The sequence below is a fragment of the Enhydra lutris genome, unplaced genomic scaffold, assembly GCF_002288905.1.
Source record: "Enhydra lutris kenyoni isolate GAN:26980312 unplaced genomic scaffold, ASM228890v2 scaffoldscaffold76, whole genome shotgun sequence".
Classification (NCBI taxonomy): domain Eukaryota; kingdom Metazoa; phylum Chordata; class Mammalia; order Carnivora; family Mustelidae; genus Enhydra; species Enhydra lutris.
In genome coordinates this window covers 5492621-5564709 of record NW_019154160.1, presented here as the reverse complement: position 1 = coordinate 5564709, position 72089 = coordinate 5492621, and the positions used below count along the sequence as shown (strand labels likewise).

Here is a 72089-nt window from a genome sequence, read left to right as displayed (position 1 = left end):
CAAGATACGGTGTGGTGGAAAGAGCAGAGATCTTAGAGCTGAAAGACTTGGATTTGAATCCTGGCTGTGTGGTCTTCCATTTGATATTATAACTTATTTTTAAAAATTTTCATTTTTAAATTTTAATTATTAATTAATTAATTAATTAATTAAAAGATTTTATTTATTTGTCAGAGAGAGAGAGAACAAGCAGGGGGAGCAGCAGACAGAGGGAGAAGCAAGCTCCCTGCTGAGCAAGGAGCCCTATAGGAGACTCGATCCCAGGATCCTGGGATCATGACCTGAGCCGAAGGCAGACGCTCAATGGACTGAACCACCGAGGCATCCCTAAAATTTTTATCTTGTAAATTGTGTTGAAGTTTTCACTTTAATTCCGGTTAGTTAAGTCTCATGTTATATTAGTTTCACGGGTGCAATACGGTGATTCAACTGTACTAAACTTCTGTTGCCCACCTGCAATATTGTTGACATGATGCCGCTGCCCCTAAGAATGGTGTGACGGGGGCAAACCCTCCCCTCTCACATCTCCCTGTGAATCACTGTTCTTAAGAGTTCAGTTTTTATTCCATTTGTTGTCGTCACCACGCAGTGCAGCAGTTGACGGACGTCATCGCATCTGTGTTTGTTTTTCCTCTGAGCCAGGCTAGAAGCCCCTGGGGAGACAGGCTCGGGAAAGGACGGGACTACCCGTCCTGCCTGGTGCTGGGAAGGCGCTGTGCTCCGCGCACTTGGTGACTAAGGAAAAGACTTTCGTGTCCCTCCCACATAACCACCCATTAGTGACCTGAAGGGTCTGGTCCCTACTCCTCTGGACTCGGGGACAGCACAGACTCTTGGGGTGTCCATGAGCTTCACCTTAAGAAAACATAAATTTGGGCCCGCCACACACATGTGAACCACGTAGCAAGACTCTTCCCCTCAGCTCACCAGGTTTTTTAATCAGTTGAAGTTGGTAGGCTTTAAATCACAACAAGACGATGCAAGTCGTTTATAACGCAGTAATTTAAATGGCACAACATGGATGTCTGAATTACAAACAGTGTGATTACTTTATGACGGGGCGTTTTTCTAGAGCCTGGGGGCCCAGCCCGGGGCCGTCTGACTGAGATGATAAGGCGTCTACCCTGTTGGCAGGGAGAAGAGGGGACCTCAAACCCTCACTCCTGACAAAGTGGGGCAGGATCTTAAGCTGCGGGATCCCTGCCCTCCCCCAACCCCACCTGCGAGGGAGGAGGCATAGATACGGTAGACAGGATAGACGGCCACCTCGGGCTCAACATTCATAGAGCAGCGATATGATTCCAAGCACTGGCCTCAGTAGTGAGAATTCAGAATAGAATGAGATAGTTCCTTGTGGATTGTGAATCATTTAATCATTCAGGGTCAGTCGAGAGATTAGGTGGATGTTTCTTTCTCTCTTACATACACACACACACACACACACACACACAGAGTCGATCATCACAGTGAAGGTCATTCGTAGCACTGAGTCTAGAGGTTGGGAAGGGGGAAGTGAAGAGTTCCAGGAATAGCATGATCGATGGGAGCTCTGTGCCTTCCAGGCTTTGCCGTGGGCTAACTGACAGAAAAAATCTACCTTGAAGATGGGCAGTTACCTGTCGATCTTTGCTTTCCCAAAGCAAAGCATCATTAACCCTTTAGCTTCCCTCTGTTGTACTTTCCAGATTGGCCCTGTGAGGATCCGCGTCCCTCCTCTCTTCACCTGCCATGCCTAAGTCCTGAGGTCAGCATCTCAGGGTTAAAGGACCACTAAGTTCATCCCTGTCCACTCCCCATCTGATGCTGGCACTGGCTAAATTGTTGAGCCGGTTCTTGGTCACCAGCATACAATGCCGCCTATTGTAGTTGTCACTGTGGCTGGTTCTCGATTTGCTAGGCTTTGAAACTTGACAAGTCCTTTTCTATTCATAGGTCTGCTTCCTTGTGGTTTCCCCTGGCCCGTGGATTATTTGGCCCTGTGTTCCACAACCTCAGGATGTGCTGACACTCCCAGAAGTCTACCTTTCTAGACAGGTAGAGGAGGATGTGGAAAAAGAAAGAGTTGTAGATCCAAAAGAGTGCAGACAGATCTCCAGAATATCTCAGTTTCTTTTTCAGAAGAAGAGGTGCTTCCCAACGGAGCAAGCCTCAGTAGGAAAGGTGAACCACTGGGGATTTTCAGAGGTAAGTTTCCATCACACCAGGACATGTGAGGACCTTGGAGGAAGCATCTAGATTTAGATTTAGGCAAAGAAAGTGAGATTAAAGATGGCCTTAGGAGCCAAGTAACCATTACTGGACAGCATCTGATGGGACAAGAGAATCAGAGAGGGGGAGAAACTTTACATAACCTCAAGGATTTTGACTTTCTGAACATGAGGACTGCTATACTTTGTCCAAGAATGCTGCTGACCTCCCGTGACAATAGTAGTGGCCCTTTTGGTACTCCCACTGGAATTCAAGTTCTGAGAGGGTGAGAATCCTGCCATCTTGTTCTCCATCATTCCCAGAGCCCAGCCCAGTGCCTGGCACCTAATGGGTCCTTTGCAGAAATCTGCTGGATAAATGAATGAATATGGACGAAGGAGACTGTATAATGCCAGGTGATCATAAATCCACTTAGATTTTTGAAGGACCTGCAGTTTGCTAAGCACAATGGCATGAATCTTTATCTGAAATATTATTCATATATATGTGCCAAGTAGATCACAGACACTACTCTACTTACAGAAGGTTGGTTTTCAAATGGCTGTTTATAGGTCTCTTTGTCCAAAATGAGATTACATAAGCAATGTTAATGCCATCCAATAGTGGCAGTGGAGTTGATATATTTTTGCTGTAATTGAAGTGTGCTAAAGTCATACACTATGACCTTAATATTAACAGGTATATGAGGACTTATCATATACCAGGTTTCATGCTAGTGTATTTTTTTTTCAATATTTTATTTATTCATTTGAGAGAGAGAGAGAGCGTGCGCGCACATGACCAGGGGGAGGAGCAGAGGGAGAAGTAATCCCAGGACCCTGGGGATGGTGACCTGAGCCGAAGGCAGACACTTCATCAACTAAGCCACCCAGGTTCCCCCATGTTAGTGTTTTGTATGCATTACTTCCCTTAACCCTACAGGCTTCTGAGGAAAGTATGTTCATGATTTCCATTTTATGGATGGGTAAACTGCAGCTCAGAGAAGTGATGGCCTCATTGGCTTAGCTTCTGGTAGATCACAGAGTCAGAATTTGAATGGGAGTAACTGGTTTGGAGACTAGCCACCATGCCATACTTTTGTTGGATCCCTTAAACATTTCTAAATCAGTGTAAGTAGAATAGTTTCCATATTGATTTGGCTTGTGGACCATGTTTGGTGCTCAAATGGTTCGCTCATTCCTGGCAAGAACTCTAGATCCCTGCCTGTAGGTATAGGCTGATTCTAGCTTATCTCCCCCATAAAGTCAGCGTGGGAAATCTCTAGCTCCCTGAAGCTCTCTCAGTTTTGGACCCTGAGCTCTGCCCAGTGCCCGGGTCACTGCCAGCCAAGGAGCCCCTATCGGAGAGGGCTCAGCTCGGCCAGCAAATGCAGCCTGCACTGTGTTGCTGCTCAGTGCACATGGAGTGAATCATAACTATTGAAGAGTCTGTTGGACTGTAATTTGCCCTCAGCCAGGCAGATTGTCTTGTCCACATGACAGGATCTGGGGTCAGGTTTCCCAACCAGTGCTCCTCTTCCAAGTCCTCACCACTGGAGCCCAACACATACCTTGTGCTTCTTTGCCTCTTCCTTGCATGCCTGTGATAGGAAAGTAAGACTCCTTTACAAAGAGATTCCAGATGGACAACAGGTCAAGCCTGGCAGAACGTTATTTCTCCCTCACACAATTAGACTCAGTGGTTGTTGCTGATTGTTACAGAGTCCTTCTTATACAGTGACTCGGGGACTCTCTGGTTCCCTTTCGTTTGTGATTCCACCATCATCGCGGGCATTATTTTTGTCTACATCCAACTCAAAGAGGAGGACAAAGAGGATGAAGGAGTCACAACCACATCCTAAAAGCCTCACATCCCCATGGCTAGAGTTCTGTCACCCATGGCCATCTCTAAGTACAAGGGAGGTAGGAAGTGTAGTCTGACGGTGTGCTCAGATACTCAAGCCAAACTTGGATTCTGGGGAACAGCTGGAATTCTGGGCCACTGGACTGCATGAGCTAGGAGGCCAGGCTGCCGGTGAAAGAAGACCCCAACTGATGGTAATTTGAACAAGCGGAAGGGCTGACTTTCCTCTCACACGAGAGAGCTCTGGCGTTCAGGTCCAGTAAGCTGGTTCCACACCGCCCAGAGTTCTAAATTCCTACTTTGCCCATCTCCCCTCCTAGGATGTGCCTTCATGATCCAAAATGGCCGCCGAGGCTTACGCTCCATTGCAGTCAGCAGAAGGAGGAAAAAGGGCAGCACATCCCCTGAAGTCCTGTACAACCTTTTTGCTCACACACCCTTAGCCAGAATGTAAGTCTTATGACTGTACCTCATCACTAGACAGCTGACAAACACAATCTTTTATTCTGGGTCCATTGGGATTTTGTTCCCAAGAAGGAAAGGGGCGTTGTACCTCGGTGAGCTCCCTGAATGCCCACGGGCCTCCACGTATTTGCAGTGCTCTCCGGCTCTCCTGGAGGAGCGCGGTTCCGCAGACGCACCAGCACCTCCACCTGGAGGAGAGGAGAACAGACGCCACTACCCGTTCAGTCTGCTCTGGTCCCTGGAGATGTTGCCTCCAAATTATATTTCTGTCCTTGTCCAACCGCTCTTGGAGGAGAAGGATCAGGAAACACATAAATCCAATGATCGTCAGAAGAGGGGAGAGTGGAAAACCCACAGCCGTTTCGGCAGTGAGCGTGCATGGGTGTTGCTGGCCACATTGGGATTTCTTTGGAACAAGGTTTTCCTGAAAAAGTTAGTATCCTTTGAGCTTATCTTCTTTCAATTCATTTTGCATGAGAATCATCAGTCAAAGGTCTTGTCTGTGAGCCGTGTTTCAGCCTGCAGACTCCTGTCTTTACTGTTTGTTCTTACCTACGACTTGATGGCTCAGGTTTGAAACAGAGCACTTGGCCTTGAGGCTAATCATCTGGCCGGCAGGTCACCTCTTCCCTGTGCAGATGGCCATCTCATTTCCTCGAAATGGCTGTTTTCCAGCTACCCCTTGTCATGCTTCGTCAGGGTGTGAAAGCAGGGGCTGCGGGGCTGTTGGCTTTGCTGTCTTCTCTTCTCCCGGGGCGGGAGAGCTCCCTCCCTTCCTCTCTCATAGGACTTTGTTAAAGCGGACTAACTGGAGGGGTAGGATGGCCTAGATACTTTTCTGGACCCTGTGCAAAGTGAAAATGCAGGATCACTTGCTCAGAAATTAAGAATTTCAAAACGGTGACAACAGGGCATTCATCAAGAGTGGGGCACTCCTAAGGGAGAGCCGTGCATGGGTCCCATCACCATGACTCAGAGGTCTCTCTCTGAAGGAGGAGCCGGGGGGACGTGGAGCAGATCCGGCGGTTGCTTCCGTACCAAGGGGGTGAGCCAGCCACTCAGCGATGGTGTGTGTGAGCCACAGAACGCTGCGGCTCCTGGTCCCCTATGCGTCTTCTGGGAATCTCTCCTGTGGCCCACCCTGCAGGAAACCCAGGCCCAGGGTGTTCTGGGAAGAGTGGCTGGGCCTTGGCAGGTTGACCCATTGCAAAGCCCCTGCAGTCCCCACCTCCCAACGGAATGTTTCCCCACCAATCCTTCTCCTTCTCTCTCTCTCTCTTTTAAAGATTTTATTTGTTTATTTGAGAGAGCGAGCACAGGAGAGGGTGGGGGCTGAGGGAGAGGCAGGCTCCCCGCTGAGCAGGGAACCCGATTTAGGCTCAATCCTGGGATTATGTCTGGAGCTGAAGGCAGAAGCTTCCCCCACTGAGCCCCCGCCAGATGCCTGTCTGCCAGCCCTTCTGCACACAGATCTCTGCTTGTGGTCTCTCATCCACGGAACCATAGGTGACCGAACGTTGTGCCCGTGTATATCAAGGCCCACCCACCTTTCAGCAGCCGGTCTGTATTGTTACCACCTGCCTCTGACCTCCTCCAATAACTGTTACATTTTAGGTTCTTGTTACTACTGGAGGCTCCTTCAGGGCATTAATTCTTTGCCAGATTGGGTCAAAGGGAATGTGGTCTCGGATTCAACAGAACAGTGTTTAACAAGATTAAAGTCTTTATCCCTTGCACACAGGGAATCTAGAAGCACAGTCCAGGCTGATATGGTGTCTCCGAGGTCATCGAGGATGGAGGCTCCCGCTCTCCTGTTGTTTTGTCATTTCAGCGCGGGTCCCGGAGGTAGAAGATGGCTGCTGAGCCTGATGCTGAGCGTCAGAACTGTCCCCTTGCTGAAAACCTCACCCCGAAGCCCCCGACAACACTTGGGCTTGTCTCTAGTCATTTGTTCCCAAATGGCTGCAGGGAGGCTGGGGAATGTCTTTTAGTCTGGATGGCACTGGCTCACTTTCATAATTGGATTCTGTTACTGAAGAAGAAGAAGGAGGAATAAGTATGAGAGGCAGTAAAGGAGTTAGTCTAGGGAGAAAGACAGGCCCTCATCCTACTTCGCACCCCTTCCCCAGCTACGGGCTGGGCCCTCCTCTTAGCAGGACCATGTGGGTCCCAGGCCGCTGTGGACCTGGAGGAGCATTGTGGCAGTCCTGCTATCCCTTCCCCAGCTCCCCGCTCCTGGATCGGATCCCCCGGTTGTACATTTGACTTGAAGTCATATGGGTCTGCTAAGTGTTGCAGAAACAGTTTCTCTTCGAATAACAAACGTGTTGCTATAGACAAACAGAAACTGCTGATGGGAATTTAGAGATCAGCCAGACACGTGATTTTCAGGCACTTTGAGCAATGGAAGCATTTCTCTCATTGCGTGCTGAACATGGACCCCAGTATGAAGATGGCGTCAAAGTCGAGCTGCTTCTGCTAGAGACGGGGGTGTGGGTATGGCTGGCACTCAGCCCTGCTCCCCCGCGTCCCCCGTCTCCCATGCCAGCTTCCACGCTCCCTGCACACAAGGGCTTGGGCTCTCTGGTGTCTCATTTAGGTCAGTTATTCTAGTCCACGTCCATTGTTTTGCTGATGAGAACACCGAGGCCCAGGGAGGTTGTGACAGGTCGTGACTTGGACAGAGCTGGCAGCAGGCGTGTTTCGTCCTTGCTGGTGTGCATGTGGTGTCAAAGTTAATGGGGCTCACTGGGGGCACAGATCTGAGACAAGCAGAGTCCTAATGCTCTGTTGACATGGAAGTTGTCAGTACGTGGCCACAACTGGCCGAGACCTTTCTGTGTATTACAGAGGCCATCATTCTGTCTGACGGGGCCAGTGGGAACTGGGATCATGCGGAATTGACCCTGGCTATTGATTTAGGATGGTTTTTTTGTTTTGTTTTGTTTTTTTTGGTAGTTGGAACAGCAGATTTCTAATCCCTTTGATAGATGTAGAGGCCGAGGGTAGGCTGTGCTTTAATTTGTAGTAGGGTGAGAAAGAAGCACATTAACAGCTGGCATGAGAATTACTCTTAGGGAGAGAACTGTCTTTGTTGAGGAAAATGGAATGATCAGCCGCCAGAGGTGGAAGGAGGGCACAGGGGTCCTGGCTGATCGTTAGGCTGCCAGGTTCCTGCAGGGTTCCAAGCTCTTCCCTTGGCCCCTGTCCCCACCTCCGCCCATCCGCTCCACTTGCTCCTGTCAGCTCCAGAGCCCAGTGACCTGGGCTTTCTCACAGGCTGCTGTGGCTGCCTGCCGTCTTTTGTCATCGTGACCTTTTGGGTTTTACTTCCTCTGCTAATTGCTTCTTTTCCTGTAAGCACTTCTTAATTCAGATTCCTGAGAAATGTGAGTGAATGCAACCTGCTTCTCTTTTTCATCAAGTCATGGGTCGAAAGCCAGCCCAAAGAACGACCAGGCATTAGGTGGGCGCCCACTTGGGCTTTTCAGCAGTGGCCAACAGAGCGAGAAGGGCCGAGGCTTCCAAGCAGCTGCTCCTTCAGCCATGGTGACCGGCGGAGCAGCATCCTTCATGAGGGGAAGCAATCCCCATGAATGCTATCCTCAGTGTTTGGCCAAGAGGAAGCTAGTATCCTACTGTACTCGATTCAATTGTTTTTCTTTTTTTAAAGATCCATTTATTTGAGGGGGGAGGGGCAAAAGGAGAGGAAGCGTCTTTTTTTTTTTTTTTTTAAAGATCTATTTGTTTGACAGAGATCACCAGCAGGGAGAGAGAGAGGAGGAAGCAGGCTCCCTGCCGAGGGGAGAGCCTGATGCGGGACTCGATCCCAGGACGCTGGGATCATGACCTGAGCCAAAGGCAGAGGCTTTAACCCACCGAGCCACCCAGGTGCCTGACAGGAAGTGTCTTCAGCCGACTCCCCACTGTGAGTGCAGAGCCCGATGTGGGGCTCCATCCCACAATCCCAAGATCACAGTCTGACGCAAAACCGAAACTTGGTCGCTCAACCCCCTGCACCACCCAGGGGCTTCTGGACTCAATGGTTTAGCACACGGCTCGTCTGCTTGTGTGCAGCCATATAGTAAAATCCTCGACTGCGTGTTTTTTCTTATCATTGACTTCAACAAAAACTACTTTCTAAGCATCTGATTGCATGTGGTACCAGGACAGTTGTTTTACAGAAAGCATTGAGGTCTTTTGCTGTGTCTCAGTGCCCACTGTCTTTGAGGATTCTGATTGGAGAGGACTCCCTTCTCTTTGCCAGGCCTACTTAATTTATTGACTGTTGTAATAAAACAGGGGGCTGGGGTGCCTGGGTGGCTCAGTGGGTTAAAGCCTCCACCTTTGGCTCAGGTCATGATCTCAGGGTCCTGGGACTGAGTCCCACATCGGGCTCCCTGCTCAGCGGGCAGCTTGCTTCCCCCTCTCCCTCTACCCTTACTCCCCATGCTTGTGTTCTCTCTCTCTCTCAAATAAATAAATAAAATCCTTAAAAAAAAAAGTAAAGGAGGGAGCTAGGAACTCAGAAATATCTGACAAGTATTAGGCAAAAGAATTTTCTCAGGTTCCTTTTATTTTATTTTATTTTTCATTCAAGGTAAGTTTGAGTAAGGCACTGGTCCCCTCTTATCCGTTGTTTCACTCGCCGTGTTTCAGTCACCCACGGGCAGCTGTGATCTGGAGGAAGAGGATCGTCCTTCTGACATGCTGCGGGTCAGTAGAAGCCTATGTCACAGCGCCAGTGTCTTTCATCTCCCTTCATCTCATCACGTAGGCATTTTACCATCTCCCATCATCACAAGATGAAGAAGAGGACAATAAGATGTTTTGAGAGAGGGAGACCACATTCACATCATTTTTATTGGAATTTATTGTTGCAATTATTCTATTTTACTAATTATTATTACTGACTATTAATTAATAACTGTTATTATTAATTAATTAGTAATTAATAATATTAATAACTATTATTAATCAATTAATAACTATTATTGATACTGTTACTATTATTACTAATTATTGTTGTTAATCTCTTATAGTGCCGAGTTTATAAATTAAATTCTATTATAGGATGAATATAGAGGGAAAAACATAGTGGGTACTATCTGTGGCTTTAGGCATCCACGAGGGGTCTTGGACATTCCCCTACAGGTAAGGGAGACAACTGTAATCAGATAGTGACTAAACCACTTCCTCAGCCTTTTGCAAACAAGCATTCTTTCTTTTGATTCAAACACCTGAATGGTGGAGGCCTTCCCTGTCAGAAGATGGGTGTCAATGGCGGCAGAAAGGCTGTGGGCCATGTCAGGGCAGAAACTTGTAGAATTAGGATAGTCTGTGAATTCTCCTTGTCCTGCCTTGGTGACTGGGAGAGTTATGTGTTTACTCAGAGCCTCTGTCAGCTGCCATTTCTGAGTCACACCCATGAATGAAGACTATTTTGTTGGGTAAGCACTGACCATTTCCGTATGGTTGGTTAACCACAGCAGAACTCAGCCTGTCCACCAACACAATATCCAATTACAACAGCTCTGTTCCCACTGGGATGCTGGGAGATGTCCAAACTGTTTTGCAGAGTAGCTGTACCATTTTACATTACCACCAGCAATGTGTGAATGACAGTTTCTCCACATCCTCACCAGCATTTGGTGTTACACTTTTTTTGTTGTTGTTCTAATCGATATGGAGTGATATCACAATGTGGTTTTAATTTGCACTTCCCTAATTGCTAGTGATGTTGAATATCTTTTTTTATGCTTTTTTGCCACTTATATCCTCTTTGGTGTAATGTGTTTTCATATTTTTTGACTGTTTTCTAATTGATTTGTGTATTTTTTACTGTTAAGTTCTTCATATATTCTAGATACTAGGTTTTTTGGTCAGAGGTATGGTTTGCAAATATTTTCAATATATTCAATATATTCAGGTTATATATATTCAATATATTCAATATATTCAGGTTAATAGCTGGTCTTCTCACCCTTTTAACAAGGTCTTTCACAGAGCAAAAGTTTTTAATTTTGATGAAAAATGTTAAAAGATATAATTTTGTTCTATTTATGGATCATGTTTTTAGAGTCAAGTCTAAGAATTCTTTGCCTAGCTCTAGATTCTGACGATTTTCTCCTATAGTTTTATGTTTTTACATTTAAGTCATCCATTTTGAGTTAATTTTTATAGAAGGTATGAGCTTAGATCATGTTCTTTTTCTTTCTTTTTTTTTTTTTCTGGAAGTCCAAATGCTGATATGTCCAAATGTTCCAGCACCATTTGTTGAAAAGGCTATCCTTCCTCACTGAATTGCTTTTTCACCTTTGTCAAAAATCAGTTGGGCGTATTTGTATGGGTTTATTTCTGAGTTCTCTATTTTTGTCTATTGATCTATAAGTCTGTGCTTCTGCCAATACCACAGAATTTTGATTACTGTAGCTATATTTTAAGTCTTGAAATTGGATAGACTGATTCCTCCCACTTTATACTTCTTTTTCAAAATTGTGTTGGTTCTCCAAGTTTGTTTGCCCTTCTATATAAAGTTTAGAGTAACTTTATCTATACTTGTAAAAGCTCTTGCAGGGATTTTGATGGTAATTATGATAAATGTGTATATTACTTTGGGAAGAAGGGACATCTCTACTGGGTTGATTCTTCTAACCCATGAACATGGTATATTTCTCTCTATATTTAGATCTTTTAAAAATTTCTTTCATTAGTGTTGTTTTCAATATATAATTCCTGTAGATGTTTCATTAGATTTCACCTAAATGTTTTGTGAAAATTTTTTCATTATGATAAAAGATACATAGCATAAAATTTACCATTTTAAGTGTATAGTTTATGCTCATTAAGTGCACTCACAATATTGTGTAACTCCTACCACTACCTATTTCTAGAACTTTTTTGTATCAACTCAAACTGAAACTCTGTAGCCATTAAACAGTAGTCCCCCATGTCAGCATTCCTCTAGCTCCTAACAACAACCACCCTTCTGTTTTCTCTTTTTATGAATCTGACCATCTAGGTACCTCAAGTAAGTGGACTCAAATGATACTTTTCCTTTTGTGACTGGCTTATTTCGCGTCACATAATGTCTTCAAGATTCCTCCATATGGTAGCAAATGTCAACATTTCCATCTCTATTTAAGACTGAATGGTATTCCATTGCATGTATATATGACATTTTGTGTATCCGTGCATCGATGGACACTGGGGTTGTTCGCATATTGGCTATTGTGAATAATGCTGCTAGGAGTATGTGTGCAAAAATATCTGTTCACGTTATTGCCTTCATTTCTTTTGGTTATATAACTAGAAATGGAATTTCTGGATCTTGTTGTAATTCTAAGTTTAACTTTTTGAGGAAACACCAGACTGTTTTCCACAGGGGCTACACCATGTTACGTTCTTACCAGTAGTGCATGTGGGCTCTGATTTTCCCACATCCTTGCTAACACTTCTTATTCTTTCTTTCTTTCTTCTTCTCCCTCTCTCTTTTTTTTTAAAGATTTTATTTATTTATTTGACAGAGATCACAAGCAGGCAGAGCAGCAGACAGAGAGAGAGGGGGAAGCAGACTCCCCGCTGAGCAGAGAGCCTGATGTGGGGCTCGATTTCAGGACCCTGAGATTGTGACCTGAGCCGAAGGCAGAGGCTTAACCCACTAAGCCACCCAGGCTCCTCTCTTTCTTTTCTTTTTAATAATATTGCAGTTTTGATTTGCTTTTCCCTTGTGATTGGTGACCTTGAGTACTTTTTCATGTGCTTATTTCTTCAGAGAAATCCTTTGCCCATTTTTTAAAAAAAATTTTAATTTATTTTCAGCGTAACAGTATTCATTATTTTTGCACCACACCCAGTGCTCCATGCAATCTGTGCCCTCTCCAATACCCACCACCTGGTTCCCACAACCTCCCACCCCTTCAAAACCCTCAGATTGTTTTTCAGAGTCCATAGTCTCTCATGGTTCACCTCCCCTTCCAATTTCCCTCAACTCCCTTCTCCTCTCCATCTCCCCTTATCCTCCATGCTATTTGTTATGCTCCACAAATAAGTGAAACCATATGATAATTGACTCTCTCTGCTTGACTTATTTCACTCAGCATAATCTCTTCCAGTCCCGTCCACGTAGCTACAAAAGTTGGGTATTCATCCTTTCTGATGGAGGCATCATACTCCATAGTGTATATGGACCACATCTTCCTTATCCATTTGTCCGTTGAAGGGCATCTTGGTTCTTTCCACAGTTTGGTGACCATGGCCATTGCTGCTATAAACATTGGGGTACAGATGGCCCTTCTTTTCACTACATCTGTATCTTTGGGGTAAATACCCAGGAGTGCAATGGCAGGGTCATAGGGAAGCTCTATTTTTAATTTCTTGAGGAATCTCCACACTGTTCTCCAAAGTGGCTGCACCAACTTGCATTCCCACCAACAGTGTAAGACGGTTCCCCTTTCTCCACATCCCCTCCAACACATGTTGTTTCCTGTCTTACTAATTTTGGCCATTCTAAGTGGTGTAAGGTGGTATCTCAATGTGGTTTTAATTTGAATCTCCCTGATTCCTTTGCCCATTTTTAACTAGGTTATTCAGTTTTGTTATTGAGTTGCAAGAGTTCTTTTTATATTCTGAACATTAACCCCTTATCAGGTACATGATTTGCAAATATTTTCTCCCATTGAGAAGTTTGCCATTCCACTTTGTTGACTCCATTCTTCAATGAATAGACATTTTAAAATATGATGTGGTCCAATTTATTTTTTTCTTTTATTACTTGTGCTTCTGGTATCATATTCGAGAAATCAAATCCAATGTCATGAGCTTTCCCCATGTCTTTTCTCAAAGAGTTTCATAGTTTTTAGCTCTTCTGTTTACATTTATGATACATTTTTCAGTCAACTTTTGTATATGTGGTAAGTTTTGGGTATAGCTTCATTCATTTGCATGTGGATATCTCGTTTTCCCAGCACCGTTTGTTGTAGACTGCCTTTCCTCATTGAATGGTCTTGGCATTCTTACTGAAAATCATTTGACCACATAGGTGAGAGTTTACTTCTGGACTATTCTATTTGTCTATAAGTATGTCTTTATGCCAGAACCATACTATTTTGATTACTGTAGCTTTGTAATAAGTTTTGGAGTGTGAAACTTCCAATTTCCTCCTCTTCTTTCTTCTTCTTCTTCTCTCTCTCTCTCTCTCTTTTTTTAAAGAGGGAGATTGGGGGAGGAGCAAAGAGAGAGGGAGAGAGAGAATATTAAGCATGCTCCATGCCCAGCACCGTGCCCTATACGGGGCTTCATCTCATGACCCTGAGATCATATCTTGAGTCAAAATCAAGAATTGGATGCTTAGCCAACTGTTGCCCAGGCATAGTTTTCATTTTTAAGATTGTTTTGTCTCTTGAGATTTCATATGCATTTTAGTATGGATTTATCCGTTTCTGTAGAAATTGTCATTGGAATATTGACAGTGATTGCACTGAACTTGCAGATCACTTTTGTTAGTATTGTCATATTAACAATATTAAGTCTTGCAATCCATGAACACTGGATATTTTTCCATTAATTTGTATCTTCTTTAATTCCTTGCCGCAACATTTTGTGGTTTTCACTGTGCAACTCTTTTGCCTCCTTGGTTAACTTTACACCTAAGTATTTTATTTTCTTTTATTTTTTGATACAGCAGGAAATAGAATTGTCTTCTGAATTTCCTTCTCTAATGGCTCATTGTTAATATATAAGAATGCAAGTAATTTTTGTGTGTTGATTTTGTATCTTGCAACATTGCTGAATTCATTTATTCTAACAATTTGAGTGTGTATGGGGGGTGTATTATCTTTAGGGTTTTCTGCCGATAAGAGCGTGTTATCTGCAGAGAGAGATCATTTTCTTTCATGCTTTCTAATTTGGATGCTTTTTATTTCTTTTTCTTATTTCTTCTTTAATTGCTCTAGAAGAAAACAATTTCCAGCTTAAATTGTAGATGAAAAGTCTTTCACACTCTGATGAGTTTTTTGGTCTATGACGCAGCCTCCTGGGCTTTCACTGACTCCCTCCTTTATGTCCAATGGTGTATGGGCTCCATGGACTTCTGCCAAATGGTGCCATCACTTTCAAAGTGGTCCCTCCTGGACTTGGTTCCCTGAAACTTCCATTCTCAGCAAGACATTAGGATAAGAGCATGGGATTGAACTATTTGAACTATTTGGCTGAATAGTAGTAAGCTGAAGAGTGCCCCCTTCTGCTCACCAACGGCTTTGTGTTTTAAAGAAGATGTTCTGTTTGCCTGGTGGGAGTTTCCCTAGCAGATGCAGTTTCAGACACTGGGCTACATCTTGGGTGGTGTGGAAATTTCCTCGTCATCTTTCAGGGAAGGTTTGGTTTTGGTGTTCTCAGAAAAACATTTTTCTTCAGCTTCTTACTTCTTTGGTCATTACTGCCCAGGACTATTCCCCCGGGACATGTCTGGCAAGTCCCCAAAGTTAGAACTTGCCTTGTTCTTTGACCTTTTCTTTGGGCTGATTTGAGAAAGTCTCCCAGGTCTGGTCTTTCTCTACATTTGCTCCCTATCCCTGAGATCCAATCTGGGGAAAGCTCTCTTCAGCTTGGGCTAAAGATCCACCATATAGGAGTTCCACTGGAAATAGAGTGGGGAAGAGTGATGCCCTTAAGTGAGAATTTGGAGTCCCGTGGGAGGATGAAGCCTGCGAGTTAGTCTCGACTTACCTCCTCTGCATGTCTACCTGAACTCCATGCAAATGTTTGGTCTTCAGAATTTCCTGCTTAATGAACTTGGCTGTTTGTAACTTTAAAAAAATCTGCAAAAACCATTTACTATTACTGATAGGTATAAATATTAATATCAACCTCTATTAAACAGTCATTTGGTCCAGACATCATGCTGGACCCTGCTTTCTTTTTAATATTTAATTTATATGTGTAGTTGAGTTATTATACCCATTCTACTAATGAGAAAAGAGGCTCATTCAAGGTTATGTTTCTTGCCCAAGGTCACAGTGCTAAGTATAGAAAAGAGTCACGTTTGAGTGAGTCCATATTCACACGCATTCCCTTAAATGCCTATCCTGTGGTTTTTTTGTTGTTGTTGTTTTGTGGGTTTTTTGTTTTGTTTTGTTTTGTTGTTTTGTTTTTTTGCTCTGGTTTAAACTTGGGGAGCATGAAGCAAGAGGGCAGGAGTAACATGACTGAGTAATTTAGTCTGCCTTGGAAATCTGAGTTCCTAATAATCCATATCTGAGTATGATGCAAAATAAGATTTTTTTTTATCCAATCTAAGTGCATGGCTATATAGCTACCCAGCTATATCTTAAAACTCTTCCCTCTTAGGGATATCAATACTTCTTGTTTAACCTCGTAGCATTTTTGTAATGATGAATTAAATTGTTCATCGCTAAGAGCTTTGGATTTTTCAGTGGGAGAAGCACTTCACAAATGCAAATTATTATGATTTTCCTCCCCTTCTCTGTTTCTGACTCTGCTCTTGGGCAAGTGTATTTGCTTCCAGTTCTCTGTCTGTAGAGATAATAGAGACTGTTTCCCCAGGTTGGAACTGTAAAATGAAAGGTAGGTGATAAATGAGTGTACACACCTCAGAAGACCTAAATATTGTTATTTCATTCCATTGGGATGAATATCAGTTCTACACAATTGTAAGTTTCATGGACACAAATCATAACCATTATACCTTGGACAATTCTGGGTACAATGTACTTAGAAATATTGATTGGGCGCCTGGGTAGCTCAGTGGGTTAAAGCCTCTGCCTTCAGCTCCGGTCATGATCCCAGGGTCCTAGGATCAAGCCCCGCATCGGGCTCTCTGCTCAGCAGGGATCCTTCTTCCTCCTCACTCTCTGCCTGCATCTCTGCCTACTTGCAATCTCTGTCTGTCAAATAAATAAATTAAAAAAATCTTTAAATGAAATATTGATAAAGCTAAAATATATCTAGTTAAAACATTTAATGCAGAAATTAAGAACAATATGTTTAAAGTGTTCAGGTTCATTGCATGAACTTTTGTGCAAGCAAACATTAACAACAGATCCGCATATCTTTTATAATTATGGTCTCCTGGGAAATACCGTTACCATGACCATTTTCTAGAAGGAAAACTGAGCTCCAGGATACAGAGCTACAGGCATCTTCCCAAGACTGTGCAGCCCTTTTGGTGATATCTGCCATTAATACTGCACTGTGGCAGCCTGTGCCAAGTGCTAGGAATATAAGGCAGAGTGGAAAAAGACGACACAGTCTCTGTCCTCAAGGGGTCTCACAGCCTGACAAGGAGATGGCTATTAGTTAAAAATACTCAAATAAAATGTGAAACTACTAATGTGATTAGTTATGGAAGGAAGTACGGGACATGGAAGGGGATAACTGATGTAGTCCAGGAGAATGGGGAGGCTTTCCCGAGGAGAGGAATGGAGCTGAGATGGAAAGCAAGATGAACCAAGACCAAGAGCAGGAGGCAGCGGAGGCCACAGGCACTAAAACCCCACCTGGGGAGGGAAACGCCTGGTTAGAGGGGCTGAAAGAAGCCCAGTGTGTTCAGAGTATATAAAATAAGGGATGTGGTGTAAAGTGAGGCCCCATAGACTAGTTCTGTTCCCCACAGGGACTGGACTCCCCAGGCCCTGTTAGAGATTTTGGTCTTTATCTTCTAGATAGTAAGAAGAAATTGTTATTAGAATAAAGAGAAAAATGCTCTTAAAATGAAATCTTGACCTTTGTGACAGCATGGAGGAATCTCGAGGGTGTTAGGCATTAGGCAGAGAAAGACAAGCACCGTCAGATCTCACTTACATGTGGAGTAAAAAACAGCAACTGCCTAGATACAGAGAACTGATTAGTAATTTCCAAGGCAGGGGTGAGGGGCATCTGTGAAATGGGTGAAGGGAAGGAAAGGGAACAAAACTTCCAGTTATAAAATAAATAAGTCCTGGGCATGTGATATACAGCATGGTGACTATAGTTAATCATACTGTATTGCACATCTGAAATTGTTGCTAGGAGAGTAGATTTTCTTTATTTTAAAGATATATTTATTAGATATTTGGAAGGGGTGGGGAGGGGCAGAGAGTCTTAATAAGACTCTGCACTGAGCACGGAGCCCAACGTAGGGCTTGATATCGCAATGCTCAGTTCATGACCTGAGTCGAAACCGAGAGTCCCAGCTGCCCCGAGGGTAGATTTCAAAAGTTCTTGTCACAAGAAAAAAAAGAAAAGAAAAGGTTTTTTTGTAACTATGTATGGTGATGGATATTAACTAGACTTACCCAGATGATCCAAGGAATACTGGCTGAAACTCACTGAATGTCCTATGTCAATTACACCTCAATAGAAAGGAGGCTTTTGTGTGTGTGTGTGTGTGTGTGTGTGTGTGTGTGTGTGTGTAAAATGTGATCATATACATTTATGTTCTGAAAGGATGACTATGGTTGTGTTATCCACAGTGGGATGGAGGGAAGCCCCCACTGGTGCAGAAAGGCAAGGGAAGGCGAGAAGTGATTGCAGCTCGGACCAGGGTGAAATCCATATGAGTGGCCAGAAATGAACTATTTCAAAAGCTATTTAGGTAACAGACTCAACCGGTTGGTTACAGGTGGAACGCGCTTCCCACAGAAAGGAAGGGAGGAGCCCGCAGCCACTTCCAGATTTCTGGTGTGTCCAGGAGGATGAACTGAGAATGGAAACCCAGAAGAGCATTGAGTTTAGGGCGAAAGAGCAGGGTGTTACCTTGGACGTGTCGTTTTGAGACTGTTGAGGTGTCAGGTGTCAGCGGTGGCCAGGTGTGAGCTCCGAGGAGAGGCTGGAGAGGAAAACTCGTGAATCACCTGTACATTGGTGGTAACTGAAGGCCATGGCCTCAGGTAATGGCTTTTATCTAATTCTAGTCTTATGTCCTGTCTTCACTGGATACATTTTAGAAGCCCCAGCTTTCTTTGTTTCATCTTGTCTGTTACTCTTTTTTCTTTGTTGTGAGGTCTTGTCTCCTGAGCTCCCATTTAGATTTGCAGGTGGCTTCCAGGGAATCGAATTAATCTTGCCATTGCTTAGCCTTTAGAAAGGAGAAAGGGAAGATGGGTCAAAGAAAGGGAGGGAAGCAGGGTGGGAAAGGAAAGACTGCAGGAGGATCAAGAAAAGGGAGTCTGGTTTTCTGGGGGAAGGGACCACAATGCCTTCAATCCATCAGCCTGGGCTTGCTGACTTTCGCTCTGATCATGCCTGGAGTTGCTTCTCCACCTTGCAGCCTCCGTCCAAGCCAAAGGCTCTGTATCCCTTCATGCTGCTTCCTGACAGTCCTAGGAAAGTTCTCTCCCTGATCAGTGGACAGGTGTTCTGAGGGTCTGGGATGGCCTTGTCCATGTTGGGGTCAGGATATTCCTGGTAGGGCAGGGTCCCAGGCTGAGTTAACTAAGCAGGGGTCTGGATGGACAAGTTGAACCCAAGGACCAACTTGATGGCTTGGCCTGAAAAGCAGGAGGAGGATGGAAAGCAGGGGGCCCTCCTTGGAGCAGATCAGAGGGGGTAGGATGATAGACTAGGAAGAGAAATGACCTACAGGGTAGGAGAAGACGGTGGGAAGAAAATTGTCGTCAGAGGGGGGAGGCGGGGCCCCAATGGTAGGATTTTAGCCAGGACCAGGACTCACTGAAGGAAGCAGGTCTTCAAGGAGACCCCCTGTTAGGTACACCCATTTACCTGGACCTCCCGACCTTAGATGGGCCGGGCAGTTCCCAGGACTGGGGAAGGAGTGGAGCCTGTCTTCATGGGGACAGTGGTGGCATCTCCCTTCGGTTCTTGATTAAAAGGAAATACATCGAAATGCTAATCTTAGTGATCTCTAAAAATGTAGTTTTTTGTTATAAGCCTGTCATTGAGCAGACCTAAAAGAAAGTAGTAAAGTCAGAAGCCCAGAGAGTATGAAAGATGAGGAAGCCGTCAGTAACTTCATCATATTTCAATGTTTTTAACACAAACTTGTCCATGATCAAACCTCTTTTATTAGCTGTGTTCCTCATGTGGGAGGCTTTAAAGAAGTGGCTGCTGGTAATGTTCCCTATTCTAAAATATTTATGTTTAAAAGCAGAAAAAGCATTGAGATGATTATAGTCTTTAGCAGCACGATGGAGACGCCGTGAGCGATTTGAAATGATGTGAATGACTCCTGGTAGGCTCAGACATTGTGTGAGCTGGAACAGGTGAGGAGGGGACAGAAATCTGACCCCACTTGCCATCAGCTTGTGGGGGGGACAGTAAATGCGAGCCCGTGGGATCGCAACTGCTTCTCGCAAGCCTGTGGGAAACACACCATTACCCTCATCTGGTCAATGTGGAAATCGCGGCTCTGGGAGGCGCGGGGGTCCAAGGCACGGAAAGTCTTCGCTGCCAGGATTCGAGGCGGAACCCGGATCTTCTGACCCGCCATCCCGTGTCCTTCCATGCCGTCTTTCCCTGTGTTCTTTGTGTTTATTACTTATTTATCCCTGACCTTTTCCCTTTAAGACGATTTGAAAGGGCTCAGAGATAAATGGCAGTCTTAGATTTCACGAAATAGTGCTTATTTTCTTTCCCCCCGAATCAGAAAAAAAGGAGAAGGGGGTCCTATGGGCAGCCACCCCGCCGGCCTCACCCCTTCCTCTGTCTACGCATCCTGCCTTTGCTCTCCTTTACCTCCCGCGGCCTCTTGCTGCCCCACCCCGGACTGAGATGCGGGACGCACTGAGATGTGGGATGCCCCGCACTGGGATGCGGGATGCCCGGTGCGCAGCCCACTGCCAGGCACCGCGCGGAAGCTTCCGCCGCATCCTTCCTCCAAATCGGATTAGCTCGGATTACGTGGGGGAAATCTGCTTGACATAACGGGGGCAGCAGCATCTGATACTATCTTCAGCTCCTTCTTCGTTTTTGTTTTTTAAAAGGCATCAAACACCACACGTATTTAATGGGCTGTTGCAGAGAAGGGAGGGGAGGGCAGCCCAGCGGGTACATCGCGAACATTCCAAGTGTGTTGGGGGCCTAAAGTCTTCGAGAAGCCCCTCCCTAGCCCTCCTTTCCTTTCATCTGCCACTCAGTTACTCCTTTTCCCCATCCATTCCCTTCCTGTTCCTTTTTCTTCTCTCCCCCGCCCCTTTTTTTTTTTTTTTGCTGCTAATCACAAGCTGAATTAATCTTCAGAGTCATCTAATTGAAAATCAAGTCATCTCTACATTGTGACATGCTACATTTCAGTCCAAATCCAAGCCAGAGCACAGTTAAGTGAAATAATACCTGTGCGTACCAAGATGCCACGTGTCCTTGGATAAATGATCAGCATTCCTTCTTTTTTTTTTTTTTAAGAATTTATTTATTTATTTATTTGACAGAGAGAGATCACAAGTAGGCAGAGAGGCAGGCAGAGAGAGAGAGAGAGGGAGAAGCAGGCTCCCTGCTGAGCAGAGAGCCCGATGCGGGACTCCATCCCAGGACCCTGGGATCATGACCCGAGCCGAAGGCAGAGGCTTAACCCACTGAGCCACCCAGGTGACCCAGCATTTCCTTCTTAAAACACTTCACAAGTACCTCCCATCGTAGAGCTTGCCATCCCTGCTTTGCAGATGGGACCAAACGAGAGATCGCTGACCCAAGGCACTGTGGAGCAGAACATCAGCTGAGAATAAATGATACAACCCAGTGACTCCTGCTTTCAGACCTTAGACAGGCGAGGAGGTTTCATGGGAGCCTGCACAACGTGCGTGACTGTGGACCAGGGTCCATTGATGTCCGCAGGACAGAGCCGTGTCTCCTGAAACTCTCTTCCACGAAACACATCCCTTCCGTGGTTAACAGGTAAGCAATGAAAAGGAGATCCCCATTCATACAAGTTTAGGAAATCCTGGGCTTCCTGAAATTAAACAGATCTCCTTTCTACAGAAATTCCCCAGGTCTTTTTTTTTTTTTTTTTAAGATTTTATTTATTTATTTGACAGAGAGAGAGACAGCAAGAGAGGGGTCACAAGCAGGGGGAGTGGGAGAGGAAGAAGCAGACTTCCTGCTGAGGAGGGAGCTTGATGCGGGCCTCTATCCCAGGACTCTGGGATCAGGACCCCAGCTGAAGGCAAATGCCCAAACCCTTCCCCGAGTCTGTAACGTGGAGGTATGCGTTGAAAATCTGCCTGACCAGTTTGCACCAGAATGCTGCGTCTCCACAGGGAGGCTTCCATCCCACCCCACTGTCCTCTTAGCATCTCCAGGACGTTCTCTGTCTCACAGCTTAGAGGAATATTTATTGACTCTTCTCTTCTCAAAATCAATGATTTCTTATCATCACTAGTACATAAAATGGGTATTTTAAAAACCTCTTTTAACCTTGGGGAAAGAGGACCAAGTTTTTTTTTTTGTTTTTTGTTTTTTTTTTTAATTTTAATTTTATTTTATTTTATTTTTTATAAACATATAATATATTTTTATCCCCAGGGGTACAGGTCTGTGAATCGCCAGGTTCACACACTTCACAGCACTCACCATAGCACACACCCTCCCCAATGTCCATAACCCCACCCCCCAACCCCCTCCCCCCATCAACCCTCAGTTTGTTTTGTGAGATTAAGAGTCACTTATGGTTTGTCTCCCTCCCAATCCCATCTTGTTTCATTTACTCTTCTCCTACCCCCTTAACCCCCCATGTTGCATCTCCTCTCCCTCATATCAGGGAGATCATATGATAGTTGTCTTTCTCCGATTGACTTATTTTGCTAAGCATGATACCCTCTAGTTCCATCCACGTTGTCGTGAATGGCAAGATTTCATTTCTTTTGATGGCTGCATAGTATTCCATCGTGTATATATACCACATCTTCTTTATCCATTCATCTGTTGATGGACATCTAGGTTCTTTCCATAGTTTGGCTATTGTAGACATTGCTGCTATAAACATTCGGGTGCACGTGCCCCTTTGGATCACTACGTTTGTATCTTTAGGGTAAACACCCAGCAGTGCAATTGCTGGGTCATAGGGTAGCTCTATTTTCAACATTTTGAGGAACCTCCATGCTGTTTTCCAGAGTGGTTGCACCAGCTTGCATTCCCACCAACAGTGTAGGAGGGTTCCCCTTTCTCTGCATCCTCGCCAGCATCTGTCATTTCCTGACTTGTTAATTTTAGCCATTCTGACTGGTGTGAGGTGGTATCTCATTGTGGTTTTGATTTGTATTTCCCTGATGCCGAGTGATGTGGAGCATTTTTTCATGCGTCTGTTGGCCATCTGGATGTCTTCTTTGCAGAAATGTCTGTTCATGTCTTCTGCCCATTTCTTGATTGGATTATTTGTTCTCTGGGTGTTGAGTTTGCTAAGTTCTTTATAGATTTTGGACACTAGCCCTTTATCTGATATGTCATTTGCAAATATCTTCTCCCATTCTGTCAGTTGTCTTTTGGTTTTGTTAACTGTTTCCTTTGCTGTGCAAAAGCTTTTGATCTTGATAAAATCCCAATAATTCATTTTTGCCCTTGCTTCCCTTGCCTTTGGCGATGTTCCTAGGAAGATGTTGCTGCGGCTGAGGTCGAAGAGGTTGCTACCTGTGTTTTCCTCAAGGATTTTGATGGATTCCTTTCTCACATTGAGAGGACCAAGTTTTGATGTGCCATCTACAAAGAGCTTTACTTGATTCCATCAGGTAAGAAGGAATGGAGGCGGGGAAGGCGGGACACCTTCCTCTCCCTCCTGCCCTGAGAGCTCCCCGCCCCCCCACCAAGCTCTTCCTCCTGGATGTGGATAGAAAGGATGGAACTAAAGAGGGCAGGCCAGGTAAGTAAACTGCTGTTCAGGTCTCCTCTCTGACACTGGTCTTGAGGACACCTGAGCAGGTCTGTTTCTCAGCTATTGCTCTCAGAGCTTGAGAAAGAAGCCACAGACCCTCCTACTTCCCCGGTGAATAGGGCCATCACCATCCCCAACGCTAAATCAAGAAGTCTCCGACCAATAGAGCAGCAGCCGAAGCAAGGAGTGTGTATGAGCCAGAGATCCAAGTTCTAGGACACGGACAACAGCTGCCTTTATTGGCGCGCATCCACAGAGACCAACTGGTGTATTTTCTAAAAGGAAGCCCTAGTTCAGACCACAGCAGGACCAGCCAACTGCTCTCCCTGGTTTCACACTGCTCTCCAAATGCCTGGCTCACAAGTCCTTCCACGGTGGAAACTGGAAAATCCTGTCCTACTTCATGCTGATTGTAAGAGTTTCTCAAACTTGGGTGCGCGCGCCCCGAGGAGGTGGTATGTGTGGTCATGGGACAAACCTCTGACGACTTTGCATGTAGATTCAAAACAAATTTTATGTTTTATAATTACATTAACATATGTCCTCGAGTGAAAAAACTCGTGGGTTTTCAAGATGAAACATGAGGCCTCAGTGGAATTTCGTGGTCCTTTGTGGGCGTTCTCTCTGAAATGGGGATGGGGTAAGGTGTTGGCTGTCATCTACTATTAGGAGGTCTTGGATGAAGAATTTTGGAATTTTCAATACTCATTTGATAACTCAAGAAAAGGAGGCCCAGAAAGATTGGATATCTCATCCTAATGCCACGCCTGGTAGACAATGTCAGCTGCCTACCCAATATTCATTTCTGTTCCTCCATCCCCGTCCCCCTTTTAACTACATAAACTCTTGTTATGTTCAGGGTGGTAGCTAAAAATACCTGCTTTCTCAGAATTCCTTGTAGTTAGGAATAGTTATTCAATACAGTTCTGTCCAATGGCCCAGCCTAGGGTGCCTCACTTCCTGTGGGGCTTGTAGGGTTTTTATACCTAAAGAAACACTGGGAATCTCTTCACTCTTCCCCTTTTTATTTCCTCCTATTACTGTGAGCTGTGAATATTTTTAACCCTGTAAATAGGGCCCCTCTTCTGACACAGAGACAGTGTCAGAGCTGTCTGTGGTCTCCATCCCTGTGGGATGATTCTCTGCAGGTGACTCAGACTCAGGTTCTGATGGACCAAATACAAATGTTTTGTTTAGAAAAAACAATTTTTTTTGAGAGTTTCTAGAAAGATTTGCTTTTCCTGACTCTGATGTCTTCCCTTCCTTTTTTGTTCTTCCTTCATATTTCTGGCCAAAATGTGGGTGTGAGGTCTGGAGGTGCTGCAACCATCTTGTACTGAGAGTCAACAAGCTTAAGCATGAGTGCCAGCACTCTAGGGATGATGAAAGAGGAAGTTAGAATGACATTTGGTCTTCAGCATATTTTTTGAGCACCTGCTCCCACCCTGGACTGTCCAGACTCAGTCCCAGACTCTGTGATACGTGAATACCAATAGCACTTGTTTTTGAAGTCCCTTTAATGAGGTTTCCATTAGAGGCAAGTGAATTTCCAACTGATATGCCCAGCCAGCTTGTTTAGACCAGTAGTATTTTGGTGTCTTCTAAAAGGTATCTAAGTATGGAAATACACTTACACAGGAATTTGTTTATAAACATTTCTAGTTTGTAAAATATTCAAATGTTTAATAGTATTGATCAATAACAGTATTGATTTCTAATTGACATGTCCTTTAATTCATAGGTGTTATAACTGTGATTCCATATTACTTCAAAGGAAGTTATTAACAAGTTTGAAATGCTTTGTGATATATATGTGGTTTCCTTCACTGTACCCATGCTACCATCTAGACTAAGCCACAAGAAATCCAAGAGAGAATGAAGGGTTGGTACTATTCACACCACTGAGGTCCCTAAGGTAGGAAAGCAGGCAGCAGTGATGGAAAGTAAATCCCTACGCCCCCTGCAGATACGAAGGACAAGTTTGGAGTGGAAAGGTAGTAACCGTCTAGTGTGAGGGTCCTGACTCTTTCCCCTGAAACAAATAGCCAGGGGAGACTGTGGTGAACAGTAGACATCTCAGAGAGGCCAAAGAGAGCAAAGAGAAAAGGGCCTTCCCCCTGTTCTCTCTATGGGACTCTGCAACCTCCCTGCACCCTCCCGCCAGATGGGGAAATGACGGCAAACAATAAATGACGGGATGATGCGTTAGGGGCAGGGAGAGCTGCTCATTTGTGGTTTGAAGGAAACTGAGTGTGCAGAACCGGGGAGAGCTGCGGTGGCAAGGTGCAAACTTACCCCGTGGCAGAGGTTGTGGGGTGATGGCCTAAGCCAGGGCTAGCTCAGGCACATAGCTGATGCTGAGAGGTGGCAGAAACGGGGTAGGTCAGTGAATGGGGCCCTCCAGGTGCAAACTCTTTGAGCAACTGGCCACAGCCTGTCCCGGGCAGACCGATAGCAAGGGCAGTGGGCTCTCTAGGTACGGAGCCCAAGGAATGTTCCTGAGGAGGCCTCGGGTCCTGGGAACACACAGGTCACACCTGTGGGCCCAAGGCTTGTCCTCACCAACCTCTAGATCACTGGCCTGGTCCTTTTCCCCAACACTCTCCCACAGGGGCTAGGGAAAGGGTGGGGCAAACCCTAAAGATGGGGCCTTTACCCGAGGAAACAATGACCCTGAGAGAGACAGTTTGAAACTAACCGGACTGAACTTCCTTTATCTGATGAACTTGACTCCTCTTCCGTGGTGCCCAGCCTTTCCCGGCTCCCACCTGTGAAGCCTCAGGGGCACCAGAGCCAACTCAGTGTGGTTCTAGGAGATGGAGCGCCACATTTTTGGGTGTGCCGAGTTCTCACTCTCGTCACACAGCCTTCCCTAACGAGGGACTCCAGCAGCAAATAAAATGGAAAGACAAGAAGGAAGGCAAGAAGAGTGCGATTCCTTTGCCCAGCACTACAGCAGGGGTATGGTGGGGCGGTGGGGGGGGGTGGTGTTGCTGATTCCAAACGGTGGACTCAGAAGAGAGCAGTCCAGGAGGCCAGCATGGTGCCGGAGCTTGGCTGAATCTCCCACCACCGCCTCTTTCCCAACAAACCAAAGACAGCGCTGCACTGGCTGAATGGCCTGGAGGGGAAGGTCAGGGCCTCCTGCTGGGCCTCGAAGGTCTTCATCTGTCTTGGGAAGGCAGGGGTGGGAGAGAGGGGAATCGGGGTCCCCACGGCTTGCTGGCAACCTCTGCCAGTCACTCCCTCTCTACGCCTTTCATTTCCTGTGAGTGTTCCCCGCCAGCGTCTGCGGTCCCAGCCCCAAGCCCTGTATCGCCATGGTAACAATCTTTACCTTCTGGCATTTGCGGAGCAGGTTTTTCTGTTTTGTTTTTGCAAGGGCCTCTGTTCTTTGTTTATCTGTTTCATCTATTGTGTACCACCCCTTACTATGGGCCCAAGCTCTAGGGCCTCAGTTCCAGCTCTGACTCTGGGGCCTCCTTGTTGCCTGGACGTGGGGGCCCACAGAGCTTTCCTCGTCCCTCCTGGGGAAAACCAAACACAGCACAAAAGCCAGGTGCTTATCTAGCTCAGAGTCCCCGCAAGCCTGGGAAGGAGGGGAAGGAGAGGTAGGAGGGGAGGAAGGGGCAGCACAGAGCAAGGTCCGGCCTGTTCAGCAGGCTCTGGAAGGGAGAACCAGCCGCGGGCTGCTGGGTCGCGAGGCCCTCTGATTGCCCCACAAACAGGCTCCAGCTCACAGTGAGGCGGCAGGCTCCCGTCCCCAACGTGCGGTGGTGGCCTGGGGTGGCCCAGCAGGGACGATCGCATTTGGTAATATTTAAGAAAAGCCTCCAATGAATTGTGGATCTTCTCCAGGCGGAGTTGATGTTTCTTCCACAGAAGCTCAGAGGCAGGAGGATGGGGGCTGCTGCGGGCACCTGCCACCTTCAGCCCTCCCCTCCCCAACAGCCAGCATCCATTCTTTGGGACGCCTTGTGGTCCCCGTGGGCTGCCTGCCCGGCTGCCCGCGCGCCATCAGCATTCCAGGCAGAAGGGGACGGAGGGCGAGCAAAGCGCCTGGTTTGTTGCTGGTCTGCATCTCTTTCCAGGAAGCTCCCCCACATCCTTGTCGACACACTTCCACTGAAGTCTCCTCTCAGAAAGCTTTGTCCTTCTACTCCAGCACACGTGGTCCTTGTGGAGGCTGAGAAAATTAAGGCCATCCCACCTCAAGTTTAGCTGATGTGGGAAACAGAGGGAGAAGAAAATCATTAAAATTCCTCACCTATTGACAAGCCCTTGAAACAGACAGAGTGGCTCTCCCCTGGGGACTTAACTGCCCTCACCCTGAGATTTTGCTAAGGACAATCAGCCTGACTGACCCCTACCCGGATAGGTCTGACCAGAATCCTGTAAGTCTACTTTAACAATTCCTTTAGGAAACTTTATCTCTAAACCTCCAAGATAGTGTCAAGAATCATTCCCAAGTTTATGACCCACTAATATACATCTAAAGGGTCTCACAGGAAGATTTTTATTATTGGTAATGAATAACCTTTTCCTCAGACAACAGCTAGCCCCTCAAGGTCCTGGAGACCTCGCTTCCAGAATTCCTTAGAGGCTTACATCATCCATAACCCCTTTTGTCCTCACCCACCGCCGAGTCCACCCCTACTCTGACTTTAAAAACTCTGACTGTAATCTGGTTCGGGGTCCAAGTCCCTACTCTGCTGTGTCGGGTATACTTGGGCCCAAGCTTAAGCTTGTCAAACCCTCATGCGATTGCATCAGTGCTTGGCTCCTTGGTGGTCTCTCAGATGCAAAAACTTGGGCACAACAGTCCTGTGGTCTGAGGGAGCCCGGGAGTGTCCTCCTCTAACTGGGCTCCCTGGTTGCCCTGAGGACTTTGGGGCTGGGAGTTGGAGGGGACAATGGGGGTTGCGTGGTCATCATCCCTCTCTGCCTCCTGGGGAAGGGGTGAGGAGCCACTCCCCCAGACCTTCTAGTTGCTGTGCTCACATGTCTTGCTGGGCTCATCCTCCCAGGGATGGGCCGTTGGATGTTTCCCCCTGAAATCTGGGAGTTCCTGGAAGTCACAAGGCTGCTGGTGCAGAGTGCTAGCTGGGACTGCCCCCCAGGGGATGGGCGGGGGAGACGGGCGTTGCAGACAGTATCCCTTGTCAGGAACCTGGACGCCATTCTCTCTGGCAGCAAACTGTCCACACCTGGCTGCAGGGACCATGCCCCATAGCAGGGCCCAGTGACCTGGAGGAAGAATCAGCGGGATCCACCCACAGGCCCCGCATCCAGAAGCCACTGCTCACTTCTGTTTGTTACCAGCAGGGTAAAGGGTATGGACCTGCCTTTCTGCTCCAGAACGCTATGGGCCTCTTCTCAAGGGCCCCGCCTGCCTGGTCATGGGCACTCAGAGCCCACGGAGGAAGCCGCGACCTCACTGTTGAGGTTGGTCAGCGAGGCAGGAATGAGAAACAGTCCCCTGGAGGTGATGGAGTTTGCCCGAATCTTCCATTCCTCAAGAAGTGGCCACGATGCAGCTGGTTTTACCTGAAAGGGACGAAAGGATCCTGTGGTCCACTTCCTTCACCTTCAGACAAGAAACAGGCTGGGTTAGAGGCACGGGGACCAGAACTGCCCGCCTCCCAGCCCGGCCCTGTCCGTTGATGGTTGCAAGCGGGTGTGTGTTTGGGTTTTTCTCTCAGCCCCTGGCAGAAGGGTGACTGACGCCTTGCTGGTTCTCTTTAGCACTTTAGCTTTAGCACTGGCTTCGTTATCAGCGGCTCACTGATAACTCTTCCTGGGAAGCAACCCCTGGAAGAAGTAGAAAACTCAAGTACTACCGATTTGGCCAACCTGACAGTGGCATCCAAATGCTAAGTCTGCATTATTAATTTACGCCCTCCGTGGCAGTCCGTGCACCCCTCGAGGGGCCAGAGTCTTTCCTTCAAAAGGAGATTTTGAGCCGGGCTTGCAGCTGCGAGGAATCCCCCAAGCTCCCTCTGGCCGCCCCCCAGGCTGCTACCTGGCTGTCAGGCGGGGTTTGCGTGGCGACGCGTTGCCTTGGCTCCCTCTTTCCAGCAGGAAGATTGGCATGTGGTTGGCACGGCCGCAAGCTGTCACATGACTCCTGAGGCCCCTCCTGGGATGTGTGTGTGTGTGTGTCACAGGCCGCTGGGCGGCTGCACACACTAGGACCTTGACTGGGCTCCTGGTGGGAGCAGTTAACTGCTGGTTGTCCCAGATTTTCTTTGTCTTACCACATGGATTTTTATTTGTTAATGAGAGACGAACTCCTGGTTTGCCCCCATCTATAATGACCCAGTGCTACAGAAAAAGACATCCGAAACTTCTGGGTCCTTTATTCATTTTTATGGTTGAATCACTACATGGACAGAGCCTTTCTGGCTTTAAATTTCCTTCACAAAATGTAGATTTGGGGCTGATAGACTTGATGTCTGCTCTGGGAAGTTTCATTTTGAAGTGGCTCTTGCCAGGGAAATTCGCTGAGTATTTTTACATATTTATTGGGTTCCTAACTCTGGACCAAGAATCTCTTCCTTCATGGGGCTGATGTTCATCAAAGTCAGGAGCCAGAGATCAATAAATTTCAGACAGGCAGAGCATGACTGCGGCTCAGCCCAGAGAGGAGGGTCTGGTCACACGCGTGTCACATGGAATTGGAAGGTGCCCCATAGAAGAGCTCTTGAAGCTTTGCTCAAGCTCAAGCTCCCTGACTGACAGGAACGGTAGAAGCGGCTGGTGGAGAAGGAAGGAACCGGGAGTGCGTTGGTCTGGCTTTTCCAGAGAAACAGGACCAGTAGGATCTGTGCACGGATATGAAGGGAGAGACAGAGAGAGAATTGATTTTAAGGAATTGACTTATGCAGCTAGGGGGCTGGCACGTCTGAAGTCTGCGTGGCGGGCCAACAGACACTGGAGGCCCAAGGAAGAATTGCAGTTTGGGTCTCTTTTCAGTAAGGTGGGGCGGGGGAACGACAGCCTTTGTCTTAAGAACTTCAGCTGATTATACGAGGCCCACCTACACTATGGAAAGCAGTTTGTTTCAGTCAAAGTGCACTGATTTAAAGATAAATCTTATCCAGAAACTACTTTAACAGGAACATCCAGAAGAATGCTTGACCAACTCTCTGGGCACCATGGCCCAGCCAAGGTGACACACAGAATCAACCACTACAGAGAATAAATTCATGAAGTCAGAAAGTATGGGCATTTTGGGAGAAACGAATTGTTCATGTGGCAGGAGTGGAGGCTGGAACAGGGTGGTGGGGGTGGGATGGGGATGGGGCCTGTGGAAGGGTGAGGTGGAGGGCATGCCTCACAGGGCCAGGTTTGTGAGGAAGTCGGGACGGGCAGTGAGTCATGGATTAGGGGGTTATTGGTGCTGGTGCAGGATAGTCTCAGGAGAGGCTGTAGAGGTGGTTTAAGGAAGAAAGGCATGAAAAGGGAAGGTGGAGTCAAGCGACAATGTGAGGATAAACTCTTACCAGAGCTTTGCTCTCAGGCCGTGCCCCTCTGCTGAGGGACATGAGAAGTAGCTTGTGATCCTTCCGTTCTGTCCTACATCATCCCAGGCTCTCGGTCTGAAACTCCCCACGCCCTTATTTTCTGAAGTCTTGGTTCCAGGCATCACTGTGCTTCTCTTGAGCAAGTCTTTGTTTTCATCTTTGGGTCATCATGATTAGTGACCCTGAGCATGGCTGCTTCTTTGGGTTAGGTGCCAAGATCTCCAAACCAAACTTACAGATTGGCTTCAGTGAGGGGCACCACGGCACCCCCTTAGACTAATTTACTTTTTTCTTTAAAAGATTTTATTTATTTGAGAGTTGAGAGGGAGAGGGAGAGAAAGAAAATCCCCAAGCAGAGTCCCTGTTGAGCAGGGAGCCGGATGTTGGACTTGATCCCAGGACCCCTGAACCGATGACAGAGACTTAACTGACTGAGCCACCCAGGTGCCCCCTCACTTACTTGTTTTTAAGTCTTATTGTAATGTATGCGCCTTTGCAAGTTATTTCAAATCCTCTTTGGAATGAAGTGGAGTATTAACAACCAACTGGACTGGACAAATGATGGAGCCCAGGGTGTGACTTTGGGGTCAAAAGTGTTTGCAGGCCTTCATTAGAGAAAGGGAAACCTGGAGGTGGCTTGGTGTGGGGGTGACTTGGAAAATGAGTTTCATTTTAGAAGGGGCGGGTTCCACCAGACCTTGCTAATCCCAGTGGCCAATGATGTCTGCTCCCTGCAAGTTTAGCCCTCCCTGGGCTCTGGAACAATGAAAGTCCATAATGGGTTGGTGTCCATTTGAAGCTGCTCCTTCCTAGTGAATGGTGTCCAGAATTGATCTGCTGCCTTCCCAGAGTCTGGGTGTGGATTCTTATGTGAATAGGGACCTTCACTCTCTTTAAACTCACCCACCATGTTTTCTTGAGTTTTCCATGCTGGCTTGGATTTGGTTTAGGACTGCCTGCTCCTCCTGGAGAGGGGGGCACCTGTCCAAGCTGGTCTGGCCAGTATTCCCAGCCCTCACTCCATAGTTGCTGCAGAAGAGCCCCCTTTTGCTGTCTTCTTCCAAAGGGGAGCTCCTGGTATATCTGGCAGCCAGGACCAAGCTGAATGTCATGAGTTTGAGGTTCCATAGGCAATCCAGGTAGAGAGATGTATGCCAGATGGGAAATACAAAGCTGCTGAGATTAGAGACAGTGAGTGGTATTGATTTAGGAGATATCCTCATGGAAGGAATTAACTGTGGGCATGGGCAAGAATTTCATCACCCAAAGACTGATACTGGGGTAAGAAGAGGAGAAAGACAAGGAGATAACCTTGGAGACAATATCTCTACTACAGGGATGAAAGAGGGAAGGAGGTCAGTAAAGCATCTCTAGATGGTAGGATCGAGAAGATCCAAGGAGAACCAAGGGGAGCAGAGGGTACAGGAAGCTTGGAGGGGAGGCAACTTCATGAAGAAGGCAGTGAGGAGTGACAAGTGTTGTGGAGAGATCACGAAAGAGGAGGAGGACAAGAGGACGAGAGGGACAAGCAAGAGGGAAACAGCACATTGACATGGGGACCACAGGTCACTAGTGAGTTTTGTGGGAGTACGCTAAGCTGAATCATGGCCAAAAGTCTTACAGGACAGAATGAAGACATGAGGAAGTGGCGAGAAAATAGGGTGTTTACAAAAAGCCTATATTTTAAGAAATGCTTTGAGGGTGAGAAGAAAGAACTTTAGCTAGGAAGGAAGATGCTATAGAGGCATAGGGCTGCAAAGCCTTTTGTTAGGGGTCTGTTGAATACCAATCATGAAGCCTAAATTTCCATGCTCCTCTTGGGGGAGAAGGCAGTAAAGCAGCGTTTCTTCCTTCAGTAAGCCTGCGCTGACATCTCTCACAAGACTACACGCCCTTCCAAAGTGTCCCGATTGAAGGTGCAAATGTCAATATCCTTGAGTAGTCTACAGGGGGGCCTGAGACAGATTTTTGAGTCATCATAAACGAAAGATAGCTTTGAGCTTTTAACAATGCCAGCTAATCAGGCAAGAGACATGGTCCTGTTTTCCAGGGATTTGTCATCCAAGACAAGGATAGAATAAGATTTAAACATTTTCTCTATTCTTGTGTTGAGTACACTTATTGGACAATGGATCAGGATGTTGGGGGAAATCTGTGGCATATGGTCATTAAAGTAAAGAACACATCTTGGAATTAGAAATGAGCAGTTTTTGAGTGACGGCGCAAGAAGAGAATTTGATAATTTAAATTCCTGTCCAAAAACATATGTAGTTTTATCCAGTTGAGGGCAAATTACTTTTAGAGTGACAGAAGATTAGTTGTGGAAGTCTCATCTGAATGTAAAGTCTTATCTATCTCTAATACTTAGAGAGGTAAGTAACAGGGAAATTGCGTTTTGGCGCCAATAAATGGTCTCTCCCATGTTCTCTGATCAAATTGCAAAACAAACTTAATTCGAAAGTATTAGCCATGTTTTCACATTTAGGGGTTACTTTGTCAAAAAAAAAAAAAAATAGGTCCAGGATCATTGTTAGAAGCTGAAAAGCCAAAAACACATTTCTTTCCACTGGCTTCCTGTGTTGTGCTTTGAATCCAAGTTCCTAATCTGGCCTTGCCTTCAACTTTATGTCCCCTGTGCTCCTCAGGCCTGCATTTTGCTCCAGTGAGGCCATTCTGCGTCCCGTCAGGCCTGGTTTTGCTTCCGTGTCTTTGTTGGGTCCACTCCAGCATTCTGTCTTCAAGTCCAAGACGGACAGACTACATCCGTTGACCCAACAGGGTCAGCATCAGCCCTTCCAACTCTATTTGAAGAGTTTCATGGTAGAATATTTTACTCATGATCTCATCTCTTCTTCATTCTGCTTTTTTTCTGGTTTCATTTTGGCTTATGCCTGGTTTCTGTCTCCCCTCTTGTTTTTTACACATTGGGCGTGAAGATGCTTCTTCACTGACCTTCAATTTCCAGTTCAGCCCTGGACATTTCCCAGGTGGCTTCAGCTGGACACCAGCTCTCTAGCTCTGATTCTCTTCAACAGGGCACCAGTCCTAACCCAATGCTATTGAGCTCCAAATCATGCGCTGACCTGCTAGGCCAGTGCCTTTGATCCCCAAGAGTGTGTGTGGTGTGTGCACGTAAGCGTGCATGTCTTTGTGTGAAGGTGCAGTGCTCAGAAGTTTGCCCATTAGGAATGATCACCTTCTCTCTTATCTGACCAAGATATATCTTAGGTAAGTTGGGAACCCTCTAAGAGCCTCAATATTCTTATCTTTAAAATAAGGATAATATTAGTTATTTCCAAATGCTGTCGTGAGGATTTAAATTTAAAAAATCACATCCCATTTAGCAGAGTCTTTGGCACCTGGAAATTGCTCAATAAATGGTTGCTCATCTCAAGTCTTAGCACTATTATGATGATCAGATCTCACCAGCCAGATTTCTGGTGATCTCTTCTTTCTCTAATATTTGGTAGCACTTAAATCTGAACCCTGAAATTGATTGTTCAGTCACATGTTAACTTGTGTTATCCTCTTGATTCCCAAACCAGACTATAAGGAGATCAAGAACAAGGATGATACATTATATTTTTCTTGTGTCTCCTACAAAATTAAGCACACAGTAATTTTTGACAGTGGAGAAGTAGAGAAGCCAAGAAGGTAAGAAAACCAAGAGAGGTCTAGGAGAATGCACTTTTGAATGGTACCTATAAAAGGGGTCTTCCACCAAGACATAAGCAAACACTGGTGCATCTCTGAGCTTACCAGACAAAGTTCCAGCTTGGAAATCATTCCCACCCTTAAACTCATAAGCAGAGCAACAAATCTCTCCATCCAAAGATGTGATGGTCATCCTTCCACACCAAGCATATCACATTTCTCCTCCCCTTTCTGCCATAGACACTGATCTCAAGGAGTCATAAAACAGAATGCAGTACTTCTTCACAAATAGATTGGAGTTCCCAGACTAAAAAATGTTGTTAATGCCCCACATATTGCTGTTTGTAGTCATAGGGCTAAGGGGAATGCAGACCCTCATCTAGTCTCAGTGTTAACAGGATTCCGGAAAGCCCTCTCTATCTTCACAAGTCCAGCCCTCCCCCTTTATTTAGTCAGTGGTTTTCCACTCCATGCCTGGAACTTCTCAGAAGGTGACTTGAGGAGCTGGAGGGCCTATCATGGGGTTGAAAATATATGTAGGAGCCCCCACTACATATGCCCATTTGGAGAAGTCCACACTCTTTCCCTCTTTCCCATGCCATTTGTCACCATAAATATTTTGCAAGCTATTACTCAGGGAAATGCAGTAGGAAGCCACTTGCAGGAAGCTCGTGGGCTCTCCTGGGTGTGGGCTCATGTTGTCCCAGAAGGGACTTCCCATTAGTGGAGTTGTATGGCCTTTGAGAGGCATTGGAGTGGGTTCTTGATTAGCTTTGAAAGGAAGCCAAATGACCTCTAACCACCAACTGGTCCTAATTCTACTGTTATGTTTAAGTCTTCTCTCGGCCAATCTGATAACCAGCAGTAGCAGATTAGTGAGTACAGCTATTCTCACTATTTCTAGGATGGCTGCCATTTTCTTGCATGGAAAGGAATCGGGCCCGCAGCATTTGCTGCCATGTCCTCTCTGCTGGAGCAGCAATTAGTCGCGCCATTGAATTCTAAGCCTCTCTTTGGGCAATTACAGCACCTTCTATTATGAGCTTGTTGAGAGTTGGTTTGGGTAAAATTCTGCTTATTTTCTTGCTCCACAGGAAAAACACATTCTGTTCCCTTGCCCAAAGCAACTGTGCCTCTAAACCTGTTCAGGGCATCTGGCTTTTGAGATCAATGGCAACACAGACACAATTGGGCCGTGTTTTTCTCAAGAGCCAATCTCTCCCTTTCACAGATCTCAGCAGTGTCAGATTAAGGGAGCAACAACTGGGCTGAGCCATCCATCAAAACAAACCAGTCAACCCATAAATAAACTGCTGGGGTACCTCAAGGGACTTAGAAGAAGTTCTCATTGTCTCACTTTTGCTTAAATACGTAATTTCCACAAGGGGTTGGGTAGCATATACTGTCCTGGCAGACCCCACTGTCTGTGTGGTGACTGGCACACTTTCCGTATTCCACACTGCCCTTCTGAGGACACTTCAGTAGAGACAGCTTGGAGAGAAGTGACATTTCACAGAGAGGCAATCTCTCAGCATGCTCAGTGTGTGACAGAAATAGGAACCATGTTTTCTGTCCTGGTGATAAGAAAATGCTCTCTTACAAAACTCAAGAGCACTTATGGGGACCTTACTTGGACACATGATTGCTCTAGAGGAATACAGACAACCCAACATCTGGCGCACATCCCAGCTACATCCCGTATCTTGTTTCTAATGCTTTACCTTTGGAGTTTGTGAGTTTGTGGAAATTCTTCTGTGAAGATGTCCCTTTTTCCTGAATATTTGACTTATTTGTATGGCAACTCTTAATGAAACAGAAAGAACCATCTCTGTATTTCTATATTGTATTTATTCATTGATGTTTGTCTTCCTTACGTGGTGTGTCTTATCTGCCTTTTCATGCCTGGGGTCTGGCATTAGGGCTTCCGCTGGGTGGTCTGAAGAAGACAACACACGGGGCTCAAGTGGAGACTGAAGGCTTCATTCAGCTGATGCATGGCAGGCAACACCTGAAACCAGGTGATCGCTTGCCTGTCAGAGCAGGGGTGGAGTTCTTCGGGGTGAAGGAAAGACAGGTGCTGTGTCCTGGTGGTCTGGGTCAGGAAGAGGTTTTGGTCTTTTATTGGTGTGAAATGGGTTCCAGTTTTCATGAAGGGATTGTGGACGCGGCCCCATCCTAGTACCTGTTCAGAACAGCACCTTCGAGAACTGTTTTTACAAACTTTGCTGTTTGTTGATTAGTTGGGGGCCACAGGGAGGGGAAGGTTAGGGAAACAAAGGGGATAGCAGGTTAGGGTTGAAGGCAGTGGGGAAGCGAGAGCAATCTGTCATGCCAGTTGAAGCCTTTTAGAGAGTAAATGCCAGTAAGCATTTGTTGAATGTATGAAGATATGGCTGAAAAAGTCTAGGGTCCATGTCTGAAATACCAAACATTCTCCTCGTTGGACAAGTGTAAAATATGGTCCAAAAGCAAGAGCTCAAAAACTTCCCAGGAATCTGGGCTGAGTCAGAAGAAAGAGCAGAGCTTGCCGAAAGGGGACATATCACTAGCTTAAGAAATCAGGCATTTAATACAGAGCAGTTTGTGAGCTCTCAGAAGAGAGTTGAGTCCTGATTCCCCAGTAGCAACCTCCCTTCTCTGCCACTTCCATGCCCTCAGGTTCAGAAAAGGTGATAGAAAGCGGTACTCACACCACTGGGGGACGGTGTTACCACTGGGTAACTCTGGGGGAAGATGGAACAAACTGGGTTAACATAAGGAGGGATGTGTCAGAAAAGTCACTCTTAATCCGTCCAAAGAATAGAATGTTTAGCTAGAACTATGCTAAGTATGAACAAGATGGAAAGAAAATGGCCCAGTAACTTGGCACACTTGCCCCCTCTCCCCAGGCTCCCCTCCCCTCCCCTCCCCCTACCCATGAAAAAGAGGAACATCACATGCATTCAAAACACAGAAGAAGAATCCAGTCTGGAAAAAATTATAACCCTTAAATCAGCATATTCCCCATGAGTGTTTCAAACTACAGGTGAACTTAGTAAGAATATACACTATTTATTTTATTTATTTATTTATTTAATATTAGTTTCAAGGGTAGAATTTAGAGATTCATCAGTTGCATAGAACACCCAGTGCTCATCGCATCACGCGCCCTCCTTCACGCCCATCCCCCAGTCAGCCCATCCCCCACCCACTTCCCCTCCAGCAACCCTGGGGTTATTCCCTATAGTTAAGAGTCTCTTATGGTTTGTCTCCCTCTTTGTTTTCATCTTATTTTATTTTTCCATCCTTCCCCTATGTTCATCTGTTTTGTTTCTTAAATTCCATGTGTAAGCCAAAGCATATGATAATTGTCTTTCTCTGATTGACTTATTTCACTGAGCGTAATACCTTTAGTTCCATCCACATCATTGCAAATGGCAAGATTTCATTCTTTCTGATGCCTGAGTAATACTCCTTTGTCTATATGAACCATATCTTCTTTATGCATTCATCTGTTGATGGACATCTGGGCTCTTTCCACAGTTTGGCTATTGTGGCCATTGCTGTTATAAACATTGGGGCGCACGTGCCCCTTTGGATCACTATGTTTGTATCCTTTGGATAAATTAAAAATCATATGCACTCATTGTTAAAAGACAAGCACAGAGAGGAAATGGAGCAATATCCATAGAATTCTGGAGGAAAAAGCTCCTGAAGAAAATTGGCCCCAGTGGTCATTTAAATATAAAGACAACAGGTGGACATTCACAAGCAAGAAATGTGGCATATGTGACTCTCATAAGCTTCTTGATAAAAACTGCCCAGTGATAAAATGTAACTGTTCGAGAGGTGAATCAACATGAATTTAAAAATAGAAAAACTGTGGTCACCAAACAGACACGAATGCAGAATTTGTTTAACCGCAGGACTAAGTTGAAGCCACTGGGAGAGTCACAATTGCACCATGGAACAGGAGCGTCAGGAGCTCTCTGAAGGTAAAGACAATGCACGGGACACATAGTGGGAGGTAGGGACAAGAGGACACTGGAGGGAGGCTTAAGAACACTGGATATCTTGTCTCTTATAGCGAGTAATCAATATTTTCTGAAGCTGAAACATGTACTTTAAAGAAAGGAGTCAGCTTTTTAAATGATTTTTATAGCCTTTTTTCTTAAATGTGATGAGATATTTAAGGAACTAACATCTTGAGAGCAGCATTTTCTAACCACCTATCCACATATCCTTTTATCCATTCATCAAACTGTCTTTTTATGTGCAGTGGGCCCTTGAACAACACGGGTGTGAATTACATGGTTCTGCTTAGACACAGATTTTTTTTCAATAAATACAATACAGAACGGTGAATGTGTTTTCCTTATGATTTTCTTTATAACATTTCCTTTTCTATGGGTTACTTTACTGTAAGAACATGGCATATAGGGACGCCTGGGTGGCTCAGTGGGTTAAGGCCTCTGCCTTCGGCTCAGGTCATGATCTCAGGGTCCTGGGATCGAGCCCCACATCGGGCTCTCTGCTCAGCAGGGAGCCTGCTTCCTCCTCTCTCTCTGCCTGCCTCTCTGCCTACTTGTGATCTCTGTCAAGCAAATAAATAAAATCTTAAAAAAAAAAAAATAACATGGCATATAGCACAGATTTTTGCCCGCCCAGGGGGTTGGCACCCCAACCCCTGTGTTCTTCAAAGGTCAAGTGTAGAGGCAAAGAGAGATGTTTGGGGTCAAGATCACCAAATGTTAACACTGATTATTACTAGGGATTACTTTAGTTTCTTCTTCCTGCTTTTCTTTACTGTTTGAATTTTTAATAATGAGCCAACGTTTATTTTATAAAAATAGTAAAAGCATTATTTTGGCCAAAAATTAGAGGGCCGCATCATCCAGCCAGTTTTTCTTGTTGGTCAAATTTGAGCCTTGGGTAAGATTTCTTCTAACCACATCTTCAATTTGGAGACAAAAGATCACCAGCAAGACTAGCCAAGGGATTTCAAATTCCCTTCTAAGCTTATGAACTTCAATTGTATTAGCATTCGAGACAGAACTTAAGGAGAGGGAGCTGAATGGAAAAAAGGAGATAAGAAGGAAACTCCATTTTGACCATGAAGCATATGGCAGGATTGTAAGACTGCAGAGAAGCTCAAGATGTCAGCTCAGGATGAGAGCAAGAGGGAAAGCACACCTGGAAATGATGGTAATAGTGAGACTTCCAACATGTGAGCATGACTGAGGACCCAGGGAATGTGAAGTGGAAGACAGGCATTAATGATGGCAGAAGGAAAGAGGCAGACATGGGTATCAATGATGGCAGAAGGAAAGAAAGAGGCAGACATGAGTATCAATGATGGTGGAAGGAAAGAGGCAGACATGGGTCAGGACACTGCTGGTTGGAGAGCACTGGGAAGGACACAAAGGATGCCGTGCAGATTCCCACCTGCCCTGTGTGCTGCCAGAGTAAGACGGGGGTGTGTGTATGGGGGTGGCACACTGCAAGACCATAAGCAAAATGTCAATCCCAGGGCACCTGGGTGGCTCAGTCAGTTAAACGTCTGCCTTTGGGTCAGGTCATGATCCTGGGGTCCAGGGATCGAGCCCCACGTTGGGCTCCCTGCTCAGCAGGAAGTCTGCTTCCCCCTCTCCCCACCTTACCTTTTGCTCTCTCTTGTTCTCTCTCTCTCTCAAATAAATTAAATCTTTAAAAGATAAAAATGTCAATCCCTCCAAGCCCAATGCATCCAGTCATCTTAGATGCAGAGGATAACAATATATATGCTACTACAACCTGACAAATCCGGGGAAGCAAGACCCTTGCATTTAGCCAAAATGAAATCACCTGAAATCTTTCATGACTCCAAATTTATTCTGAGCAACAATGTGTCTGGGTGACAGCTTTATTTTCATCACCTTAGTCGGTGTTGCAAGGAACGTATATAAAGTTCCAGTTCTGGTCTCTCCGCCTGGGGGGAGTGTCTTGCGAGCGCCAACAACAGAAGCCACCGCTACAGTGAAAGACATCCAGGGGCTAATCTTAGACTGGCTGCAATACGAAGGATCCAGAGGAGGATAAAGGCAAAGAAAAGACCTTAATCAATTGGAGTTTAACCTTTGGTTCGATACGTTGTGTCTTGTGGTCAGAACTGCAAAGGCTGAGGCGGCTTTGCTTTAAAAGTGGCGTTGATGACTTATCAGAAACATTTCTATCTGCGAGATCGTTCGGGTGAGAGGATACTCCAGAGTCATTTCTGTTCTACTTAGCATTTAGATAGCACCAGAGAGCTGTGCAGGGTTATTAATAGACATCTTGTACTTTCAAAGCAATTTACACTCTTTCTGGACAGTCCCCTTATCCGTAGGGTCGGGGGTGGGGGGTTGGTTGAGGCTCCTCCTTTAGGACCATTTTCTCTTCCTGCCGAGGATGGGCCCTTGGCTCAGAAATCAGCTTCCCCAGCAGCGCCGTCCTCATCCAGGAAGGACAGCTGTCTTAATCCTCTGCGAGACAGGCCACTCCTCGTACAAGGACACAAAAAGAAGACGGGGGACACCCGAAGATACTCATGATGTGGCTCTAGACGAAATAGGGGATTGAATTTTACTCCCTCTGGCACTGACCTTTTCCCTGTTGAGACCACTTCTCACGCTCACGCTGACCAGGACATTCAGGGGCTTCAAGATCCCCCATGTTTTCCCACAATCCCTCACTGGGTATCCCCCCGACTCCCCACTCACTCCACCCCCCCCCCCCCCCCCCCCCCCACCCCCCAGGCAGCAGCACTTCCTTCTCCTGCAGACAGCTGCCTGGGCACTTTTCGCTTGTCCTGGAACTGGGACCAAATTTCTAGAGCTAAAGGCCAGCGGTGCTTGGTTCCCCATATCCCGAGACAGCTTTCAGGGACTGACAGCACAGAACTGGCCTTCCCTCACCCCGACCTTCTCTCTCCGGGCTGTAGGCGCGGCTGAGGCAGGAGACACAGGGAAAGTGTCCCTGTACTTGTGTCCCTGTACAAAGCGTGGTGTTTGGGTTAAGAAGTGAGTCCCTTCCTTCCACTGAGCCAACTGGGGGGGGGGCCTTGGAGAGAATCGCTTCTCAAGGTTGGAGCTTCCTGTCCGAAGAGGAGATGGCGGGGTGCCTTCTCAAAGTGTGCAAGCCCGGGACAACTCCGTCTGGGGGGGGCACCCTGATGAAGAAAATACAATGTGTCCTAAGGTGCAGTGCTTTGCAGCGTCCCCTGCCCCCAGTGCAGGGCTGAAGGCAACCTCCCAGGCGCAGATTCCGAGTTGGGGAGAAAGATGGTGGAGTGGGGGCAGGCCAGGCGGCAGAGCCAGCTCAGAGTCTGGGGCAGCCAGGAAAGGTCTCCCCTGGATGGCGTGGAAGTCATACAACATGGTGGGGCTGAGCTAGCTTGCTATGCTTTATTCCTGGGAGCTGTTGCCTGGCTCAGGGATCCCACTCGCAGACGCTAGGAGATGGAGGATGGAGAATGGGCACTTTAGGGGATAGAAAAAAGCCAAGGGAGGCCAAACGGTGTTCTTCCAGAAGGTCACAGCAGTGGACATTGCCTCTCAGAGGCTCCCAAGGCCGGACAGTGTAAGCCCCGGGAGCAGGGCTGCCCCAGAAAGGCGGTTAAATGGAGACATTTACCTTTCCTTCATCCTTCACTGGGCAGCCAGTGGAATGTTGGAAAGTGGAGGAAAAAGGCATGTGAATCATATAACCTTTTAACTTCCTTAACCCTGCTACTTCTATATCTGAATTTCAGACACAGGAGTATAAATTGTGGTTGGCTTGTTTAGAGTCTAATGAGACATTAAGTCTCATTTAACACCTGTAAGTTTTAACGTCTATGCAATGTACATATAAAAATAATCCTATTGTGGAATTTTAAAAGTAATTTTATATTATTTTTTGTCTCATTGCAAAACAATACGTATCTTCCATAGGCAATTTAGAAAACAAGGACAAATTTGAGTCTATGTGTGTGTGTGTGTGTGTGTGTATGTGTGTTTAATGTTACTGCAGTAACATTAAACATTAAACACTTAATATATCTATCCTCTTCAATAGGCAAGTTTTTGTTTGTTAACAGAGCAAAAGAGCAACCATTTATTTAGCTCACAGTTCTGTGGGTTGGTGATTTGGGGCTGGGCTTCCCTAGGGCAGTTCTCATCCATTTTTTTGAGAGAATATTGGTATATAACATTGTGTAAGTCTCAGGTATACAATATTGCAATTTGACATCTACACAGTGATCGCCCATCAAAATTCTAGTTACCATCCATCACCAGACAATTGACCCCCTTCACCCATTTTACCCTACCTCCACCCTCTTCCCCTTTGGTAGTCATTAATCTGTTCTCTGCATCTACGAGTTTGTTGTGTTGTTTTGTTTGTTCATTTATTTGTTTTATTTTTTTTAGATTCCACATATGAGTGAAGCCATATGGTATTGGTCTTTCTCTGTGTTATTTCACTTAGTGTCATGCCCTCAAGTTCCATCCATGTTGTCACAAATAGCAAGATCTCATTGTCTATGGCTGAGTAATACTATAGTGTGTGTGTGTGTGTGTGTGTGTGTGGTGTGTGTGTGTGTGTGGTGTGTTTATGTGTGTGTGTGTGGTGTGTGTGGTATGTGTGTGTGTGTGTGTGTGTGTGTGTACTATATCTTTATCCATTCATCCCCTGAAAGGACACTTTGGTTGCTTCCATATCTTGACTATTGTGACTAATGCTGCGAACATAGAAGTGCATATATCTTTTTGGTTTAGTGTTTTTGTTTTCTTCAGATAAATAACCAGAAGCAGAATAGTTAGATCATACAGTAATTCTCTTCTGAACTGTTTGAGGAATCTCCATACAGTTTCCCACAGTGGCTGCACCAATTTACATTCCCACCAAGAGGGCATGAGGGCCACTTTTTCCACACATCCTCACCAACACTTGTTATTTCTTGACTTTTTGATAATAACTGTTCTAACAGGTATAAAGTGATAGCTCACTGGGGTTTTGCTTTGCATTTCTTTAATAATTAATGATGTTAAGCATCATTTTCTTAAAGATGCTTAGAACTTTTCTGGTCTGTTGGCCATCTGTATGTCTCCTTTGGAAAAAATATCTATTTAGATCTTCTGTGCATTTTTTATATGGGGTTATTTTAAAACAGGTAAGTTTTTCCAAAAAGCTAAGTATGAACTGAAAGCAATAAACAGGGCTATTTTTGTGCTGGACGTCTCAGAGATGGGGGTGGTCTCACTGCTTCCCGACCAGAGCGATCACTGTTTGCAGTTAGTTTGTGAGAGGGGATTTCCTTCGGAGGCCTGAAGTCATGGCATCTATGGACCTGAAATCATTTTTCCTAGCTCTTAGTGAGCCTAGGACGGGTAGCCGTGGAGGGCATTGGGTCAGGGCAGCAGGAAGGTGGGACAGCAAAGGCAAGGCAAGCCCAGGATAGAAGGCAGAAGGTAGATCTGGGGCTACGGGCCTCTGACGGGGCTGCTTAGAATTCTCCCGGAAAGCAGAGTGGGAGGCCAGGGGTATGAAAGGCTATGGGTCAAACTAGGCAGGGGGTCTGCAATCATATTTCCTCTCTCTTTGATCTCCTCCTATGTGCCAGCCACTGGTCACACGCTGGTGGCAGAGATGACCAAAGTTCCACACCAGTCCCCCAAAACCAACAGTCCAGGGGCAAGGACGGTGGGAGTGAAGCATTCATTAAAATGAATCAGCTCCATTAGAGAAGTTGGAACCAGGTGCTGCAAGAGGTCGAGGGGCAGGAAGTGTGCAGGGAGCCTCGCCCAGGGGGTGGCGCCTGAGTTGAATAGGGGTTGGCAGATAGAGGGGACAGCTTGCACGGGGCGGGAGGCACAGCCGAGCGTGGGCCGATGGGCGGGTGAGCAGCTCAGGGAGGGGCGTGTCAGCATTTGGGGAAGAGAAGCAGGAAGTTCTAAAAGTCAGAGTTGATTTTGCTCTAATTAGCTGTCGGGTTTTGTTCTGATTAGCTGTCCCAGAATGGGCTGACACGGGCTCTGTAGTCAGGCCAGTTAAGACTCGACTGTTCGCTCTGGTCTGTGCAAAGCAGTTTGGTCGCAGGCAGGCTCCCCTCGCTGAGCCTTCCTTGCCCGCCTGTACACAAAGGGGTCAGACCCGAGTCTTCAGGCTGTGCTAAGGACCAAGGGAGGAGACCAGCATGAGAGCACTTCTCTGCCAGGGGCCCGGGAAGCCATGGCTTCCTTCTACCCTGCCTGAAAGCCCGACTCTCCCAGGAGACACAGCCTGCCGCATGCCCAGCTGGAGGCTTCACACTCCATCTTCTGAGGGCCACATGGTGTCACTTCTTTGCTACCAGCCTGGAGCCTGTGACAGCGGAGTTCAGTTGAGCCCGGGAGGGGTGTGGAGTTTGGAACAACACCAACCCCGTGTTTGTGTTCCGGGAGAGGCCTTTCCGGCAAAGCGGCCCACACAGTCCTGTGAGCTCAGGACACTGGGGGCAGCTCCAAATGAAACCTGGCAGAAGGTCTCACCAGATAAGCTCCAGCCCTTGTCATCCCCCTGGATAGTGACCACTGCAGGGTGCCCTCGTCCGCCACCGACAGAACCCTCTGTCCTCGGTCAGAGCGTGATGGTGGAATTGTGTCCCCCCGCCTAATTCACATGCCACAGACCTGACCCCCAGCCCCTCAGATTATAACTGCATTTGGAACTAGGGTCTTTAAAGGGGGTATTTAAGTTGAAATGAGGTCATTAGCATGGGCCCTAATTTAATAGACCCGGAGTTCTTCCAAGAAGAGGAGATTAGGACATAGAGGCACACAGAGGGAGGGCCATGTGAGGACACAGGCAGAAGATGGCCACCCGCACGCCAAGGCCAACCCCACCAACACCTTGGTCTCAGACTTCCAGCCTCCAGAATGGGCAACAATAAATATTCATTGTTGAAGCCCCCCTCCCCACAGGTGGTACTCTGTTAAGGCACTCCCAGGCAGCAAATACGCCATCTGTCCGTCTTCACTCCCCCTTTCCACTGTTCTTGTCGACAAAGACCAAACCCAACACACTTTGCCAGGGCTCTTGCGTCCATGCTGTGTCCCAGGTCCCTGCACCTGCCAGCCACGGGTGGCCAGTGTTCTTCTGTGGGAAAGGCATTCCTTCCCGTGCGCTCACACCCTCAGCACGAATGGCCCCTTCCACGACCGCTTCAACCCCACAGCTCTCCCTTCCCCGAACCCCTGTCATCTGGGAGCCTTAATGCTTTCTCCTTGCTTCCTGCATGGTGAACTTGTGGCCTCAGTGCGAGGACAGCCGTTCCGTGGCTGGAGGAGGTGGCAGCCTGGTTCAGCGTCAGAGTCACCTGTCGACCAACCAAAGACCAAAGAGCAAGCCGTGACGTGAAAGACGTCTGTCTGCTGGGGTGTCAGGGATCGCCGTCCAAGAGGCACACACTCGGAAGCATGCTCTGGAGAGACAAAGGAGGTTGGAGTTTCTCGAGAGGAAAGAGGGAATTTACGTAAGTTGTTTTGAACGGAATGTGGTTGGTGCTGCTGTAGCTACAGTTACACTAATCTCGGTGTGATTGGTTGCTAGGGCCAGTGTTAGGCAGAAAGTCCATTTAGGCTCATTTTGTGATAGAGTAGATGTGTTGGCTTTTAGCTGAGTTCAGCAAAAATTCCAAGAATTTGAGATAGAAGGCACGCCCACCTCCTCAATGCCCTCCCTCTTGGCAACGCTCACTGTCTCTTATTCTCTATGTTGTCACACGCAGAGCTGTTTGAGTCTTAGCTCCAACTTCCTGGCTCTACTGCCTTGAGCTCTGGTTTCCTTACCTGTGTTGCTATAGGGAAGGCATCCTTACTTAGCGGGCCCTATGCATTCAGTAGGGTTGGCCCTTTGGCCAACCAGATCAACCCCAGCCTGAAATCCATGGCTCCTTTCTTGGCCCACAGTGGGAGAGGTCATGATTCCATGTTGTACCATCCAGTGCCACCACTGGAACCCCAAGTGGGCTCCCTGGTCCTGGGGTCCCACGTCTGCCAGCCTGAACTCACTTTTGTCCTCTGTGGTAGATGTCCAGCCCACTGCCATTTGTGGGCTAGTTCAGGACCCCGACCCACTGAGGCTGTGCCTTCACACGGTGCTGTTACCTGGCAGGCTTGCACAAGAGGCCAGGGACAACGAGGCGTTTGTCTTACTTCTGCAGACCCAGAGGTACTGTCCTTGTTGTAACGGCCACACGTACAGCGGAGTATGCCGACTTCCTTTTTTCCTCAGACACCATTTCTATGGGGTTAAAGCAGAACAGCTCTGCCTCTAGGACTCTCAGAAAGCACCGACAGCCAAGATTTAGCTGCAAACTGTAGAGCAAGGGCCAAAAACCTTGTCTGTAGAGACTGCTGAGCACCAAACAGGTGTGTGAGCTGAAATTGGGGAGGGGTGTAATTATGTCAGAGGTAACGAAAGTAACCAGACTAAAGATAAAGGGAAAGCATATTGATAAAAAATAAATAAATAAATAAACCCTATGAGTTTTCATAGGGGTCGATTATAATTCCTTTTATTTGAATTCAGAAATCTTTCCCAAGCACAGCTAAATTTTTTCTTGAACAGTCTATGACAGTCCCTTGCTACAGGACGTTAAAAGGGCAACTTTTTCATGGCCAATTAAGGAGTATCATCAGGATGGCCAGTATCAAGACAGAACAGCCCCTAGGGTTGGCCGCCTGCACTGACTTTACCCATGAGCATCAGCCAACCAAGAACTGAAGTTTCTGTAATGGGACATTTAAAAAATAGCCCTTCTCAGCCTTTCTGTCTGCTGTGATTTACTATTGATTCAGGAGCAGGAGACCAATTCCCTTTGGGAAATGTGGTGTGGTGGTACTTTGGGCTCTTTTCAGAGGTGGGTCCAGTCGGTCTTGTATCCAGGTGTGAACTATGAGGAAAATCTATACAAGCCAAACCGAAATCTTAGCGTCGCCCCTTTGTTGAGGTGTACAGGATAACAGAGCTCAGACTGTGGTGCGGATAAGCAGGTTTAAGGACAATGCCTCACCAAACGGACCTCTCCTATAGCACCCCCCCCAGCTCCCATGGGCTCCATGGCCCTGCTCACTGCTGGGGAGTCGACACCAGCAACTCTATGAAGTTTCTGGGGCTTGGAGCAGGAAAAAACTATGGGGACCCTCTTTAAGAAAAAGAGCCAAAGTTATCTTAATTTGACAAATTTTCCTAAAACATAGGGGCATGTGAACACTTGGTGGGGGTCCACCCTCTGATGTTGGAAGGGGGCTGAGGCTCCTGGGCTCTCAGGAGTGCTGGTGGCCACGTGTTCCCAGGCAAATCCCAGGGCCACCATTACCCCTTGGGCTGGGGTATCCTTCCTTCCCCAGCTTCCTTCCCCACCTTCATTCCTTCTCCAGACTTTAGTGTCAGACACAAAGAGAAGCTCTGCTATGTCCTCCGGGCCTCAGTTTGCTCTTCTCTTTAAGTGAGGGCTTAGGATGTTATCTTCAGAAAGTGTCTGGAACATTCTCTGCTCTCAATAAACCTTCGTTATTCTGTGCCTATTTCTCAGACCTCTTGCCCGAATTCTTGACCACTCAGCTCTGGTTTCTATGTCTGATTCCAGCACAAAAATTACAGCTAAGATTTATAAGAAGAATCCTTCCCCCTGAGGGGGGAAAACAGCTACCAGAAGAGACCAGGAACCATGAGAAGCATGAATGTTGGGACGCGCCAAGGATGACATTGTCTTGTCTATCACAGTAGACTTGTCTATCACAGTAAACAACCCAACCCAACTTAAATTTTAAATATCCACCTAGAGGGGATTGGTAAAATGGAAGTATCATGATTCAGCAGAATACGCTAAACTCATTTTAGATGACATCAACAGATTTCCATAACACCTCGCTAAGTGACTAATACAGACCATGGAACTGTATTTACAGTGGGACTTTGTTTTTGCAAAATGAACTAACATACTTTCCACACACACAGAAGCAGACCCGTTGTCTTACAAACGTTACCCGTGGTGATCTCAGGATGGTGAAGAGGGGTCCATTTTCTTGTATCGCTTTCCTGCATTTCCTACAAGACCACTGCCCAGCAGGTGCCCCAGGCACACCCAGGCCCCCTCTTTTCTCGAGCCCACTCCTTTGAGCTGACAATCAATTTTCATCCTTGAGTGGTGCGCTATTGCAGGGCTCACACTAGTGAATTTAGAAACAGCACGCGCCTCCAGCCAGTTATCACTGTGACGCTAGAAGAATTATTACTTTCTCCATCTTGGGGCTCTGACGGTTCTTCAGGAAATTGAGCTGGAAGTTTAATAATAAGTGTCTTTGTGAACGGCATTTTTATTGGAACTTGAGCCTTTGATTTCAGAGATGTGAAGCACACTGTTCCACTGAGTAGGGAGCTTTCTTGGACCATTATAGTCGTCAAATTTAGCTCAAACAGGAGTGTCTGTACGGACCACCTATACAGGTGATGTAAACGTCAGGTGCTCCCCATTCCAGCTCCCCGTGTCCAGGGGGCTCCATGGTGTGTGAGGCAGCCAGCTTCCTAAGGAACCATCCGTTTCATCTGTGCAATTGTATTTCTGAACAACAGCCTGTAGAGTAGCTGAGAAAGAATGGTCAAAAAATACCCAAGAACAGTGATTGAAATGGTTTCTAAGGATTTCTAATGTTTCTATTCTGTGATTCCGTTTTACCAATAATAATGTTAAGCAAAAGCATATCTTTCGTATTTAATTTCGTGGTTTTACAAACTACTCTGTAAAAACTGTAAACACAATTCTGTTGATACAGAATTCATATGACCATACAACGCACCCATTTGAAGTGTACAGTTTGGTAGTTTTCATAAAGTCTCAAGGCTGTGCAACTGTAACCACGATCTAATTTTAGAACAATTTTTTTCACCCCTAAAAGAAACTCCAAAACTGTCAGCAGTCACTTGCCATTACCCACTCCTAACCTTTATCCCTGGATTAGGTCACCACTAGCCTACTTGCTGTCTCTATAGATTTGCCGGACACCACATATGAAGGGTATCATCCAGCCCAGGGCCTTTTGTGACTGGCTTCTTCCACGTAAGCACAAAATGTTTTCAAGGTTCTCCATGTTACAATGTGTATCAGCTCTTCACTCCCTTTTATAGCTGAAAAATACTCCATTGAATGAATATACCACATTGCACTTGTCCGTGATGCTTTATGGCTATTTTAAATAAGGCCACGGTGATCATTCAGATACAAGTGTTTTGTAGGGAGATGTTTTCATTTCTCTTGGATGTATCCCTAGGAGTGGAGTTGCTGGATCATACAGTTGCTGTACAGTGTCCATTTCGAGGAACCACCAACATGTTTTTCAAAGGGGCTGCTCCATTTTCCATTTTCACCGGCAGTGAACAAGTGTTCCAATTTCTCTACATCCTCGTCAACACTTATGATTGCCTTAAAAAAAAATCATAGCCATTGTTTGGTTTTCCAAATAACAACCAATGCTCCAGTTTTCTGACTTCAGTGTCCTATAATTCAACTCAATTCTGACACTATCTATCTAGAGTTAGTGTAGACCCCACAGGTTTAAGGGCTCAGTCCCACCAGACTACCACTGGCTCAGACACCAGAGGAAAATAGGGTCCCCAGGCTACCTGAACTTCTGCCCAACTGTCTACACATTTGGGGTTTCCCGTGACCACACCTTAGGTTCAATAATGGGCTAGAATGATTCACAAGACTCGGGAAAGCTCTGTATTTATGATCACATTTTTATTAAAAAAAAATACAGCTTAAGGGCGGCCAAATGGAAGCAATACATAGACAAAGTATGGGCATAAGGGCACAGTGCCTTCATGCTCTCTCCAGGCAAGCCATGCCCCCAGCCTGTCAATGGGGTTCACCAACCCGGAAGTTCTCTTAGTTTCTTTGTTTGAGTGTTTTTAAGCCAAATTTCCATTGAATGAATACCCACAACGGATTAAATCATTGGCCATTGGTGACTGCATTCAATCTCTCTCCTCCCTGCAGGACCAGGAGGGACCTCAATAGCCCTAATCCTCTAATCATGTGGTTGGTTCCTCTAGGAACAAGCCTGTATCCTGAGGCTATCTGGGGGTCCACAGAGAGTCACTACCACAACAAAAACTCAGGTGTGGTCATAAGGAGATCATTATGAATAACAAAAGAAACTCCTGTCACTTGGGAAATTCCAAAGATTTTAGGAACCCTGTGCCAAGAACTGGGGAAAAGAACAAGTATATATTTTTAATTTTACCCCAGCCATTCTGCTGGGTATAAAGTGTTATCTACTGTGCTTTTGATTTGTGGTTCTCTAATGACTAATGATGTGGAGTATCTTTTCAATCGTTTATTGGTCAACTGCTGATCTCTTTATGGAGAGCTATTCAGAATCTTCGCCCATTTTTTATTGGGTTATTGGTCTTCTGATTATTGAGTTATAATAGTTCTTTATATATTCTGGATATATAGACTTGCAAATAGTTTCTCTCAGGCTCCGGGTGGTCTTTTCATTTCCTTGATATTTGTTCTCTGCAATACAGCATTTTTAATCTTCATAAAGTCCAATTTTTCTATTGTTTCCTTTTTTGGCTTGTGCTTTTGGTGTCGTATCTAAGAAAATATTGCCTAACCCAAGTTACAAAGATTGACTCCTTTGTTTTCATCCAAGAGTTTTACGGTTTTAGCTCTTACATTTAGGTCGATAATCCATTTTGAGTTAGTTTATGCGTATTGTTGTGAGAAAGAGGTACAAATTCATTCTTTTGCATGTGGATATATAGCTGTCCCTGTGTAGCTGAAAAGTTTATTCTTTCCCATTGAATGGTCTTGCACCCTTGCCAAAAATCAATTGACCATAAATGTAAAGGTCTGTTTTTTAGACTCTCGCTTCTGTTCCATCGATGGGTATGATTGCTAGTACCACGGTCTTGGTTGTTGTAGCTTTGTAGTAAAATTTGAAGTCAGAAAGTGTGAGCCCTTCTGCTTTGTTCTTTTTCTCTGTTGTTTTTGGGTCTTCTGCATCCCTTGCATTTCCATACACATTTTAGGATCAGCTTGTTATTTTCCACAAAAATCCAGTTGGGATTTTTTAAAAAAAAATTATTTATTTATTTGACAGAGAGAGAGAGAGCACATGTAGGCAGAGAGGCAGGCAGAGAGAGGGGGGGAAGCAGGCTCCCTGCTGAGCAGAGAGCATGATGCGGGGCTTGATCCCAGGACCCTGAGATCATGACCTGAGCCAAAGGCAGAGGTTTTAACCCACTGAACCACCCAGGCACCTCTTGTTGGGATTTTGATAGAGAGTGTTTTGAATCCGTAGATGAACTATTCCAATCTCTGACCATAGCATGCCCTCCCATCTATTTAGATCATTCCTTCCAATGGTTTGGAGTTTTCAGTGTACAGGTTTTGCTCTTCTTTTTATTGAAGTTATCCCTATTTTTTTTCTTTTTCATGCAATTGTAAATGATATTTTGTTTTCTTAATTTTATTTTGAGTTATTTATTACTAGTATTTAGAAATACAATAGATTTTTGTATATTGGTTTGTATCCTGCAACTTTGCTGAACTTCTTTATTAGTTCTAAGAGGTTTTTTTTTTTTTTTTTGTGGATTCTTTAGTATTGCTAGTACCTTTATATACATTATCTCATTTAATCAACAGAAGAGGACTGTAACCCGTGAAGGACAGACATTAATCTCACAATCTTACAGGTGAGGGAACTGAGGCTTGGAGTAGCAAATAACTTGCCTTAGATCCCAGTGTTAATAAATGGCAGAACCTTGACTGATTCTCAGGACAGGGTCTGAAGACAGGGCAGACTGACCACAGAGTCGATTTTCTCACTGTCCCAAAACTCTAAAAGAAAAAAAACTATAACCCGCAAGAAAAAAGAGGTTGGGAAAATTGACAATAGCTGATAAGAAGTGCTAACATATTTTTTCTGGTTGGAAAGTATGGCAGTTACTAACAGGAATAGAAACATCCTTAGGGGGTGCTTGGGTGGCTCAGTGGGTTAAAGCCTCTGCCTTTGGCTCAGGTCATGATCTCAGGGTCCTGGGATGGAGCCCTACATCGGGCTTTCTGCTCGGCAGGGAGCCTGCTTCCCCCTCTCTTTCTGCCTTCCTCTCTGCCTACTTGTGATCTCTGTCAAATAAATAAATAAAATCTTAAAAAAAAAAAAAGATCCTTAGCTTGAGTGTCTAAGGCAGAGTTTAAGAAATTAGTGTGCTTAGAAGAACACTTATACAAACATGGAATGGAATGATTTGCCCAAGTTCTGAAAAAGCCTCAGGACTTGGAAAGTGCAAAATCCTGTAGAAAACAGGGGTGAGGTTTGGCACGGGGATTATGCTATCTGGATACGTACAGGTAAATCTGTACACCTGCCCTAGCATCTGCCGTCCAGTGTCTCTCGGTCCACCTGGGAACAGATAGTTGGTTTACCCTCTGGAAAAGCTGACTGGGGACACTGGAGAGAGTAAGGAGTGGCAGGTGATACGGAGGAAGCAGATAAATGGTGGCACCTCACGCGGGTCATTCTCGATAGCTGGCGGCCAGACTTGCATTCTGCTCGCCCTGCAATCTCTAAGCAGGAGAATAGAGGAGAGGACCTCTCTCAAGTTAGATGGTTGCTGACACTTGGGGTCCCCTCTTGTTGAAAACATGGACTGTCACCAGTCAACTTGTGGAGAGTGTCAAAGGCCTTCCCCACATAATACGAATTGTGGTCAGCTTTTTGTTGTCTGAATTTTTAATATAAAATGGTATTTGAGGGAAGTCTTCAATATCAAAAAGGGAGAGAAATATGAAAAAGGAGCCCGGAGGAAATGTAGATAATGCAAGAGGCAGAAAACTAAAAAACAAAAACAAAAACAAAAAACCCAAAACCTCTTAATATCTTCCGGGAATATGAAAGACCTCTTGGAAACTAAAACCAAGATATGAAAAATAGAAAATAAATGTAAAGCCTTCATTAGCAAGATTGGAGGATGAACTTGAAAATAAGATCCCAAGGAATTGAAATGGGACAACAAAACAAAACTGTGGCAAAAAGAAAAGGAGAGATTAGAAAGGAACAATCTAGGAGTCTCAATGTCTGAAGAAGAGAAACTAGAGAGAGAGAGATCTGCACAGAGAATCTGGTGAAGAGGAAATTTTTAAAGCCATGATATTTGGGACTGAGGGAGAGAAGCTTTAATTGGGAAGGGGACACAGGCCACCCGTAATAATGGACCTCTAAGAAAGTGGGTGGCTCCGTCAGCTAAGCATCAGACTCTTGGTTTCGGCTCAGGTCGTGATCTCAGGGTCGTGGGATCGAGCCCCGCATTGGGCTCTGCGCTCAGTGGGGAGTCTGCTTCAGATTCTCTCTCTCCTTCTCCCACTGCCCCTCCCCCCAAAATAAATAAATAAATCTTAAGAAAAAAAGTGTCACATCATCATTTAGAACTACTAGGAGTAAGGAGGAAACTTCTAAAAGATTCCAGGTATGATGTGTACATGTGTGTTGATATATAAAGGGTTTTTTTTACATCAGAACAGCACTGAACTTCTTAACAGCACAACTGAAAGATAGAAGATGATGATACAACGCCTTTAATATTCTGAGGGACAATGACTTTGAGCCACAATTCTACCCTCAGGCGAACTATTAATCAAGAGCAAGGGTAAGAGAAAGACATTTTCCGAAAACCAAAAACTCAAGTATTTTACCTCCAATGTACTTTCCTTAGGAAGATGTGCTTCAGCCAAAGAAGGAAATTAATCGAGAAGGAGGAAGATGGCACCTAGATAACAGATGATTCAACAAAGGGAATGGCCAAGGGACATCTCAGGGTAATATTCAGCTTCCAGACTGTCACGGGGGTTTGGAGTTCTCTGGGAGGAATTCTCCAGCAGGAGCCCAAAATGGAATCTCTGTATTTGAGTACACATAAGTAATGTTATTGATTTTGAATTCTTTTGGGGTAAAGGGAAGTAATAATTAAAACACAGAAAAATGGAAAACCAAACAACAAAGCAAGGATTAACTCCAGAAAGAAAGAGAGGACGGTAGAAGAAAGGAGGTGGCGTCGCCATAGACTTTTTGGCTTAATAAGGCATCGTATTCGGAGTCGTAGTATTGTAAACACCGCTTATTAACTTAGGAATTGTGACCCAACTCTTGGGAGATGTGTCAAGATTGGGGTGGGAGGTGGAGAAGGAACACTAAATCCTTCTCTCCCTCAGCAAGAAGTCAGCTGTGTCTAAATTGGGCGAATTAGGATTTAGCACTATATGCATATTAGAAATGAAGAGGTTAAAAGCAAGGGGAAAAGCTAGGTGATTTGAGAGGGCTTGCCTCTGAGGAGGGGCCGGGGAGATGATGAAGGGCAGGGCACTGACACTTTGTGTAGTGTTGGTACCATTTGACTTTGAAAACTACGCACATGTGTTTACACAGAGAGAGACAGAGGGGGTGGGGTAAACTTTGGGTCCATGTCTTTCCACCGTATCACAAGACTGAACCAGTTCCCTTTTCGATGTGCAACTTTCTAAGTTTCCTCTCCCAGTGTTTCTAGAGAACGGGGTGCTCTCCTCCGTCTGCCACCCGTGCAGCAGGCCGCATAGGACCCTTGAAACCTCTACTTCCTTCCCTCGGATCCTCGCAGGGGGCCCGGTTCCGGGTCTCATGGGGGGCCCAGTTCTGGGGGTCATGGTTCCTGGGGGCAGACTCCGTTAGAGCATGAAGGCTGATCTGGCTTCCTGCTTTCCCTAGAAGGCATCTGGTTTCCTGGTAAGGAGGTTTTTCTGGCTCCCCCTTTGGCTACACTTGGAAAATAGAGTTGTGGCTACAAAGTCTAACATGAACAATTTAAACTCTGAGTGAGCCTCTGTGTTTCTGCTTAGGTAGCTGTGGAGAGACCCACTGTGGGAAGCTGCTGGAAGCCCAGGACTCAGGACCCCTGTGCACATGAGCTGGCCTCACCCTGGTGGGCGCTTGGACTGCCAACGAGGGACACAGGCTGGTGGAGGGACTAGAGGAGGTCTTAGCGGCCAATGACATGCCTGGTTTGTTGGGTTTTGGGAAAGCCAGCTGGGCTCAGAATCAGCCTGGTGGGTTTGTCTGGATTGTCCCCAGGGCAAGAGGACTGAGCCGACCCTCAGTGGTCACAGAGCAAAGCTGACCTGTATCAGGCAAACCAATCTGTCCCCCTCACCGCCTACCGGCCCAGCCACCCTGTTGGTGCTCACATTTGAGGACTGACATCTGGGCACAGCCAGAGTTGTTTTACTTCCTGTCTTACAGGTGGCTTCCTTGACACGGATGGACCTCTTAAATGGTCACCCATGCTGTCTGGGCTTCTCTCAATTGAATGGGACTAATTCAGCTCCTACATCTTAGAGATTCCGGATAAAGCCTCCACTGCTCCTAAGAGGTAGCTTTCTCAACATGTTTTCTTTTCTTTTCTTTTTTTTTTTTTTTAAAGTTTTTGCTTATTTATTTGACAGACAGAAATCACAAGTAGGCAGAGAGGCAGGCAGAGAGAGAGAGAGGGGGAAGCAGGCTCCCCACCGAGCAGAGAGCCCAATGCGGGGCTTGATCCCAGAACCCTGAGATCATGACCTGAGCCGAAGGCAGAGGCTTTACCCACTGAGCCACCCAGGCGCCCCATGTGTTTTCTTTCTAAATGAAGCACAACTAGACATTTTTTCGAGATCCAAGAAACAAAATGGAACCTCCCTATGACCTCCAAGAGCCAGCCCTGCTCCTTCAAAATGTGTCAGCCCACATAATAAGAAAAGAAACTCTCTTCCAGCTCCAGCAAAGGCCAAATACATAGTCATAAACGGACACTGAGCAAGACATTCTCTCATGATATAATCAGGAAGCATCTCGTATTTGGATTCTACTGTCCTTTTAGCACATATTCACTGGTGGAATGGGGTGTCCCCTGAATTTTCTGCCAATTCTCAAATAACAACAAGCCCCATTGTTACGTGAAGTCCCAAACACGGTTTCACTTCAGAACTTGGAATACACAGTCCCACGTAAGAACAAAAAATTCCAACTTCAGTCAAATTGTTAGCTCCTGCTAACAAGGACCTAACAAGGTCCTGCCCTGGTCTGGGAGTTTAGAGTGAGGAAGGGTAGGCTGCAGTTCTTCTAGGTGGACAGACCCTCTCCCATCCCGTCGTCCCTCCCGGGCCCCTGGAAGAGACAGGTCTTTGTACAGGAAGCCCACACCGAGGTGGTAGGTGGGAGAAGCCCCTTCCTCCACCTCCAGCCCCCGCTCTCTCTGGACTTACTCCATTTGTCTCTGCTCTTCCCAGGTCCCAACCCCACAGACAGAGAATAACATATGTCCCCCGCACCACTTCCCATCCTCTCCCAGGAGGGCTCAACCTTGGATGCTTCTCTAGACCAGGCGTTGGGCACATCCTGCCCCAGGCCTAAGTGTCCATTGCCGGGACGAGATGGGCAGATTTAACACAAGTGCTTCTTGTTCTCTGGCGCTGAGGAGGCCCCTCCACAAAGCCCCGACAGGCGGTTCTGTTTGCAGTCGCCGGTCCTCAGCAACCTCCCTCCTCCACCCCCTGGGCTCCCGCCAGCTGAAAAAGAGGCCCAGGGAAAGCAGCTTCATGGCACACTCCGGCTAAGCCGGCTCTGAGGGCTCAGCCCAGGCCCGAGGCCAACAAGGGGTTTCCAGCCATCTCTGGTCTCCTGTGGAAAAAGCCAAGTGGATGCTTTTGCCCAGACAGTTGCTCAACCCACCACGGTCGCTCCCCACATAGCGGAGCAGGGAGCACGCAGAGAGACAGTGGTGGGCTTTCGGGCTCTGCCTGCTTACGTGGACGTGGGATTCCTACCTGTCACCAGACAAACCACTCTTCCTGCCGTGGGAGGGAGCCTGTAAGAGAGAGGCCCTGAGAGGGACGGGAAACGTTAGTCTCCAGGGAGCTCCCTTCTCAGCTCCTCCCTGGGAAGGTGCTGGTTCCCCTCCCTGTGGGACAAGGCTGCCCTTGGTCTTACATCCAGGCCCCCCTTTCCCAGCACCCCGCTCCTGGAGTTCTCCCTGGACTCCAACCCATGTGATGGGATCCAGGCCCTCCTCTGGGGCTTCCCCTTCTGGATGGAACCCCTGCAACCATGATCTCTGCCCTTCTGGTTCCCGAGTGTCTTCTTGCTGCTGGACCCCCGCTGGAGCTTGTCACCCTGAAGGGTTGTTTGACACTGGCCGCTTCTGATTTGGACAGACTGTGGTGTCCCTGAGCCTCTGCAACACCGGAGCTGCCTGGGCATCCGTTCTGGGGCCCGCATCCATGTGGGTCCCAGGATCCGGTGAGACATCCCTTGTCCTGGCTCTTCCGGGAGCTGGCTGCCCATAAGTGCCCTGTTTCTGTCCCACTAACCATGCCATGAAGGAGTCTGGCCAAGCTATAACAGTTCTCTTGCTTTTTGAACCCCTTTTCTTACTTCTTTTTCTTCTTTGCTTTCTTTTGAATCCCCTGTGTCTTCCAGGGTCGCCCATAGTCAGGGATGCTAATCTTCAGGGCTGGGAGAGAGGGAGGAAAGGGGATAGATCAGTGGAAGAAGTGGCTAATCTGAAGTCAGAAGGTATTACTGAGCACCTGCTCTGGGTGAGACATTGCACAAGCTTTTGTGGGAGACGCAAAGGAGAGTTTGCTTTAAGGAGATCATATTCTAAAAGCACTAGGATGCATGGGATCCCGTAGATAACGCTCTCTCTGACACCCGGCTCCGGTTCATGGTGTCTGTACCTTCACTACGTACTGAAAAACAGGATTAACTCGTGGTCCTCCTATAGACTGGGGTCCTCTCGGAGTCGGGGAGTCCCAAGCTTGGGTCTGTGCCCAGCTGCTGTCCGTCCCGGCCACAGCAGCTGGGTGGTTCTACCCTACCGTCATTGCATGCCCAGCCTCCCATTCACTTCTGAAGTCGGTCAGTTGCCTCTGTTTTCCAATACAGGAAGTTGGGGGCTCAGGTTGTCCTTGACACCCACTGTCCTTGCTCCCACTTGGCTTTACCTACAGCCCAACATTTCCCTCCAAAAGTCCTACAAAGCTGGGAGCACCTGCCTTCTGGTTAGAAGCCATGGGACACTTCCTTGGTCCAGTATTGGGTTGGAGAGACCAGCTGAGCATTATTTCTCCCGTGACCAAGCAAAAGAGAAGTGATTACGACCCTCGAAATCATCCTCGTGGGCTTAGGAGCAATGTTATTGACTTCAAGAATGGAATGGTCATTGCTATTTACCGGGTGTGTCATCATAAAGGTGGTAATGAGGGTATGTATCTACCCTCCAGGCAGCTCCCCTTGGCAGCCAGAGGGGAACCCAGGAAAATAGATGGCATGAGATAAGGGGAGTAGAGATGCTGTGTAAGCTGTGAAACCGTATATACATCAAGGGTTATTGTAGCAAAGGGTAGCCTTCATCTTTTCGTGTTTACCTTTTCTCTCCTGGCTTGGGAAAAATGGATTTTTATTGTATGAATGATCTAGAAGTTTTTTAGATACAAGACCAGGTGATCGGCAGGGTAGGAAGTGAAGGCAAGATGCGGCTTTATTGCAGGAGCTTAGTAATATTGTTTGTTAGAGGATTACACGGAGCAAAAGAGGTGCTTCTCGAGAGGCACAGGCACGGGCTCGAAAGCCTTACCGCCCCAGCCCTTGCCAGGCAGATGCCCCCCCGCTAAGCAGAAGATGCTGTTCGCTGGTCTGGACGCCAGGCATCCTCGCGGCGCCCAGACGAGCTGCGGATCGCGGGCCCTGGCTGATGTGGCAAAGAGCAAACCACGAGTACATTAATCAGTACAGAAATGTGTTTGAAATTCTAATTTAAATTTAAAAATAGAACAAGAGAGAAAATTCCCAGTTTCTGTTGCTTGTTGGTTTGAACGAGTACCCCTACTTGGTAGTTCTGTCGTGTGCCCCCCGCCCAACCTTCCCCGGGCTTATGGGCACTACATTTTTCAGTTAAAAGATTTCAGTTTGGCTCTCCAAAATCTCATAAAGATAATTGGTTTTAGAAACGAACAACTCCTAAAAGGAGAGTTTAGACCCTTAAGGTGGCTTCCAGCATTGTTATCATTAGCTGGTGTTTACTGGGCTCAGGATTGTGACCAGCCCTCGCTGGAAGCCCATCAGGAGGTCTCTGACAAGTCTCTTACCAATACTTCCAAAGGGGTGGGGCTATTTCATACCTTTTCACTATTTTGTGCTACTTAGAACAATTTCAAAGATGGGAAAAACTAAAGCTAATCGCCACACCCAGAGCCCCAGGGTTCGTGAGTGACAGAGCCCGTGACGGCCTTGGGCCAGGCCACAGAGCCTGAAGGATTGACCTGTTGCCACCGATGTGGCAGAGGGCTGTGCTCGGCCCACATCACAGTGTCCCTGGGACGTGGCGCTGAGCTCTAGGCTACATATGTTCGGGGAGTTTTTGATCAGTAGAGTGAATTTATAGGAGCGGTGTGGGAGAACCGAAGTCAGGCAGTATCTGTAGAGCTATCTTGGGATGCTTGTTTCAGAGAAGGTTTCTCAACAGCGGCATTTTTGACACGTGGGGCTGGACTTTTCTTTGTTACGAGGTATGTCCTGTGCGTGGTTGGACGTTTATTGTCTTCCGGGACTCGACCCGCTACAGGTGAGCCACACGCTGTCCTGGGCTGTGATGACAAAAAAAGATCCGCAGACACACCAAGTGTCCTCTGGGGGGCGCTGAGAACCACTGACTTCAAGGACTGAGGGCTGGGGAGAGCATCCTGTTCCTGACCTTTGGAAAGCTATCTTCAGGTATGGGATCTTGACAAGGACCCGAGGAAGTCACTCGGGCTCGGAAGAGCTAGGTCTTCTGAACTTGGGTGCATGGTGTTAGCCAGAAGAAAGATGGAGGCCTGGCAGGACTGCCCCGAAGGGAAGTGGGGAACACCAGAGAGTCCTCACTGTGGCGGCGAGGTCGGTGAGATGTCATTCGTTGAACTGTTGTGTAAGTTTCGGTTATCAGATTACAAGGAGATTTGGTTTCCAGTTTTCTTTTGTCTTTGGCTATGTGGGTAGATTTAGGTAAGCCTGTTTTCTTATTTGTTTTTTTAATTCAACACACATTTATTTGGCCCATTCTGTGTCTATCATTGTATTGAATGGGATGAGTATTTTTTCATCCCCAGGGACTGGTACACAATAGATGCTCAGTAAGTGCTTGTTGAACGTGATCTTGAATTGATTAAGGGGGAAAACTGCCCATGAAAATAAGGTCTTCTTGGAAGCAGGTTCCTTATGGCCTTCAGGCCTGCGGAAATGCTGTTATCACTGTGGCCAGCTCTCTGGTGACGTGAGAAGATCTACTCATACTCGTACTGATGGATCTATCATGAAAACTCAGTGGATTTTTGTTGACTCACTGATTTACCTCCCTTCATGTCTAATTTCCTCCTGACAGTGCTTCCTCGTGTGGCAGAATTTAGTGGAAACAGACTCCGAGGACGTTTGCCAAATTGTTGCAGGAATGGGGGCAGGGTGGGAGCAAGTACAGTATGATGTCAGGCTTTCTCTGAGGTCTGGAGAGGAGGACGGGGGCAGAGTGTGACCTCAGAAATGGGTGCTCACGTGAGACCACACTGAAAGCGGCTCCAGAAGGAAGCCAGCCGTCCAAAGAGCAGAAGTAAAATCATGGCAGCAGGGCTAGGCGAGGGACAAGTCAGAACACATCTAGTTGTATGGCCTGTATTGCCTGATATACTAATATATTTTTCCCCGGTTATAAAAATTATGCACGATCATTGTAGGAAAAACAAATAGAAGAGAAGGGAAAGCGTGGAGAAGAGAATGAGAAACAACTCTGATTTCATCATCCCAGGGATAACAGCTGTTACCATCCACACACATTTCTTCTCAGACCTTTTCTGGAAGCACATGACTTCACATAGTACTGTGAACACCTTCCAGGTCATTCCAAGTCTAACATCAGTTCCTGCGGCTGCAGGACGTTGTATCTGATATTTCCTCACTAACTTTTTTAACTTTGTGCTTATTTTCCAATTTTTTCCTCAATGACAATATCACAATTTGAAACCCTGTCTTGAGAAAGGTCAGTGGGAGGTCAGGGAGACGCTGACTCTAGACACGAACTCCTGGGATTGGAGGGCAGGGGAGAAAGGAATGACATCATTCAGCTGCAGAAAATCCTTCTACCCTCAAAGATGTCCTAAGAACTTTGCTGCTGAGCCTGACGCATCTCCTAGCGGGAGGCTTTGCTTCCAAGCTGCCATGGTGGAGATGTGTTGACTCTTACCCGCATTGGGATGCGCAGTATGGCACCCGAGTCAGAGAAGCATGCAAGTGTGATAAATGTTGAATGCTCTTCCAGCCTGTGTTGGAACAGGATGGCCTAATCGTCTGACAAGGTGCTCCTGTCCCCTCAGCTGGTCTCTCCTTGTGTGGTTATGGGCATGTGATATAATAAAAAAACGCATTTGGTCTTTGTCCGTGGTTCCTGGCCCCGCAGAGCTCCTAAAACCCTTGGAATTTTCTGACAGGTAGGAGTGTCTTTTGTTACTTTCAGTCACCCTGGAGTTTATGCTAATGAGGTGAGTCTTGGCCCAAAGTGTGTGTGTGGGGGGTGGGGGTGGGAGGGGGCTCTACGGAGTTTTCAGATGGGGGCTGGTCCCGGAAGAACCATTGTGTGATTAGACGTTAGAACTAGCAGCCCCAGCCCAAGTCCTGGGAGAAGGGCTGGAGATGGAGTTTAGTCACTTGGCCAATGATTTAACCAACCATATGTAATGAAACTTTAATAGAAACACTGAAGCAGGGGCGCCTGGGTGGCTCAGTGGGTTAAGCCTCTGCCTTCAGCTCAAGTCATGATCTCAGGGTCCTGGGATTGAGCCCCACATCCGGGTTCTCTGCTCAGCAGGGAGCCTGCTTCCTCCTCTCTCTCTGCCTGCCTCTCTGTATACTTGTGATCTCTCTGTCAAATAAATAAATAAAATCTTAAAAAAAAAAAAAAGAAACACTGAAGCAGACCTTCCTGGTTGGTGAATACAGGGGAGGGTGGCACCCTGAATTCTGTGAGAGGGCACAGAAACTCTGGGAAACTCTGTGTCTGCCACCCCTATAGCTTACCCTGTGTATCGCTTCCATTTGGCTATTTCTGAGTTGAAGCTTTGCTCATTAAGCTTTCCCGGGTTCTGCAAGTCATTCTAGTGAATTATCAGGACTTAAGGGGGTTTGTGGGCCCCCCCTAATCTAGAGCCCATTGCTCAGATGGGTGGGTCCCCTCTGAGACTTATAACCGAAATCTGAAGTGGGCTTTTCCATTGAAACATTGAGTTGACTAATCACACACTTGGCAATTACATTTCTTAGTGTAGAATAAATAAATTGGGACAGTGGTTTCTCAGTCTCTGGTGAAATTGGTAGAGTGTGATAGTTCCATCATATAGGGTGACCAACTCCCAGTTTACCTAAACTTTCCTGGTTTTTAAAACTGAAAGTTCTCTGCCTTGGGACACCCCTCAGCCCCGGGGAAGCTGGGACTGTTGGTCACCCTGCCACCAGGATAAGAACCTCTCGACAGAGTTGAACATGAGTCTGGTTCCTGGGGACAATTGTCCAGTCCCACTCACACACATTTATTCCTTCAGCATGAGAAGCCACAGCCTGCTGGGCACGCGGGTGAGAGGCTCATCATCTTAAGTGAAGTGTATTTGATCTATGAATATCTAGGCCCAAAGGCTATTATTAAGTCTGTTACTACAACTCTGTATACAAAGAAGGTCTTGAAGCAGAGAAGTAGAGTAATGGAACTGGTCCAGATGTAAGTAGTGGGTTTCCTGACAGTGTCCCAAGCACTGGCTATTGCCATGGCCTGAGCAACTTAAGCAGCAGGTGTCAGTGTTTTTTTGTTTGTTTTTTTTTAAATATTATTTATTTATTTATTTGACAGAGAGAGATCACAAGTGGGCAGAGAGGCAGGCAGAGAGAGGGAAAGAAGAAGGCTCCCCACTGGGCAGAGAGCCCAATGCGGGGCTTGGTCCCAGTGATGAGGGAGCAGGAGGCTGGCTGAAGACAAAGCAAAAGCTGGCACCTTGCACCCCCTCTCCACCTGCTCCCCTCGGTAATGTGTGTGACATTTCCTCAGGCACCCCTGACTGCCCTAAACGAGAAACAAATAGTTAACTTGCAGAGATCACAATCCTGCAAGACAGTCTCCCTTGGTTTACAAATGTCCTAGAGATCTACAAACAAAGAAGTTACCTTATCAATAGCACAATTTCCAGAGGCAAATAACTCAGTTCCTCAAGCCCTAAATAAAGTTAAATTTCTTCTAAACCCAAATCTCACTAACAAAGACTCTTGATAGCAGAAATGTGAATGGCTGGCCAAAAGACAACATTGATCAAGCCGCAAGGCCTCCGGTATCCCAGCACCTTGTAGGCCCTCTTTAGCATATGAGAGTTCCGTTGAAACCTCCCTTCCCCTCACCTTCCCCCAACCGCAAGGTACATAATGGGCCATCTCTCACAACCCGGGGCAGCCGCTCTTCCTGCCCATGGGTCCTGTCCCCGTGCTTTAATAAACCACCATTTTGCACCAAAGATGTCTCAGGAACTCTTTCTTGGTCATCAGCTCTGAACCTCAGCCCACCGAACCTCACCTAGGTTCTAGAATTTCATCGCCAGGACCCTGAGACTATGACCTGAGCCAAAGGCAGAGGCTTAACCCACTGAGCCACCCAGGCACCCCAGCAGGTGTCAATGTTGAGTGAACATAACAGCATTAAAAATGCGGATTCCTGGATGCTATTTCCCTGAGTACTGATTTAGTACTTCCAGGGGTAAAGTTAAGGATTTTGCATTCTTAATAAGATCCGCCGCTAATGGTGTTGATCCACGGACCACTAAGAACCACAACCTTTAAGTGAGGGAGAAAATCAGATGTTTCCAGACACTTGCAGTCTCCATCTTTATGGTCATCCATAATCTAATCAATTTTGTTTAATTTAAACAAAGATGGAGCCATTAAAGTTTTGCTTATGATTTAATGGCTCTTCCTTTGCAATTTTTTCATATAAAGAAATTTATAAAGCAGAAAACATTTTCTGTCAGACTGTTTGTCCTCCATCCCCCTACCTCCAGCTTGCTTCCTTCCTTCCTCCTTCCCTCCCTCCTTCCTTCCTTCCTTCCTTCCTTTCGTTCTTTCTTTCTGAATTGGAGAAAATGACATCTGAACTCTTGGAGAAGGCTATGTTGCCAAAGGTGTTTCCTGCCCAATGCCCCAAATATCAAGGACAGGAGTATCACATTACTGGGATCACCTTCATAGGCCTCTCCCTCCCTGCTCTGGCCATCTAAAGGAGGGGTCAGGAGAGTAGCTATTAAGCAAAATGCAGAGTGCTTGTGGGGGGTGGTGCATATCTTTTGTGCATGGTAGAAAGCCTTCTGTCTGTCGGTTTTGCATTTAGAATGACTTCACAGGGCATCAGCTGTCTCTGATTCCTTTTTTCCCCCAGGAAGGAGATCACTGGAAGCAGGTGAAGGCAGAATTATAACGAGCCCAAGTCAGATTGCTGCTGGGATTTAACGTATGAGGAGCTTTTGTTTTCCTCTTTAAATCTTCTTGAATTCCTCCCAGATACTTTGAGCTTCTGCCTCTGATCCACCAGCTCCCCGAAGCAGGCGCCAAATGGTTTGCTGGGGTAGCCTATTATCAGAGCAAAACAAACACCTTCTGCATCTAGCCTGGTTGTTTCAGTGCATATCAGGAGTTTATGTGATCGATCGGGCTTCAGAGAGACATTTGGCTCCACTCCTCACCTACTTAGCCTGTACTCTATAAATCAAATGGCTTGTTTTCTCCCAAGAGGCTTTAAGGTTGCTAACTGGCTACCCTTATGGGGGGTCCCTTGGGGGCAATTTTCTTTATTTTATAAAAGAAGACCTACAGAATGCCTGCCCTAAAGAAATGAGAACAACCCAGGCTTCTATCACCAGGTGCAGTCGAACCAGGAGTGCTTTCTCTGTAGAATCAACCCTGGAGGAACATCCCCTCCGTACTAAGGACGAGATGCTCAGAATAACTACAGAATGAGTTTGTGGAACAAAGAGGGGGCTTGTCCTCAAGAACCCCTCACTCTGCTGATTTCTCACTCCCCAGAGAGGAACTAAGAGTTTGCATTTGCTGTCCCTCCCATTTCCTGCTATGTAGTACACACTCTAAGACCCCTCTAGTCCTCTGTGTCTCTCCTCTGCCATTTTTGTACTCACTTCTCAGCAGAATGACGAATGGCACCCTTCCAGTGTGTTCCTCTACAAATAGAAACACAGTGATGATATGTGGAAAGAGTCCATTGACAGTGGTGTCTAGCTCTTGGTTTCATTGGATTGGACACTATTTTGTGCCTTTAATTTAGGGAGTTAGGCTCCCATGTTTCATTCTTTAGGGAACAAGTCCAGTGTGTTCAGCTCATGAGGACTGTGGGGTTCCACCTGCCAGTCCACTCACTCCCTGGAACGTGATTTCTCAGGTGTCCCAAACAAAGGCAGGAAGACAAGAAACCCAAGAAAGGGAGATGGGGTAGGGGGAGAGATCAGATGACCCAAAACAAGAGAGAAAAGACAAAACTGGGGAGGGAAAAAATAGAAACAAGAGACAAGAGGAGACTCCCATGTGGTAAATGAATGAAGAATTCTAAGTTAAGCTTGACTTCTACCCTAAGCATAGACAATACATTGTACACACAGTCCTTGCTTTGCATGGTTCTGATATGCTCGACTTTCACTCACGCAATTTAGCGAAGTAAGACGAGCCCCTCAACATCACTCACCTTCCAGTTACCACTTGTATCAATTATGAGTAATTGTATACAATAGCTCTTCACAGCTAGTTACTAAGTAAATGACAGAAGCCCATCATGACCAGTGACCAGCCATGCCATGTCCTTCAAAGTCTGTGGGCAGCTGGTCACCACGTATCTGTTGCTCAGCAATTCCATTTACACACAGACAGCAGAGGTCCAGCAGTGCTGCCTTCTCGTCGCCCAGCCATGAACCCTTGTGCCATTTTACCAAAATGTGTGGTTGAAAGAGGGATTTGGCCAACAAAGACGAAAGTGCTGCAAGGAAGCAAAAATGGAATGGAAGATTGCGATGGAAGATTAGAAGATCCGTGAATGCCACCAGCAGAGTGACGTTAGAAGAGCAGGCCTAGGTCTGTGGTTCACGACCATATGGGAGAGGTCCAAATGATGTCAACAAGGAAGCGACACTGGCAGAGACTTCCCATTAAAACAGCTCTCAGAGATATTCCATGACCTTGAAAGCACAAAAGACAAACCGCTGGGACTTGATCCAAACATAGAAGGGAAGACAACACTTGGCCAAAGCATCAAAAAGATGTGCTCAGTTTGGTAAGTTACAGGACTCACGGTGTCACATAGAAGCAGCGTGATAATAAGGGGCTCTTCAGCCTCCTCTTCCTAAGTTTGTTACAAAGAAATAAAACACCTGGCCAGTGGTTCTCATGTTTTAAGTTACCGTGTGCTAAATCAATACAAGTTTTTACCAGTTTTTCATTTCCCTATACATTTACAGCCAACAGCAAGAGAGCTTTCAACATTTTCACGAAATTTTTAAAAAGTCACTCAAAAATCACAATTTTCTCATTGGTTATTGAGATCATTTCCGCAATTTTGGCTGGCACGGTCATTTTTCCAGCCCTGCATTGCTGCCCGCAGAGGGGGGACTGCCTGTGTAGACTTGGATCACAGCATATGTATGCGTAGGTGAGGCAAGGCTAATGATCACAATTGTAATCATTTGTAAATTATAAGTAATAGGATCCTGGTTTCCGCAGGAAAAAATGTGTGTGTGTGTGTGTGTGTGTGTGTGTGTGTGTGTGTGTACACATGTGCACGTGTGCATATGGGAAGACGGCAGGTGGCTTCCCCATCTGCTGGGTGCTGGATGGAATAACCACGGATCCTTTCATCCTCCCTCCGAGACGGCTGCCCATTCTGGGGATGCAGACGGGGGGAGGGGCTTAGCATCCTTCAGATCTTTGCTCCTGGGGCTCCGTCTTTCTCAAGGGCTGCCTCAGCCACTGTTTACTGATGTGGACCTGGGCCCTTCTTCCATTTCCACAACCCAGAAATTACTTACACCCGGCTTTTTGGAATTCAGCAGACTTGGTACAGGATTTGGAGGGGTCATGAGCAAGTCACACGATGTGCAGCCGTGGGCCATTCGCTCTCCCTTCTCTCTGTTTCTCCCTCCTCCCTCTGAGAGCAGCGCCTTCCCTGCTCGGGACGAACGGCAGCTTCCCCATGGACTCCCACGGGCAGGATAGGACCCTCCCAAGTTTTATCTACTTCAAGTATCTATCTGAGGGTCTTTCTTAGCAAGGCCAGTTCGGATCAATTACATTTTATACATACACACATATAAAATGCACGTAGAAAGAAGAGAATAAGGTGCACGGCAGTGTTAGCCTACAGTGGCTATCTCTGGGGGGGGGGGTGAGGATTAGCAATGATTTCTTATTTTCTTCCTTTTGCTTTTCTACGATGAATGTATGTCATAAAATGTGTACAATGTACATATATTAAATTTTAATAAGAATAAAATTATTTAAACAGGCTGTGAGCAAGCCTTGACAAAGGCAAGGATAGGAGGGGCTCCGAGAGGGAAGCTGTGTGTCTGGCAGGGGGTGTGGAGAGATCCCTGGGCAAGCTCGGGAGACTAAGAGGAGAGAAAGGAGGGGAACACAGAACAGGAGCATGGGAAGGGAGACAATGGCACAAAGAAATGGGAGAAGAATCCGATCACTACTTTAAGGTAACGTAATTTGGCTCCATTGTGTTCCTGCATTAAGGGGTTGACTAATAATTACAGTGGTAATTATAACAATTTTGGGCTCTTCTGCGGCACACTATAGTTTCATTATCCTCCAACATAATGTCCCTAACTTCCTGCTACTACAAAAGAGGAAATCGAATAGATGCAGCCTTAATTTTAGCTGTATGTTAGACTTGGCTCTGACACAATGCCGTTTTTAAATTGCCTGCACACATTAACACAAGAATTTTCCTGCCCCCCATCTGCAATCCATTCAGTATTGTCGTAGTTTTAAAAAGGACCAATCAGTGAGGACCAGAAAGAGCGGTGTGTGTTCCCAAGGACACAAAGGAGCCACTGTCCTTCTGCATAGGGTCTCACCTCACCCCATGTCACTCTGGAGTTTTCCTTTCCCTCGCAGTAGAGCCCGGTGGCACCTGAGACATGGGGGTGTTGTCGCGAGTGTCGGGCATGACTCCAAGAGCTGGGACCTAGAAATGGCAGAGGTCTGTTGAAGGGAAGGGGCCGGCAATGGAATATGGTGATGGTGGAGGACAGATGAGTGGGGTTGGCTACACCCCTCCAGCCCCACAGCCACTCACGAGTTTAAGGGCGGAGTAGACCATGAGCCGCAGGGATGGCAGGAAAGCCTTAGAGGTGATCCCGGACCCCCTTTGGGGCTATGCTCACAGCCATTTTCCTTCTGTCTTCCCATTTGTCCTTCCCATTCAAAACTGTAGACAAACACAGATAATAAATCGTTCCGTCCTTGGGATCCTCTTTTCTTTCCTTCTTACATTTTCTAGGAGAGAGTCCCACGCTTACTTACTTGCCTGCCTCCCCTCTCACTCATTCCTCAGGCTGAACCAGCCTGGATTCAGCCCCCGCCACTCCGTTCACTAATGAAACTGCTCTCACTGAAGTCAGCGTTGATGCTGTTTTCAAACCTTCATCCCGACTCGTCTCCCTGCAGTAGCTGACATCACTTTATCTTCTCCCTTCAAACCTCTTCTCCTTCAGCTCTCCCTAGTTCTTGATTAATGGCTGTGCCAACCTCGGGTTGCCCGAGCTATAAACTTCGGTGATGTCTTCAACTTCTTTGCTGATATTAGAAACATCTCTAGAATCCATCCCCCTTTCTCATGCTCGGTGCTGCTTCCTGGGTCTCACCTCACACATCCTTCCTCTAAGCTGTTGTCCTCTGATCAAGGCACTATTTTTAGCTGCAAGCTATTATTGATCTCTAAGGTAATTGCATTGTGGTCAGGAGCCGCGGTACAGATGACGACTCTTTGAACTTTCTTCAGCGATGTTTTATGATCTACTCTGTGATCGGTTTTTATGAATGTTCCATGTACACGCAGAGAAGCATGTGTATTCTTGAGTTGTTGGGTAGTAGGTTCCATATGTCTCCCGCAGATCAAACTTGTTCAAACTTTCTGCATCCTTATTGATTTTCTGTCTACTGAGAGAGGTATGACACAGTGTCCTACTCTGATGGTGTACTCGTCAACCTTTTTTTGTAGTTCTGTCCATTTTTACTCTGTGTATTTTAAAATGATGTTATGAAGGACATACAAGTCTGAAACTATTAAAGCTTCTAGTGAATTGTACTTTTTATCCCTTTATCTTCAATAATACTTTTTTTTCCCTGGAAGTCTAATATAAATGTCATTATGCTGGCTTTCTTTTGGTTAATCTTTACCTGATACATCTTTCTCTGTTATTTTGCTTTCCTCCTTTCTGGGGCCTTCGGTAAGAAAGAGGTGGTATAATACAGGGGTAAAAAGTACAGACTCTAGGAGGAGTCTACCTGGGTTCAAGTCACCACTTTGCTGCTCAAGTTATAGTATTTAACTTCTTTGGAACTTGGTTTTCTTATCAAAACTGTGCCTGTCCCATTGGGCTTCTGCGAGGAGTAAATGAATTAACATCTCTAGGGCACTCAGAATAGTGGTTGGCACATAGGACAAGTGTGTGTTCATTATTATGATCAGATAGAGCTCTCAGATAGGATATTCCTGGGTCCAGATAAACATGATCTGATCATCTTTGTTTATTAGTTTGAATTTGGCCATGTGTTTTGATTACAATATATTTTTATTCACTTATACTATCTTATTTTGTACTACTTGTTTTATCTTTCCTATCTGCCCATCTCCCCATCCCCATTCTTTCTTGATCTCTGCTGGGTTGATTGTATCCCTACCCCCAACAGCTTGGAAGTTATGCATGTTATTTTATCTTATTTTTAATTTTTGTAAAGATTTTATTTTTAAATAATCTCTACACTCAATGTGGGACTCAAACTTACAACCCTGAGATCAAGAGTTGCACACTCTATGCCCTGGAAGTTATGCATTTTTAGTTCTGTGATTTTAGTAGTTACCCTAGATATGTCAGTGTCTATATTCAACTTAATAGACTTCTCTAGAACACCGAGGAAACTATAAGATGCATAAAACCCTGCAATGTTGATCATGCCCCTCCAGGATCATGCTATATGTGTCCAGGGTTTGGAGTCCAGCTTGAGCCTTTTTTTAACCTCACAGAGTAAGCACCGTTGCTATTGTTTCATACAGTTGATAATTATTTGGACTTTCCCCCAACGTCTGCCATTCGTTTGTCTAATGTTCCTTTGTCCCTGGGAACTTTTCAGAGGATTATTTCCCCAATCCCTAAATTATATCCTTTGTAGGAAGTTCCTTTAAAGAAAATCTGTTGGTAATAGACTGTATCAGCTTTGGTTTATCTGACAATGTTTTTACTTTGCTTTTCTTCTTGAAAGAGTGGCAGGAGGTAATGCTCCCGGAATATTCATGTTTCCTCCCCCACCACACACACAGACCCCTGCATCCTCCTTTGCAGCTGGATAGGGGCTATGTGACTAGTTCTGGCCAATGCATTGTGAACAGAAGACCTGTGTCATTTCTGGGCTGAGGCAGTGAGAATATCCAGCATGACTCTGGTTTTCTCCTCCCCTTCTTTGTTGGTTCTGCAAGACATGTGCTGAGATGGTGGAGATATGAGATGTAGGAAGCCTGGATTTGTGAGTTCCCAGTTAGTGGGAAGTAGCCTTAGAGGGTCACCTAGTTTGTGGCATACTGGTGGTACACATGAAATAAATCTCTGGGTAGTAAGACATGAATATTTGGCCTCATTTGTTACTAGCCTATTTAATCCTGTATAATAGACACTTTCTCTTAGGAGACTGAAAGTATCGTTCTGTTGTTTTCTGGATACTATTATTGTTGATGCCATTGAATTGTTACTCCCTTGTGAATAGTACGTTATCCTGTCCAGGAACTTTTAGTATCTTCGGAGCAGAGGGAGGGCATGTTTTAGGTAGGACTTTGCAGTCTGTTTGGGTAGTGCATTTCTTTTTATTTGTTCTGCTTGGGATTCCTTGGTATTGCTGAATCTGAGGAATCTGAATATTGGTATCTTTCATCAGTCCTGGAAAATTCTTGGCCATTATTTCCACAAATAGTGGTTTTTCTCCACTGTTTCTGTGATATCCTTCTGATATTCTAAACACATGTATTTTGGATCTTCTTTCTTTATCCTTTATTTCTCTTGATACTTCCTTTTCAGATTTCCATCTCTCTCACCCTCTCTCATTTATTGTGCTATTTCTGGTATCCACCTTCCACTTCACTAATTCTCTCCTTGACTGTATCTTATTTGCTATTTAACTCATGCTATGAGTTAGTAATATCAGTTCTATTTTTCCTTT

General features: G+C 46.2%; 1 long non-coding RNA gene across 1 annotated transcript; it reads left to right on the top strand.

Annotated features, from left to right (window-relative positions):
* The first annotated feature begins 45880 nt into the window (after positions 1-45880).
* On the top strand, positions 45881-55929 carry LOC111160538. Its single transcript, XR_002641492.1, has 3 exons — positions 45881-45997; positions 54250-55292; positions 55406-55929. It is a non-coding gene; the product is annotated as an uncharacterized LOC111160538 (long non-coding RNA).
* Positions 55930-72089: the final 16160 nt, after the last annotated feature.